This window comes from Zingiber officinale, chromosome 1A (genome assembly GCF_018446385.1).
Source record: "Zingiber officinale cultivar Zhangliang chromosome 1A, Zo_v1.1, whole genome shotgun sequence".
In the NCBI taxonomy this organism is placed as follows: Eukaryota; Viridiplantae; Streptophyta; class Magnoliopsida; order Zingiberales; family Zingiberaceae; genus Zingiber; species Zingiber officinale.
Genome location: NC_055987.1, coordinates 175,048,832 through 175,109,778, shown reverse-complemented (window position 1 = coordinate 175,109,778; position 60,947 = coordinate 175,048,832). Strand labels below are relative to the sequence as shown.

At 36.3% G+C, this 60,947-nt stretch overlaps 2 protein-coding genes across 2 annotated transcripts; one reads left to right on the top strand and one right to left on the bottom strand.

Moving 5' to 3' along the window:
* The first annotated feature begins 37,664 nt into the window (after nucleotides 1-37,664).
* Nucleotides 37,665-39,689, top strand: LOC122007143 (zinc finger MYM-type protein 1-like). The gene has a single exon (XM_042562943.1). The coding sequence runs from the start codon at nucleotides 37,665-37,667 to the stop codon at nucleotides 39,687-39,689; it is 2,025 nt and encodes a 674-aa protein (XP_042418877.1).
* A 19,395-nt stretch (nucleotides 39,690-59,084) lies between these two features.
* Nucleotides 59,085-59,899, bottom strand: LOC122012585. Its single transcript, XM_042569178.1, has one exon. It carries the CDS (start codon nucleotides 59,792-59,794, stop codon nucleotides 59,249-59,251), a length of 546 nt encoding a protein of 181 aa, XP_042425112.1. The 5' UTR covers nucleotides 59,795-59,899; the 3' UTR covers nucleotides 59,085-59,248.
* Between the last annotated feature and the right edge of the window lie 1,048 nt (nucleotides 59,900-60,947).

Here is a 60,947-nt window from a genome sequence, read left to right as displayed (position 1 = left end):
AACCTAGATTTAATGTTCTTCTGCATATCAAGTTCATAAGACTCAATTAAGTAAAAGTTAAAATTTTATTACTCATAATTTTTTTTGAGAATAACTATTTTATTACTCATAAAACTCATAAAACACATGTTCTTTCGCATATATATTTTTTCCTTTATATATTTCTATCAAACAGTAATATGAGAATAACTTCTAATCAATGGTGTAGCCAGTGTCGGGCTGCACTAGGCTCTAGCCTAGTGCAACCCAACAATTTTAGGTTAATATATTGAGCCCAAATTCAAAAACTTAAAATAGTCTAGCCCAGTTAAAAATAGCCTAGTCAACCATAAGTTAAACCCAGCCCTACTCACTAAACAACGTTGTTTGTTTGTAGTTTGATGCATCGAGGAGCAACAGACCTCAGAGAGCACAACCTTAGAACAACAACAGGGGTTGCTCAATTGGGTTTTGTTTTCAAGCCGCTCAATGTCATGAGTCCAAGGTCATCTACTTTCCTCTCTGTTCCTTTTTCCAGTTTAGCAATTGGGTTTTATTTTGCAATCATTTTTCTCAATTAGCCGCTGCAACAAGTTTTGAAGCTTGCTATTTTTTTTCTTTCAATTTACATTATTCCCTTAGTCGTTAGCCTTATTAAAGAGAAACATTACGTTATTCCCTTATTGTAGAATTTACATTAATGAAAAAATGTAAATAGGTAGGCGTCATCAAACAAATTGACATTAATTGTCGACTACATTTACATTTTCAATTCGTATATTTGTTCCCTTTTTAAGTCCTTTTTTTATTTCAGGCTTTTCAAGTTTCAGCACTACACTGGGTTTTACAGGTAGGTCGTCAGCATCTCTTATATTGATGTGGCAAATTATAAATAATTTTATATTTTCAGTTGTGATTTTATTTGAAATTATTTGAATTTTTTAAATTATTTAAAAATTATGACTCTAATATTTGGAAATGTTATGATATTATAAATTGATTTATTATTGTATTTGAGTTTGTTATAAAATGAATAATATGATTAAGTTTATTATAATTAACTGATAGTCGTTTTTTGTTCTTAGGTTATAAATAATTAATTTGTAGTTATTTTTTGTCCTTATGTTATAAATGGAACACCAACAACCTTCAAATAAAAAGTCAAAAATAATACTATCATTTTCTAGGAAGAGAGATGATCAATCTTAATCTGATAATCAATCACAATGTGATATATCTCTTAGACCAGTAGTTGGATCCTCTACTTCCGATTTACAACCTCCTTCTGTATCTAGGCCAATAAAACAAAAGGAGGAAGAATTTGATATTTCTTCTATAAACGAGATTCAGGATTACGAAAACTAATTTGTGAATACCATGTTAATGACGTGGACTCCGTGTTAATCCTCTTTAACAACGGCTAGCTGATATGGCCTAAAGGAATCTGGGCGCCTGGAGCTCGAGCGCCTGGACTTGGTCCAAGCGCCTGGATACAGTTAACTCAGTGGTTAACTTTGTCCGGTCACTTGGGTGATGTTCAACTGCCCAGACTTGAGCTCACTCAAACCCAACTCCGGCCTTCTCCTTGAGCAGTCTTCCTCCTCGTCTTCTCATCCCTTAGAAGTGTTGCGCGTATCATTTTCATCCGCCATTGTACTCTTCTACAGTTCCTTGTCCCTCGAATTCACTGAGCCCGTCGATTTGCTTCCCGTGTCATCCTTAGCACTCACTACATCTTCCGCTCAACTTCTTGAGTTCCCAAGTCCTTGTACACATAGACACAAGATATCAAAATTGCAGAGTCTAACCTAATTTGATTGATCACATCAAACTAACCCGGGTACTTACATTCCTGATGCCTAATGTCTAATCTTCCCGACCCATTAGGGCTTTCCATATTTAGGGACTTGCACACTTAGTTTACCCATTAAATATATAATGTTTAACTTTAAACTATTTGTCATATATCAAAATATATGTTTGATTATCGGTGTTAACTGCACCAATAAACTACAATAGCAGAGAGAGCCTTTTAAGCCATGAAATTTCTCAAATGACATATCGCAATAAAATGGATGATGATTTACTTTCTGATTGCATGATTCTCTATATAGAATGACAATTGTCTAAGAAAATAGACTTGGAATCAGTAATAGACAAGTTTTCTAAAATCTCGTCGAGCACAACTTAAATAAATATTGAAGTATTTTGTATGAAATTTGAACTATGTAAACTGATATTTATATACAAATTATATATATATATATATGAGTGATCTCCTGCGCGCTCGCACAGTGCGCACAGGAGATCACTCGGTTTTTTTTTAATTTTTTTAATATTTTAAATTAAAAAAATTAATTAAAAAAATTAACATTCCTTATATAAATTTCTAATACATTAATATATCTCCTCAACATATTACAATACTCAATAAATATTTAAATTTATTTTATTTTATTTTATTTTTAAACCAAACACTATAACCTAATTGGAAAGTCTGAACCTTACAAGTAAAATCTAAAAAAAAAAAAAGCTTAAAAATTATAACCCAAAACTTGAATCCTAGAAATAATTTTTTTTAAAAAAAAATATTTTAATTATTTTTTTTAATTCAAAAACTAAAAAAAATTTAAAAAAAATGAGTGATATCCTACGCGCATGCACACAGTCACACACTGTGCGGGTGCACAAGATATCAAAATCTTTTATATATATATATATATATATAATCTAGGATGAAGATCCTTACTATACTATTACTTTTAATTACCTTCATCCTTATTATACCATTGCTTTTAATTACTTATGCATTTGTAATCACAGAAAAAGAAGAAGAAAATATTAAGATAAGGCTGGAGATCAAATGCCTTCTTTTTTAAAATTTTTTGAGAACCACTATCTTGTCACAGTCTAAAAAAGACAAAACGATATTTTAAATGAAACACTAAATTTTAACCTCTTTAATTAGAAAGGTGGGCGCCGACAGTGACTCGCCGACAGTGACTCGTTTGGCTTTGTTGTGGTAGTTGGCAAAACTCCAAGCCGGTATAACGTGCCTTGCAGCAGATCCGGCAGCCGAGTGACTCGCAGATGACGCAATTGGATGACCTACGTGTCGACTCTGCGGGTCGTCCACGTCGAAAACCGTCACTGTCTGCGGATCCAGTAGAGCCAACTAAGGGATGGGTTGGATCGGATCGCGTGATCCAATCCGCCGATAGAGATAATACGTGTTGCACCTTTATTGGCTTATAGAGGCGGCATGCTTCTTCTTTCTATGCAGATATATTTTTAACAAGAATAATAGTGTTTTGTAGAACCATTCTTGTCATGATACGTCCGCTGTTAATGATTGTTGTTAGAATAGGTCCGGTAAAGTAAGTGTTGGTTGGGACTTTATTAATTTTATTAATGTGGTTGTTAAGATAGTAAATCTATTTTTTTTAATGATTCTATTAATTTTTTAAATAAATAATTTTTATTTTAATATAATTTAATTTAGTTTGATATTTATCTTTATATTTATGTTAAAATATAATAAAATCCTTAAATATACTATAATAAATATGATAATTATAATAACATACATGAAGTACTCTCACACACGAAGTGCTCATGCTCCAGATCCATAAGGTTACGTTATATATAGTTTTGATACATTATTTTTTTTTACATTGTATTAAAAAAATTTATTTTAAACATTTATTTATGTTTAATACTGTAATTTTTAAAGATAAAATTTAATTGACATAATTAAAAATTTTAAAAATAAATAAATAATAAATAAAAAAATAAAACCCTAAAGTTAAGTTGGTGAAGGGGCGCACAGTGTGTTTACGCTATACATCCATGAGTATCTTAATTTTTTTTTCGCGCTTAGTAAATTTTTTTTTTCGCGCTTAGTAAGATCCTAAATGATTAAATCCCATATAAAAATAAATAAATAGAAACAAGGAAAATCAATGTGACATGCAGTATACAGAGGCAAGCACAGCGTCGTCCAAGATAATAAAAGGTTATATATAGAGTTTTGATATCCTATTTATCTTAGAGTCCTCAGTCCATCTGTATTGTTTTTTTTTTTAATTTATTTAAGTTTAATATTATATTATAATTTAAATCCCACGTTATACATCCATGTAATTAATATTTATCCATTCACACGGTTGAAACAAATAAACATGCAATGCAATGATCATAAATTAATTATTTATATTTAATTCCTTTAAACGGTTCAAACAATGAAAATCACGGATGAAAAAGGGAAGAAATCTAACATATCAAAAAAACACTGAAGAAAAAGGAAAGAAAACAAAAATAATGCAGAGAAAGAAGAGCATCAGCCTCCTCACTATGAGGTAGCCTCCCTACGGCCTATTTCGCAAGGTTGTTGGACAATTTTTGTAATTAGAGAGAGATGAAAAAGATTTGAATTTTTAAAAATTAAATTTAGATTTATATGTTGTGTTGATATGATAATTTCAAATTCTTAAGTAGGGAGAAGAGTTATTTGGGATAATTCTTAAAAAAATTAGGCTGCCTTATATATCCAAGTGCATACTCTCGATTTCTGAGTGTAGACTCCTAACTACTGAGGTTGGGATTTAAACTCCCAATTCCCAAGTGTAAAATCCTGACTGTCAAGTGTTGGGTGTTTTTATGTGTGTTTTAAAATTTTATTTCTTAAACAAGCAGTATAAGCATAATAATTTTTTTAATTATTATATTACGTGCAATACACATATATAGGATACAACATGTGTAGACATAGTCATCAAATATAAATTTCATAAAAGAAATTATACATTCTAGATGACATTAAGCGAGAATAACATCAATAGCAAACTTGACAAAGTTTGCCTCTATCGATATCCACGCCGAGATATCTTCATGATGACTTCACTAAGCCACAAATTTTATCTTCATTTCGGTACTAGCCGAATTGCTATTCATGCTCGGTGGCGTAAGTAATTCGACGACACAAAAGGGGACAAAGAGGACAAGGGCAACAACCCTTTCTCCTTGTTGTTCCAGCGAGACGACAACAACAAAGTTATTGTCTGGCTGGATATGGGACTAATACCAGCTACAGGGAGGCCGACAACATGAACCAAGTTGTCGAGGAGGACCTCTGACAAGAGCAGTCGGCGTTAAGAAGAGCTCTGATGGCTGGGAGGCAGCGACAACAAGCAAGGAGGACCTTTCTCCTTGCTGTTCGGTGGGTGTCCTGTCGACGATAGGCAAGGACCGGTGACTATGAACAACCGATAGCAAGGGTGGTGCCGACTGCAACAAAGGGGGTGGCGACACAGGAGGAGATGCCTCCTTTGGTCAGCAGCACAAGAGAGAGACAGAGGAAGAGGAGGAGAAGAGGATTAACTTAATCAAATTAGATTTTCTCCAATTTTAATTCCAATGATAATTCTCCTCATATAGGGGTATATTTATATAGTCATTGAAAAGATGTATAAATATTGCCATATATTTATATACCTTTTCAATGACTTAAGGAGTAAGTCATCTCCCAAACTCGAGACCTAATAGCAATCCGATCCATTACCATTAAGTTTGGTTCAAAACTAAACATCTTGGTTTATGACTAAACCAAACCTTTTAGTTTATCATTAAACCATCCTGGTTCATAACTAAATCAAATCCTTTTAGTTTATTACTAAACCATAATGAATCTATCTCACCTACAATAGGCATGACCTATCATCGCTTCGATCCAATAAATATCTTCCATATTTGCTCCTCGTCTGGTCTTACTAAACTTAATTTCTCTCAATCTAAGAATCTAATTCTCAAAATTGTTTTAAGTCTTTCAGATATACTTATAGTGCATGTAACTCACTAGATTCTTGGTTTATGTTGGTCATCTATAATTAACTATTAATTATGGATCGATCATGAGTGACATCTAGTAGTACATTATGATCCTCAATTAATTGAAAAATCATAATAGATTCTAGAATCAGTTATGAACTCTTCAGCGGCTACAGTTATTCATGCGTTTATTTCTTTCACTCATCTAATACTCACTTAGTTCAGGACATGATCTATATGTCTGTCCCCATTAGGTTAACTACATCACATTTAACCCAATAGTAGTTCCTTGTCTTGTGGATTCAAATTACTCAAATATGTGTCCAAGAAGACCACTTTACCATGTGTGCAGGAGTTAACCAGATAGATCAATGGGTCGACTGAATATCTAGTGCGAAGTCCAGATAGGTTAACGAGCTAACCAGATATCTAGCAAAAAGTCCAGATAGATCGACAGACTGACCGGATATCTGGCAAGAAGTTCAGATAGGTTGACGAGCCGACCGGATATCTAGTAGGAAGTTTAGTTGGGTCATGTGAACTAGACAACTGACAAATTGGTAAGTAAAGGTAAGCCACCGGAGAAGAGTGACTAAGTGAGGAGGCGTCTCAGTTGAGGGTGTAGGACCGTTGGGCCGGCTAGGAGAGGGTTGTTGGATAGTCCTGTAAATACAAAAAGCAAACAACAACCTTCCTCGAACTCTTTAAGCTAACACTTGCATAAATAAAGCAGAGCAAATAAATAAAGCATTAAAAAGACGAGACACAAAAGGTTTACTTGGTTACAATCGATGTGGTTGCTAATCCAAGGAAAATTAAGCTCACTTAAAAACTCCTTCTGGCGGAGAAGCCTCGTACAACGTTGAAGTGCAGAAAACAGAAGCTCAACTCTAGACTAAAGCTTACAAGCGTTGGAATTACAATTCAGAGTTCGTTGAAAAAGCTTCTAGATCAAGGTTATATTTATGGCCTTGGTCAGGGCGCCTGGAAGAGTTCCGGGTGCCCTGGGGGGATAAACTCTATCCCCCAATGATCAGATCGAGTCAAAACTCGATCCTGGTCAAAAGGCTTGTTCGGGCGCCCGGAAGGGTTCCGGGCGCCTCGGAGCCCAAAGTCAACAGACGTTGACTTTTTCATCCGGGACCACTTCTCTGGTTCAGTCCCGCCTCGGTCCGGTTCTTCTCCTCCGGATCCGCTCGCTTGGGTGATTTCTACCATCCAGAAAAGGGCTCACCCGAACCCAACTTCCGGTCTTCTTGAGCAACCTTCCGCTCCGGCTTCTCGTCCCTCGGAATCGCCGCATGTTTCCTTCTCGTCCACCAGCATACTCATCCGCAGTCTTCGTCCCTCGGTCGCACCCCGTGCCGACCTTCTCGCTAGCTGCGTCTCTTGCTTCCCGAGCAATCTTCCGCTCCGGCTTTCGTCCCTTGGAACCATCGCACGCTTTCTTCTCGTCCACCGGGGTACTCTTCCGTAGTACCTCGTCCCTCGGATGCACCGCGTGCCATCCTTCTCGCTAGCTATGTCTTCCGCTCGAGTACCTATGCTCCTAAGCTCCTGCACACTTAGACACAAGGTTAGAAACAATGTAGGACCTAACTTAACTTGTTGATCACACCAAAACAACCTTAGGGTTCCAACAATCTCCCCCTTTTTGGTGTGATCAATCCAAGTTAAGCTAGGGTCAAAACTAGACATAAAATTAAAACAAGTTATTGCAATAATGTGCAACAATATAGAAAAAATTAAATTTTGAAAATTTTCTACCTCCCCCTAGACTTATACTTTCCCTTCTCTCCCTTTGATCACAATAAAAATGGGGTAAAAAAAAACAATCTAAGGGTTTGACACTTAGAAAAATTATAGAAATCTATTTCAATGATTTTCCGAGAAAACATATTTCCAAGTTAAGGAAAAAAATTTCTAAGTCAAAGAATAACTTTTGAAAAATTTCTAAGTTTTCACCATAAAAAATCTTTCTAAGTCCAAAAATTTATGCAAAAAAATTTAAGAAAATTGATAACATTAAAAAAAATTTCTATGCATTTATTTATTTATTCTAATACTTATATCAGAAAGTTTTAAATTTTCATTTCAATTTATTACAATTTCTCAAATTTGAAGTAAGAAAATTTGAACATGCGAAGAATTGTATCATGTTAATATCTATTAATAGTTTGTCGAGATACTTTAATCGACAGGCTATTTCTTTTAGCTTTAAAGCAATAAATATTAAACATGCAAGAAATTGTATTGACAAAATAATTGGTAAAAATTCGTTTGACAAGTTTTCTAATTTGCAAGATACATTCGACACAATATTTTGTAACTTGCAAGAATCTTTTGTTAAATCATTTTGCGATTCAAACAACTCTTTCAATGAGATAATTTGTAATTCGGAAAAAATTTTAGATCCGGAAAAAGTTTTCGAAAAAATACTTTGTGATTCGCAAGAATCTTTCGTCAAAGCATTTTGTAATTCAAAAAATTCGTTTGATGATTCAATTTTTGATTCGCAGAAATCTTCAGGTAATTTGATTAATTGAACCAGTTGTTCAGAGGGTAGAGGTCATACCTTACTTACCTCGTCGGTCGTTGGTTCTCCCCCTGTTGAGTTGCTTTCTTCCAATATCTCTCCCCCTTCATTGATGCTCATCTAGGATGAGCTTTCTGTGTCCTCCGGATGGAGATCGACTATCTCGGCATTTTCCTCATTCTCGGACTATTCTGGCGTTGAATCGATGTTGGATTCAATTTTTACTTGTTCTTCATAGAGTTTTAAGAACTTTTCCCAAAGTTCTTTTGCGCTTTTATACTCTCCGACTCTGTCGAAATCTTTAGTTGGTATTGCGTTTAGAATGTGAAATGTTGCCCGACCGTTTGCCATTGACTCGTCATGTTGCATCTTGTTCCAGAGGCGTAAATCGAGTTCTTCACCATTCGCGTTCTTCGGTTCCTCGTAACCAGATTTCATTATTAGAAAAATACTAATATTGAGTTTAGATATACCTCTATTTTTTGTTTCCAGACGGAAAACTCCCCCTCGAATGTTGGTGGGTAGTCGCTAGCTTCGACCATCGTTTTGTTGCTTCAGACGGCGGTTAGTCCTTCTGAGGCGTCTCGGCTCTGATACCACTTGTAGGACCATTGGGTCGGCTAGGAGAGAGTTGTTGGATAGTCCTGTAAACACAAAAAGCAAACAATAACCTTCCTCGAACTCTTTAAGCTAACACTTGCATAAATAAAGCAGAGCAAATAAATAAAGCATTAAAAAGACGAGACACAAAAGGTTTACTTGGTTACAACCGATATGGTTGTTAATCCAAGGAAGATTAAGCTCACTTAAAAACTCCTTTTGGCGAAGAAGCCTCGTACAACGTTGAAGTGCAGAAAACAAAAGCTCAACTCTAGACTAAAGCTTACAAGCGTTGGAATTACAATTCAGAGTTCGTTGAAAAAGCTTCTGGACCAAGGCTATATTTATAGCCTTGGTCGGGCCGCCTGGAAGAGTTCCGGGCGCCCTGGGGGGGGGGGTGGGGGTAAACTCAATCTCCCAATGATCAGATCGAGTCAAAACTCGATCCTGGTCAAAAGGCTTGTCCGGGCACCCGGAAGGGTTCCGAGCGCCCGGAGGGCTCCCGGCGCCCTGGACTGCTCCGGGCGCCTCGGAACCCAAAGTCAACAGATGTTGACTTTTTCGTCCGGGACCACTTCTCCTGGTTCAGTCCCGCCTCGGTCCGATTCTTCTCCTCCGGATCCGCTCGCTTGGGTGATTTCTACCATCCGAAAAAGGGCTCACCCAAACCCAACTTTCGGTCTTCTCGAGCAGCCTTCCGCTCCGACTTCTCGTCCCTCGGAATCGCCACGTGTTTCCTTCTCGTCCACCAGCGTACTCATCCGCAGTCTTCGTCCCTCGGTCGCACCCCGTGCCGACCTTCTCGCTAGATGCGTATCTTGCTCTCCGAGCAATCTTCCACTCCGGCTTTCGTCTCTCGGAACCGCCGCACGCTTCCTTCTCGTCCACCGGGGTACTCTTTCGCAGCACCTAGTTCCTAGGACGCACCGTGTGCCGTCCTTCTCGCTAGCTGCGTCTTTCGCTCGAGTACCTGTGCTCCGAAGCTCTTGCACACTTAGACACAAGGTTAGAAACAACGCAGGGTTCCAACAGAGGGGACAATAGGCGTCAGTCCAGGTTAGGTCCATTTCAGATCCCTAATCTGAGACCTTGACTAGTTCCTGGTCCTGGGAGGACAAGAACTAATTACTACTCATTATTATAACTGTGCTAACTTTATTTTATATGGTAGATGTTTTAGTTTTGGACTAACACCTTTTTGCAGGACAAAAGAGCAAAAAGTCTTCGGGTGAACAATACCCGAAGGTGCCTTCAATGCTGATGGAAGGCACCTTCGTATTGTTCATGGAAGGCGCCTTCAAAGGCCTTGGAAGACGCCTTCCACAGGATGAACTTTGGACCTCATCGCGGATAAGAGCCAGGACGATCGAGATCAGATTTCTTGGGTTGGAGGTACCTTCAATGGCTATAGAAGGAGCCCTCTAAGCCTTTTATAAGGATGCTCACCCAAAGCTTCTAAAGCAACATTCATACACGTTTCTACGCATCCAAAAAGGCTTTCCGACTGCTCCAAGCTCCTGCTACGACTCTGTTGCGAAGCTACTGCACCTAACTACTGCTCCGAAGATTTTAGATCACGGCCGACAGACCGACACACGAGCTCATTTACATTAAAAGTGTTGGTAACAAAATTATTTACCTGTACTTAATTACTGCAAAATAATAAGTGTAGTGTGTTATACTTGTTCCATCTTTCTGTACTCAATTTCCTCTTCCAGAGGTATTTAAAGAGGATTTTAGTGGATTACCCATTGATAGGTCCACGGGTCCTGAGTCTTGGAGTAGGAGTCATCGAAGGCTCCGAACTAAATAAACCGCTTGTGTTTTTCTGTATCATTTTACTTTCAACTTCGTACATATTTTCCGCTACACATACTCATGTTTTTCAAATGATAAAATAAGTTTTTGAAAACCACGTGATTCACCCCCTCTCTCATGTGCGTATCAATCCAATAGGTACTCGTTATGAGTCCAAGCTCCACTACATTGTTGGTCTAAACATCAACATCCTTAGCATGCTTGGGAGGATTTTCATTCAAGAACCGAACCAGAGGTAGCTGGTTAATTAGAAGAGCATCTTCTGCTCCCACCTCTTGAAGTTCAACCAAGTGAACTTCTCTGGCCTTTCCCCATGATTGATTGTAACATTTCCAATCAAGATAGAAGGGGCCTTCATGTGATAAGTTTATTGCCCCTTAACACTTTATGTGACCAACTCAATAGAATGATTCCGTTTTAAGATTGTTGAACAATCTTTTAGTTGAAGATAGAGAGAGAAAAAATCTAAATTTTCAAAAACTAAATTCAAACTTATCTATTGAGTTGACCCGAGCTAAAAATCTTAGACTACCAAGCATGGAAGGAAGAGTTATTTCGGATGACTGAGTAGGCTGGAAAATTAGACTACCTTAAATTCCCTAGTGTACCGAATATCGAGTACAAGTGTAGATTCTGGACTCTCGAGGGTAGACTCCCGACTGCCGAGTCCAAGTGCAGACTCTCGACTCATGAGTGTAGACTCCTGACTATCGAGAGCAGACTCCCAACTGCTATGTCCGAGTACAGACTTTCGACTCTCGAGTATAGACTCCCGATTGCCGAGTTAGAGTGTAGACTCCCGACTCCCGAGTGTAGACTCCTGACTGTCGAGTGCGACTCCCAAGTCCGAGTGCATGAAAGAAGATGTCAAGGTTTGCTTTTAAGAAATTTCCTTAAAACAGATTCGTCCTCCACCGAATATGCTTTGAGGTTATGTGGATGCCCATTTTTTAGGATACAACCATAGAGAGAAAATACCAGATTACTATCATGGGCAAATCACCGAGCAGAAATGTATGGCAGAGAGAAGATTTGGGGAACAAAGATGGATGAAGATTCTCTTCTTTGCTATAGCTTGTCGCTTTTGCGTCTCTCTCCTGCTCAGGATCATGTCCTTATATAGGAGCATCATCCTCATCTACATTGAACGTCAAGTAAAGGTCATTCAATACCCAAGACTTAATGATAGCCGTCAATGCATTACTATTTAGGAGGTTACGAAATCGCTATTAACAATAATTAATGCTTTTGTTACCCTCTCGAGTAGCAAGTAAAAAGAATCTATGTGACAAAATATTGATTATTCTATTTGGGGAAATTTTATCCCGACGGTCCAACATTCGATATGTGCAAGTCATACTTACACATAAGTTAACTTAGTTCAGTGTAATCTAGTCCCTAATTTATTTGCCTATATTTGTTAAAGGATCGATGATACTAAACTATTTGAGATGAGCAATATCACATGTTGATAGAAAGTTATTTGCATTTATTTTTAGATGGATAAAAAAGAGTAAAATTCATTCACGTACGAATTTAAAGTGTCTCTAGTACTCATGTGCAATCTATCCTTTTTGCCATGTACATCTTGGAGCAAATACGACACAAGTGAGTTTTAAGTAGAAAATGGAGATTTGACACTCTTATAATTTATAGCTTCGTATGCTGAGCTTGTGTATACATGTTTAAGCGATAAGATCTAAAGGGGATAATAATATATCTTGCTCAGCAAATCGATAATTGTTTAGTCCGACTTAAAATTCAGTTTTTAAGTATTGATTGTCTCAATTTTATTTCTTTAATTGATCCTTTCATATTCTTTTACCATGCGAATGAGATCATCTGGATCATCTTTTTTGATCCACTCTTGGACTAAAAAAGATAAATTGGTAGGAGGTAATGATCCCCACATGTTAAATAGATGAGGATCATTATCTCTCACCAATATAAATATTAGATTAAGAGATGGTCCAACATTTACGGACTAGATGATCTTTTTTCCAAATTTATATGGATTCAACTATTGAGATTTTATCTTAGAATATTTAAGGGGTTAATTTTTTGAATATGCATAAATTGTTCTAAATTTATCCACTAGATGAATGAAAAGATTGTCTACTTAATTCTTGACATTTTTAATACTCTGATGGGAGACAATCCAATTAATGTAATTTTATATACAATAAATTATTAAATAAAGATGTGTGAGTGGGGATCTTAATTATTCGCCATTTCTCTCTCTTCAAATTAATGACTTCCTCTTCTCTCTTTATGTACATCTCACTCTCCCACTTTGGTTAACCAATTTATTCATTATTTAACTTACTCTTCATCTTTGAACGTTCGCCAAAAAAAAACAAAGGTAGGGATGTGGAAAGGCCATTAGGGAAAATCTATTGAAGCATGGGTCTGGATATTCATGTTCTACTCATTATTTTCAAACTTTAATCTTTTAAACTTTACGTTGATTGTCATATCTCACCACCACGCTTTTATTAATTATTAGTGTTTATGCTTGTTTGTATATTTTTTTTAAAAAATTTGTTTTTTATAACACTTTGATTGCAGACATGTATAAGAAATATGAATGATAGACTATTTACCCCTTTAGCCTCTCTCGATCTGTACAGATGGTATCAACAATCAACCACTTTTAGAGGAGTACTCGTCATAAGGAGGGCGTGCTTTAAAGAGATAGTAATGCAAGGGGCTATATAACACAGTATGCCCCCTTTACTTGTCAATTTTGCATATTGAAAATGTAGTGGAATATTATCTTATAATGGATATTAAGACGTGGTATTTGGTTCTCTCTTAGGAATCGGAATGAGAATGAGTATCATAGTATTGTGAAATGAGAATGAGTATGAGCTTGTGTATCATTCTTACAAATATTTTTTTGTTAGTTGAATATTTTCAATCGGAATGAACCTAAATTTTCTTTTTTACTCTTAGAGGAAAATAAGAGAAAAAATTAGATGGGAGAGAAAGTTGAATGTGAGAGAAAAAGTGCAATAAGAGATAAAGTATGATGGGAAAAATGAAGAGAGGGAAAGTGTGATGAGAGAAACTGAGGAGAGAGAGCGTGATAGGAGAGATTGAGAAGAGAAAAAGTATGATGAGAGAGAAAGTGTGCTGAGAGAGAAAGAGTGATGAGAAAAAAATGAAGAGAGAGAAAGTGTAATGAAAAAAATGAGAAATTGAGGAGAGAGAAAATATGATGAAAGAGAATGTGTGATGGGAAAAAATGAACAGAGAGAAAGTGTGATGAGAGAAAATGTGGAGAGAGAGTATGGTAAGAAAGATTGAGGAGAGAGAAAGTATGATGAGAAAAATGAGAAGAAAATGAAGAGAGAAAATGAGAAGAGAGAAAGTTTGTTGAGAGAGAAAGTGTGATATAGAATGAAGAGAGAAACTATGATGAAAGAGAATAAGGAGAGAGAATGAAATGAAAGAAAAATTGAACAAATATACTAAGGGTATTTTCATTCAAAACTTAATTCTCATTCTCATTCCATCAAACCCCAAGAGAGAGGGTGGATTTCATCGATACACGAGTTTTTAGATTTCATTCCAAAATCTTAATTCCATTCCCATCAACCAAACACAAGATTTGGGAATGAATCCATTCCTTTCCTCCCAAACCCCTAAACTAAACGCCACCTAACACTTGATTTATCATGAACGAAGGATTTGAGATGTTGAGGGATTTGGGAGATGTACTCAAATCAAGCAAGTGGATCGTGGAGATGAAGAGTAAGGCATAAGAAAATGCAAACACCACCTTGACTTTGCAACGTGGATTGGCATTGGACCAATCCAACGAAGTCGGCTTTTCAAGAGTGTGCTAAGGAACTTTGGAAGAAGCTCATGCATTAAGCTTCATGATGGTGCACAAGATTCGAGTGTAGCTAAACATGATTTATTTTTGGGTGAAATGTAAAATTGCACCATAAAGGAAGGACAAATAGCGAGCCCACTTCACAACAAGTTCAAGAAGATGCATGCTCAACGGATCCTATGTAATTGGAGAATGTATAGAAAATTAGGACCTCATAAAGTATACCTTAAAGGCCTCCCCTTGACCTCTTTGTGGTCATCCATAGTGTATGCATATATTTGTGGATTGAACTCCATGAGCAACCTTGCTTTATCCCAACAGAAAAATAATTAACTTTGGTTGCATAGAAGAAGACCTTATCCGAATCGGAGCACAAAATCGAGAGCAAGGAGGAAATCTCAACTAGTGGGATGACCCATTTTGTTAAAACATGACGAGGGAAAAAAAATAAACTCAACAAGAAGAATGTAAAGAAGATAGTCTAAGATTTAAAGAAGGCTAGCTACCAAATCCAAAGGTATACCTAAACTCAAGTCTAGCATAATATGTTTTGAATGCAATAGGGAAGACCACTCCAAGTGAAGTTTTTGGAGCTCCACAAACAATAAGAAGAAGACAAGGCCATTTGGAAGGACTCCTCATTAAATTCATTGAAAGAGGAGGAACTTTGTAAGGTGACCTAGCACATCACTACAAAAAAATAGACAATTCGGGATGAAAATTTAGGACGAAAATTATTTGTCGTAAATTTGTGACAACTTTCATAATGAAAATAGAATTTGTCGCTAATTGGCAACAAAATAAAATTGTCGCAAAATAGCAACAAATATATTTTTGTCGCAGAATTCGTTGCCAATTAGGGTCGAAATATGAAATTCAGTGCAAATTTTACAAACTTTATGACAAAAAAATTTGTTCACCATAGAAGCTTGCACAAATATAGTAATTTTTTCGACAAATCTCTGTATTCATCGCTAATTGACAACAAATCCATGTTCGCCACCAATTGGCGATGAATCTGGGTTTGTCGCCAATTAGCAACGAATCCAAGTTTGTCGCCAATTGGCGACAAACCTAGATTCAATGCAAATTTATTTTTTTAAATAAAAAAATCTTCCTAAATGTGGCAAATGACTCTAGAGATTCGGAATAATATCAAACAAATTTTTATATGTTCGTATTGATCTCAGATAATATAAATTACCTCAAATATTAATTCCACCTAATATATTAACTATTCCATAATTTTTTTAAAATGAATAAGTATGAAAAATCTAATTCTTGTTCCAAAAATTATTGATATCAAAAAATTGGGTGAATTGATGTTTGAGACCATTATTGTGATCAGAATATTGATACGAACATATAAAAACTTATTTCATATCATTCCAAGCTCTCTAGGTCTATCTTTCACATTTTGGATGCACTTATTTTGATTTTTTAAAGATTAAAATTTTGGGACGAATTTGGAAATTCATCACAAATTGGCAACAAACTTCCAAGTTCATCCCAAATTTGGGGCAAACATCTAAATTTGTCCTAATTTTTTTAAAAAAGAAAGTAATGTGTCCTAAAATTGGGAAATAACCATAGAAAGTTGAGAATAACATGAAATAAGTTTTTATGTGTTCGTATTGATCTCCTGATCACATTATTGACCTCAAAGATGAATTTCACTCAATATATTAAGGTTCATAAATTTATTACTCATTCATATTAAAAAATTTGTGAACCTCAGTATATTAGGTGAAATTAATGTTTGAGGTCATTAATGTGATTAAGAGAATGATATGAATACATAAGACTTTGTTTCATATCATTCTGAGTTCTCTAGGGTCATCTTCCAATTTTAGGATGCATTACTTTTTTTAAAAAAATGAGATGAATTTAGAAATTTATCCCAAATTTGGGACAAACCTGGAAGTTCATTGCCAATTTGGGATGAATTTTCAAATTCGACCCAAAATTTTAATTTTTAAAAAATTAAAATAAATACATCCAAAATGTAAAAGATGGACCTAGAGATCTTGGAGTGACATGAAATAAGTTTCTATGTGTTTGTATCAATCTCTTGATCACATTAATCACCTCAAATATCTAATATAATTTTTTACAGTTAAAATAATTAGATCAACTTTATAAATCGTATGACTTAGTGAAAAAAAGTTAAAGTTTGAAAATGTGAAAGTAATTTTGATATCCAAAAACCATTGATCTAAATGTATCAGGTGAAAATAGTGTTTGAGGCCATCATTATAATTAGCAGATCGATATGAACACATAGGGACTTATTTCATGTTATTCCGAGCTATTTAGGTCCATCTTCCGTATTTTAGATGCATTTATTTTAATTTTTCAAAAATTAAAATTTTAGGGCGAATTTGAAAATTCGTCCCAAATTGACAACGAATTTCTAGGTTTGTCCCAAATTTGGGATGAATTTCCAAACTCATCCCAATTTTTTTTTTAAAAAATGCAATGTGTCCTTAAATTGGAAGATGACCCTAGAGAGCTCGGAATGACATGAAATAAGTTTATATGTATTCATATCAATCTCCTGATCATATTAATGGCCTTAAATATTAATTTTACCTAATATATTAATGTTCATAAATTTTTAGAACAAGAATTAGATATTCATTACTCATTTGTGTTAAACAAGTTGCCTTGATCTCGACTTAGAAACTTGTATTGGGTGAAAATAATGTTCCAAAAATTGGAACAAGAAATAGATATTTATTACTCATTCTTCCTAGTTGAAAAAAGCCTTAGGTGATGATCCGACTGAAGAAACTGACGGGGGTTTCTAAGTCGAAATCAAGACAGCCATAACTATCTATATTACTCATGCATATTATTACCTAACTTTGTTTTATTGGACTACTATTATTATTCTGCTTGAGCTAAATTTATTTTACAGATAAATAAAGATCCAAGTTGACTAAGGGTTTGGTCAACTGAACATAGGATTAGTCGATTAATACGACATGCATGGCAGATATCGAATCAAAGTTCAACAAATATGATAAAAAGGTGATCCGTCAAAAAGATAAAATGTGTCAGTCGATAGATCATATATGGTAATGACTAATGATCAGATCAGTGTGGAGAGAAAGGTCACTACCACACCAAGTATCCTAAGAAGAGGGAAATCAAGAAGCTAGCTCATTTGATGAAATGGGAGAAGAAGAGAAGCTCAAGTTAAGGGGGAGCTTCAAGGGTAAGGGAGGTATACCCTAATTTGAATTGCAAATCAAATTTTCATTCTTCCATGCATTCTAGGAGAATTGATGTTGTTAATCATAGTATACTCATGCATAATTTTGGCTTTAAATATCATGATAGAAGTAGGGTAAATTTCAAAATTACCCCTAAGATACCTATGCATGATAAACCTAGACAAGTTAGATTCTCATTACCTAAGGAGACGAATGTAATGGAGAACCTAGGAAAAAATATCAAGAAGGGGAGACATATGCCTAGAAAAATGGGTAGGTCTAGGAATGTTCAAGGTGGATAACAAGAGTCTAGAATTAGGAGTCTAGAAAAGGAAAATCAAGCTTTGAAGACAAATCTTGATAATTTAGAGAAACCCCTTGAGAGATTCAATATTGGATCTAAGGGGTTAGGTATGATGTTGGATAGTCAAAAACCTAATAATGATAAATCAGGTTTAAGATATTGATCTAGTCCCTCCAAAGTCAAAAGGAGATCATATGCTAGGGTAGCACATGATAATGGCAAGGGAAGAATAACCCAGGGCAAGGGAGAATCATCCAAGAACAATGAGAAGAATATGCTAGGGTTGCATATGATTTGGCAAGGATGAGGTATCCAAGGTTAAGAAGATAAGGAAATATTCTAAGGGGGCATCATTATGGTTTAGCCACAATAGATAAGTCACCTAGGGTAGTGGCTAAGGTTAAGAGCTCTAGGGGAAACTCAAAGAGTCAAAAGTGGACCCATGGTTAATGAATCTCAAGTGGACTCATGGTCAATGGATCTCAAGTGGACCCATGGTCAATGGATCTCAAGTGGACCTTGCTTGGGATTTTAGATTAGTCATGGAATGTGTCAAGTGGCTTGGAGACGGACTTGAGTCTTAAATTAAGGGAATTGACATAATTGAGTTGAATTCATGCGTAGAAATATGACATCGGGATCATATGACATGAAAATTAATTTTTGATGTATAGATGTCATATAAACTAATGATAAGAATGCATTGTGATTTAATATAAGCAGATACATCAAGAGCAAGTTAAAACTAAGACTTTAGGTCAAGGTTCAATTGAACCATTTAGATAGTTTTGGATTTTGTGTCAATCTTGAGATCCGATATATGTATATTTTTAAATGTATTTTTCCCAAATAGACACTGGTAAAATAGACTTCTCCACAAAATTTATGAATTTTTGGAGGTCTGTGAAATTTTTAGTACATTTCTGAAATTAGGTTCAGAATGTAGTTTGGGTTGAAAACAGGATGTCAGTCGACTGATATAGATATCAATTGATTGGTAATAGTATTTATCGAATATAGAATGGTTATGTAAGGTTGATTTAATAAGGGCAGTCGACTAGGGTCTAGGGCAATCGACTGGTACAAGTCTAAAACTATTTTTCAACATTGGGTTTAACCGGGACAACTCGTATAAGTATATGAGATCCTTGGGGGATAAATATATAAGTTTAAGGTTAGTTTGGATGATAAATTTCGATAATTGAAATATTATTAGAAGTATTTTGATATTAGTCAAAGGGGGAAAAGTAAGGTTTAAGTTGAAAACCTTAAATACCTTTGCGGTAAAATTCCTAGCTTAATGAGAGCTTAGGTGTAGGGAGAGCCTTGAGATAAGTTCTTAAATATCCTTATGGTGGTAAAATTCCTAGCTTAATAGGGAGTTTAGGTGTAGGGGGAGTCTTGTGATAGGTTCCAATGCATGTTGCATATTTCCTTGGCGGTGTAAGTCCAAGTGTGTAGCCTTGGCAACGTAAGTCCAAGTGTGACATAGCATAGTTGATTTCCATTATATTTTTTCTAACTTAAACGTATTGCCAAATATCAAAAAGGGAGAGATTTTTGGAAGCAATCTTGAGGATTTGGTGTGACCATGCGTTTTGATGTTTGGACAAAGGGTTTAAGTTAGGTTTACCCTTGTATTTGATATGTGTATTTGAGTTATGCAGGTTTACATGATACATATATGACTTAGCTTGATGGATTTGGGTCTAGTAAATGATGGAGCATCCGAGGGACCATGGACAAGGCAACAAGGATGAGCCGAGGGAAGCACACTTCGAGGCATACGCGAAGGATGACATTGAGATAAGTCGCCGGCTTGAATGCATCCGAGGAACGAGAGTCAAAGGAAGGAGGCTTAAAGGCAAGAGGTCAAGGCTGAAAAGAAGAGTCAAGTGAGTCGTGAGGATCCAAGTACGAAAGAAATGCACTCAGGAATAGAAACCCTAGGTTTAGGATTTTATCAGTTAATAGGTGTCAGGTTGAAGGGATCAGTTGACTAGTGATGACACCAATCGACTGGTAAAGAGAGGTTGGCAGAATCACGGATTCTGCGGAGGACCGTTGGCCAGCACCAGTCAATTGGTGAAAGCATCAATCGACTGATAACGGTAAAATCAGTTTGTTGATTTCCTTAAGCTCTATATAATGGAGCTTGGAGTAGCTGGCCTTGGTTGACAAAATTAGTGGTGGTTAACCCTAATTAGAAGCCTTTAAGTTCTCCAAGTGCTCTTTGTGTCCCAAGTGTTCTTGGTTGGTATTGTAGTGAGGTTTCTTCACTCACAAGGAGACTTGAGCTAGCCAAAAGTTTTCCGACTAATCCACCGACGGATAGGGATCGCCCACCTTATGGACAGTCATGGAGTAGAGCAAGTTATCTTCAAACCACGTAAATTGACTTGTATTAGTTTGCTTTCTTGTTCTTGTCTTTTAGTTTAGCTTTCGTATTCATATTTGTATTGTTTATATTCCGCTGTGCTAACAAATATATAGGAAGTGATAGATTTGGGGTCAATATCTAATCAACCCCTTCTAGTCGGCCATCAATCCTGGAGCACAGTAAGGTCTGAAATAGATTGAACAATCGATTAGGCTTAAGGAAATTGATTGGCAGGAGTTTCAAGAGAAAATAGAAGTCTACTGAATCGATTGGCCTAATCTATTCAACCTTGTCAATAGATTAACAGTGATTTCTTGAGAGAATAGAAGACTTTGAAATCGATTGACTTAATCAATTGGTACGACTCGTAATGTGCGTAGATCTTATGATTATTTATACATATTTTGACGCACATTCACTTTCTTTATTCACGTATATTCTATGCATGTTCACTTCTCTGAAGTTGGCAAGGGAAATCTAATGGAAAGTTGGCAAGAGGAAAGTCCAAGTCGATCATGGAGGACCAGACACTTGGTGACTGGAAGTCTAACGGGAAATTGGCAAGAGGGAAGTCCAAGTGGGTCACAGAGGATTGAAAACTTCACACAAGATGGAAGTCCAAGTGGGTTATGGAGGACCGGACACTTGGCACAAGATGGAAAGTCCAATTGGGTCAAAGGTTAACCTGACACTTGGTAAAGAAGCCCTGAAAGGTCAAGGTTGATTGGATGCTAGGCAACGGGAAATCCCAACAAATCATGGATGACTTTAGGGTTAGGCAAAGGATTTAGAGTTTAGGGTTGGATAATCGATTAGTGTAATCGATTAGCCTAAAATAATCAATTGACTCAATCAATTGTGGTCTTATCTCAGGATCACAATAAAGTCTGGAATCGATTGAAGTAATCAATTGGGCTTAAGGCAATTGATTAAGACAATCAATTGACAGAAGTTGTGAGGAAATAGAAGTCTACCAAATCGATTGATCTAATTGATTCAACCTTGTCAATCGATTGAGCTAATCGATTGACAATGCTTTCTTGAGAGAACAGAAGGCTTCAGAATGGATTGATTTAATCGATTAGATGTTAGCAATCGATTGGTATGACTCACCAATTGATTGGTCAAGAGCAAAGAGTTGTTCTATAGGTTTGAACTCTATATTGTCATCATAAGCATGATGAACTCTATGTTGTCATCATACGCATGCTCATATTTTTAGTGATCTATTTCTTCCTATCTATGGTAGCATGACATAAGCGTTGTTGAGTCAGATAATTTCAATGTCGACCTACTTGCTTAGTATTTTTCTTTCACTATATACTTGATTTTGATGGTTGATATATCTAAAAATAATCATGATAAATTTTGTTGGATAGTACCATACTTTTCTAGATGACCCCTATTATATTTTGGTTACTGGAGAAACACTCGGATAATGGATCTCATTGAAAAAAAAGAAAAGAAAAAAAATATGCTTCTGAAAGTGTGACCAAAAAACAATATTGATGAAAAGACTTGTGTTTGTTCATAAGTGAAAATGACATGTTAACCCTTTGAGATATAGTGATTTGGGGGAAAATGAGTTAGAAAATCCTTTAAAATCCCAAGATTACTAGAGAAATGCTAGTCAATTTCTCTCAACGTCGAAAGCTCCTTTGAGACCTTGTGTAGAAAATGCAAAGTATTAAAGGGGTGGGGGGGGCGATACTTGTGCATTTGACAGGTAAGTGTCACTCATGTGTTGGAGACCTTGGGAACACAATAAGATAATGACTTAACTAGGATTGGTAATTAAAGCTTAAGAGTCAAGTCACTTTTGCACTACACATGGGGGACTTTTCAAATTAGCTTGCATTAGGATGTTTCGTGTTTCTTTGCTCATTAATGAAACCATTAGATAAAATTCACTAGGGATTATGATGTATCATTTACACACATGAGTTTAGATTGCATATTTTTCTTGAAGAAAAATAAAAGTTCAAGTCTTGGAGTGTTGATGTGTGTATTTCATGCATAATTTTTTATATTATTTTGCATGCATTTTGTTTCATCACATAAACATATTTTGCATACTTTCATCTCTTTTGCATTATTTTTACTCTTTTAGTTTAGAGATTATTCTTTATAAATTTTTGTTGACAAGACATAAATTCAAAGCTAAAACAAAGTTAAGAAGCCTTGAAGAGTGCATTTCTAGCATGGTGCACAATTTGGTTATGCCCTCTAATACGACCGTACATTATAGGAGTTAGACGAGATTCAGAGCAACATGTGTACTTTCAACCCCTTATTTGAGTAGGTCGTGTCCCTAAACATGGTCGTGTTACCTACTGCTGACGACAAGAAGATCGAAGAACTGGACACGGTCTAATCGTGCTTCCTAGCATGGCCATGTTGACCATTTTCTATAGACCGATACACCATACAATTAGGTCGTGCTTTCCAATACGACCATGCATGGTTCGGTGGTGGCACCCCAATAATTTTGAAAAGATGTAACATATTTGGATGGTTTTGGAGGCTTTAAAAGGCACCAAGGGGTTCATGTTTGAGGCATCAAGGGTTTTCCCTTGACAATAAACCTTAGGAGAGAGTCGTTTCTAAGGAGTCGTCGAGATTCCGTCTATCGAGGAGCTTGGAGATCAATTCCAAGATGACGACTAAGCTTTTTCTCATTTTTCTCTTTGATTTGAGTTGTAAAATGTTTCTCTTAATGTCTTTGGCTCGTATCTCCATCTCCATGAAGTGGTCTCTTAATTTTCGGATGAGAAAGTAGCCCGATGTAATTATTGACACTTGATTTATTTCATTCAACTCTTTTTATCGCATCACGTGGTTGATTTATGATCCAACTTTAGTATGTCTATATGACTTGATTTATTGCATCACGTGGTTGATTTATCGCACGTCGAACACCAGTGGATCCTTCCATGCCTACCATCCCCATTGCGGTGCGATCGATTTCTTCTTGGCCCCCTCACAAGGAGGACCTCACCTCCAAAATCACCTCCACACCTAGAACCAAGTCCACCTTGCACGGGCCCAGGTCTCGTAAGGTAAGCACTACACTAAGGTTACCTTCTCATAAATGGCTCTACACTGACTCTTTTGAGCCTCTTGCCCCTCAGCATTTGATAAAGATAAAAGACCCCTTAGCATAGACCTGGGTCGATAGCATGGCACAAGTGGTCGAATAGACTCCGGAAGAACTGGCTGATAGCTTCACCCAGTATGTCACCAGGTGTGCTTTCTCTATTATTTTCCCTTTCTCTTTTTCACTTTCCTTAACCTCTCCTTTTCCTCAGTTTTGGGTAGCGGGTTTGGCCTTATGCAAAAAGATAGCGAAGGTGAGTCATGACTTACACACCTTGAAGAGTTCACCGGGAGAAGCAAGGACCTCCCAAGCTCTTTTCGAAAGGCTCTAGGCAGAAGTGGCTAATATGAAGAAGGAGTTGGAGGACCGAGACTATCTCCTGCTACGAGTTGAGTCAATCCTTACTGAGGAGAAAGAAAGAGGACTCGTACAACCAACCTCCATGGAAAAACTCTAAAAGCAAATTTAGACCGTTGAGGGATGCCTCAAATCCGAGAACACTCAGAAAGTAAGAGCTATAGCAGACTTGGACCTGAATATTGTTGAAGCGAGGCTCCTCTCTCAAAAGTTAGCAGAAGTAGAGACCAACTAGACTTTCGAGCTAGCAGCCAAAATAGTTGAGCTGACCATGAAAGAACTACAACTCGGGGAAAAAATAGAAGGCCCTAGATGATAAAGATGTCGAGATGGAGGCATTGAAGGCCGACTTGGCTAGTTACAAGGCAGGAGAAGCTGAGCGGCTCGAAGCACATAAGGTGGATTATCTGAGCTCAAGGGAGTTCAATTTACTCCTCGGCTGGTGCACTTCGAAGATGTTTAGTTATGGGGCGGAAGGGACCATAAAGCAAGTTAGATGAGTCGACCACCTGACTACAGACCTCCTCCAAAACTTAATCAATCGTCAAAAGATTCTAGAGGATATTCTGGATGACGCATTCCCGAACTTCACTTACATTTTGTTTAATACACTTAGAAAAACTTTTGCTCTCGGGGTTACAACCCCCAAGTATTGTAAACACTCTCTTTATCCTAAATAAATACCTTGTATTCTTCTATCTATGTTGTGTTCAGTTTCATGCGTGAATCTAGGCTAGTAGGGATTAAGTAAATGCCCACACTTAAGCGCATCTTGTTGGCAACCCAAAGTTGGGAATCATCACGGTCAATCAACTAGCCCTCGCTTTAATACTCATGAGTAGTGTCGAGCAAGCGACTTAGTAATGCCGAGCGAGTGGTTGAGTAGTACAGAGCAAGCGGCTGAGTGATGTCGAGCGAGCAACCGGTAATGCCAAGCAAGTGGATGAGTAATGTCGAGCGAGCGGCTGAGTAATACAGAGCAAGTGGTTGAGTAATACACAGTAAGTGGTTGAGTGATATCGAGCAAGCGACTGAGTAATGCCGAGCAAGCGACTAACTAATCTCTAGGTACATGCACGAGTAACCATATCTATGACTTGGCACTAGGGCGCCAGAGTATGAGGTGTGGGCATGTGAGTAAGCATGCTTATAATTTGATCGAACGGTACGACAGTCTAGAATTTGGACGCGTGAGCATACACGCTTATAACTTGGCCGAATGACACAAGAGTCTAGGAATTAGGCAGGTAAGCAAGCACGCTTATAACTTGGCCAAATGGTACGAGAGTATGGGACTTGGGTACATGAGCAAGCACGCTTCTAACTCGGTCAATTGGTGCAAGATTTTGAAGTTTAGGCGCATGAGTAAGCATGCTTATAACTCAGTTGAGAGGTCCAAGAGTCTGGAATTTAGGTGTGTGAGCAACTATTCTTATAACTCGTCTAAACAGTCTAAGAATATCGGACTTGGGCACGTGAGCAAACACACTTATAACTCGGTTGAATGGTCCAAGAGTCTGAAGTTTAGCCGCGTGAGTAAGCATGCTTATAATTCGGTTGAGAGGTTTGAGAGTCTGGAATTTAGGTATGTGAGTAAGCACGCTTATAACTTGGCCTAATAGTCCGAGAGTCTAGGACTTTGGCACGTGAGCAAGCACGCTTATAACTCGGTCTAACAGTCTGAGAGTCTAGAATTTAGGCGTGTGAGAAAACACACTTATAACTCAGCTAAGAGGTTTGAGAGTCTGGAATTTAGGTGCGTGAGCAAACATGCTTATAACTCGGTCGAACGGTTCGAGAGTCTAGAATTTGGGTGCATGAGCAAGCACACTTATAACTTAGATGAACAGTCCGAGAGTTTAGAGTTTAGGCGCATGAGCAAGCATGCTTATAACTCAGTCAAACAATCTAAGAGTCTGGGACTTGGGTGTGTGATCCAGCACGCTTATAACTCGACCGAATGGCACGAGAGTCTGGATATATGGGCGAGTGAACAAGTACGCTTATAACTCAATCGAACTATCTGAGAGTCTAGATATATGGGCGTGTGAGCAAGCACGCTTATAACTCGGTCGAATGGCATGAGAGTCTGGAACTTGAAGCTTGTGAGTGGAGTTCACCTGCATTTTCATTGAGCACAAATATTTGACAGAATACATATTTATGCAATACAAGCATATCCTCAAGCCCGATAAGGTTGCAAATAGTTTGCACTCTATAGCTGATCCAAGTCTTTCCCCTCAACGTTTTGAAGATAGTACGAACCTGAGGTAAGCTTTTGCACCACCTTATATAGTCCTCCCCATTGCGGTTCTAACTTGTTGACATCTCCAATCGATTTGATTCGCTTCCATACCAAGTCACCCACTTGAAAGAATCTCAGGATGACTCTTCAATTGTAATTTTTCTTCATTCGTTAACAATATGCTACCAGCCGAGTGACGACTTTATCTCTAATCTCGTTTATCAGATCGAGTTCTATAAGGCGTCGACCCAAGTTGTCTTCATCATACAGTTGTCTCCTATAGGATTCCAAGACAACCTCCATTGGGACCATTGCTTCTCCACCATAAACAAGGTGAAAAGGGATTATACCTGTAACTTCTCGAGGCAGAGTGTGATAAGCTCATAGCACACTGGGTAATTCATTCATCCAACTTCTTTCAATGTGATCCAGCTTGGTTTAAGGCCTCTAATAATCTCCATGTTAGTGACCTCCGCTTAAATGATAGGCCATGGAGGTAAAAGCTTGCAAGATACCATAATTGGAACACCACTCTTAGATTTTTTTTAACCTTGAAACTATATTCCATTATCCAAGATTAGCTTGTGAGGAATCCAAAACTGGGTTACAATGTTTTGTCATAGGAACTTGATGACTTTCTGCTTAGTTATCTTGGTCAATGCCTCAACTTCCATCCACTTAGAGAAGTAATCAACGACTACTAATAGGAATCTTTTCTGGAGCAATGCCATCAGGAAAGGGCCCACAATATCCATTCCTCATTGGTCAAATGGGTATAAGATAATTGACGTCTTTAGTAGTTCTGTGGGGTGGTGCGGAATATTTTGGTACTTCTGACATGTTAAGCAAGTGACTATTAGCCGAGCTGAGTTAACCTACAGAGTAGGCCAAAAATACCCAGCCAGTAAAATCTTCTGAGCAAGCGATCTACTACCTATGTGACTCCCATAGGAGTCTTGGTTAACTTCTAGCAAGATGTACCGTACATCTTCATAGCCAACGCAGTTGAGAAAGGGGCCAGAGAAGGCCCTCTTGTATAAGTTATCTCCCACTAAGGTGAACTGAACATACCTTTTCTTGACCATACGTGCTTGTTCTAGGTTAGCTGGTAAATTTTCCTGGAGGAATGAAATTAATGACACTCTCCAGTCGCTCTGTAACTCTAGCTTAGCTTGTCACTTGATGTGAACTACCAACAATATTTGCTCCATAGGCTTATCAAGCGCCCAAGGGATTAAGGAGCCAACTACCTTGGCTAGCTTGGCTAGCTCGGCTTTCTTTTGATTCTTTGCTCGAGAGATTTTCTGTAAGGTCACTTCCTAAAATCATGCTTTCAACTTTTCAAAGGCTTCCACATACATCTTTAGCCATCACTGTTGATATCAAAGTTGCCTAACAATTGCTACGCCGCCAACTGGGAATCTGAGTAAATGAGAACTCTAGTGGCTCCCACATGTCTCGCGGCTTGCAGATCGACTATCAATGCTTCATATTTTGTTTCGTTATTGGTGGCTCAATAATCTAGCCAAAAGGACAATTGCAGTTTATCTTCGCGTGGTGATATCATAAGAATTTTGACTTTGCTGCCTTACCGAGTGGACGACCCATCCACATAGATTTACCAATTTTTCTCTAGCTCAAGACCTTGTATCTCAGTTTTAAAATTGGCTAAGGTCTGAGCTTTGATAGTCATGCAGAGTTGATACTGTATATCATATTCACTTAGCTTGGTGGTCTACTTGATCAATCTTCCCAAAGCTTCTAGGTTAATGAGCACTCGACCCAAAGTACTATTGGTTAAAACTATAATTGAATGAGAGAAAATAGGGTTGTAACCTCTGAGTGGCTGAGACTAGCCTGTACGCTAATTTCTCAAGAGCGGTGTAGCAACACTCAACATTTTTCAATAAATTGCTCAAGAAATACATTGGTTGTTGTTTCTTATCCTTCTACCACACTAATACCGACTCAATGACATTGTCCGTAGTGGACAAGAACATCCAATGGTTCACCGACTATTGGTTTCAAGTACAGTACAGGCAGAGCGGATAGATAATCATTCAATTCTTCTAACGCTTTTTTGCATTTAGCATACCATTAAAACTTGGTAGCCCGACGGAGAATTTTGAAGAAGGATAGACTCTAATCAAACGATCTTGAAATGAAACGGGGCAGTGTCGTGATCTGTTCGATTAGCCGTTATGCTTTCTTCAGGTTAATCGAAGGAGCCATGTCCCAGAGAGTCTGCACCTTGCTCGAGTTAGCTTCGATTCCCTGCTCTAACACTATGTAGCCTAGGAAACACCCGCTCTTAGCTTTGAACATGCATTTGCTGGGGTTGAGTTTAAGTCCATACTCCCTCAGTGTTTGGCAAGTTTTGTCAATGTCCAATTGGAGGGACTTGATTAGGATGCCATTAACATATACTTTCATATTTCTCCCGATATGCTTCCAGAACACCTTGTTCATAAGTCATTGGTAAGTAACTCCTGTATTCTTTAGTCTGAAGGATATAACATTATAACAGTATGTTCCTTCTGTAGTGATAAAACCAGGCTTCTGCTGGTCTTCCTTGGCCAAAGGGACTTGATGGTAGACCTAATATGCGTCCAACATGCATATCAACTCGCAGCTGGAGGTTGAGTTGACCACTTGGTCGATGCATGGTAGGGGATAGTGATCCTTGAAATATACTTTTCTCATATCCCTGAAGTCCACAGAAATGTGTCATTTGTTGCCAAGTTTGGATATCAGGACCATGTTGGACAACCATTTTGGGAACTGCACCTCTGGAATGTGTCCAACCTCAAGCAACTTATCAACTTCTGCTCGGATAATTTTATTTTGCTCAGCTCCAAAATATCTCTTCCTCTGCTTGACAAACCGAGCATCCGAGAAGATGTGGAGCACGTGTTCCATGATGCTCGATAAGATACTAGTGATCTCCTTAGGTGTACAAGCGAATATGTTGTTATTATGTGTTAGACACGTGACTAGATCAGCTTTGAATTTAGGAGCCAGGTCGGCCACTAATTGAGTAGTTGCTTCCGGTCAGTCTGGATGAAGCTATACCTTCTTCTTTTCATAAATGAGCATTGGAGGTGCTTCATGAATGATGTTGACCGCCACTCATGGAATTTTTCGAGCCGCGAGAGCTTCAATCTTGATCATATCTGCATAGCACTTACTTGCTACCAATTGGTCCCCCTTCACTTTTCTCACCTGATTGTGGACCAGGAACTTGACCTTTCGGCAGAAGGTGGAGATGACCGCTCAAAATTCGTTCAGCACTGATCGGTCCAAAATCACATTGTAGGCTAAGGACACGTCCACCACAATGAAGGTCGATCGACGGATCCTCATCAAGGGCCCCTTCCCTAGAGAGATAGCTAATCGAATTTGTCCGATCGGTTGTACTTCATTATCAGTGAATCCATAGAGCGGCGTCGTCATGGGTCGAAGTTGTAGGACTTCCGATCAGAATATCCCTAAGTCTTCATGGTTTTGCTCTTGGGCTCTATCCAAAAAGTCTTATATCAATGGAGATATCTTTCTCTTATAAACTTATGATATTTCCCATGTATTTTCAATGTGGGACTATGTTTGCAACCTTACAACCCCAACAGAAGCTCGTTCTTCTCTATCTGCAACTAGTTGAACATCTTTTAATAGAACTTTCTATGTCAATAAAAGTACGATGTATGTTATAATTGGTTATAACAGCCTTGTTGATCAAAGCATCATCATAGGATATATCCACCCCCTCCAAGTCCTTGAGGCCAAAATTAATCTTTGGCCCTTGGGCATGCTCTCGACTACATTTGACCGCATAAACTTCCAGTTGGTAGGCGTGTGACTTTTGGGCTCAGTTAGAGTCTCTATTGGTAGGGCCGCCCGTTATGATACCTATGCCCCCCAAGTGGTGTTGTCACGGTTTTCTTCTTCTCAGGTCGATTGGCGCTATGGCTCAGCAGGGGCCTAAGCCAGGGCTCGGTTGTTTCATGGTTTGGGTCACTGCTAGTTCTGGTCGACATTCCTAGGGCCTCTCCCTGGGGGCTTGTTCGGTCATTGATAACGTTGTTTGTTAGGAGAAAGTGAACATTCGCAAAACCCTTGGTTGGTTGCTCGACGCATCTCCTAGTTATACTGATAACAGTCTTGAGTATTGTGGGTTGTTGATCGGTGGTAAGTACATAATAACTGGCTCCATCGGCGGGGCTCAGGGAACTGGGTCCACTCAGATTCCACATGTTGGGATGCATTCGACCTCTGCTCATGGGGATGTAGTGGATGGCCCAATCGGGGTTCTTTGATTCAGGATTCCATTTTTTTGTAGTATAATGGTGAGTAAGAAAAGTCAAGCTTTAGTGAATGGCATGACTTGTTCCGAGTGAGCGCATCTCCTGAGGATGATCCTTGGGGTCTCTCTGAACGACCTCCATCATCAAGGGGCATGCAGGACAATGCCCTATAGTATGCGATCGAAGATGGGGGCACAGGAGGGAAATCAATCGGCTGTACAGGCACGTGCTTGAAGCCGATGGGAACTAACACGACCCTTCCACCCTCATTCTTCACTCAGAGTGCGGGCTTGTAACTAATACAGTTGGGTCATTCGACAAAGCCTACTATTGCTACACCAACTTCTGCACTCGGGTAGCCATTAGTAACTCCAGGTCCTCTTGCAACAAAGTAACAGTTGTGAATCATCCAACTTCTTCTATCTTCGCATTTCAGATTCAAACGAAGTTTCTATAGACGGTGTCAAATTTGATCTTGTCTAAAATTAGGGAAGATGGTGTGCTGGCTGGGTGGCATTAAGGTGTCTTCGATGTTGACCGTGAGGAGATTTCGAGAGGGAGGACTCGGATGTTGCGAACAACCCTGTATGACAAAAACAAGAACTGGGAAAAGGAAATATCAATAACTAGGCTTGGGAGGGGTCATCGACGCAAGCACTCTTACACTCAAGTCAGGCAAATGGTGGAAGAAGAAAACGAAGAATAGGGATGATGAACAGTGAACTCTAATGGCAAAGTTTACCTGCGCTTGTAGGTGAAGACTCCCTTAATAATGTTACTTTTTCTGTCTGCACGAATATTGATGCATTACCAAAATAGAACCGACTATTTTGACATTCTGAGAACTTTCTTGAAATAGTCCCACCATTCTTGTGTTTAATAGGGTAGAAGCTTCCGTCATACGACTCACGCAGAGCATATCCCCTTGATTATCTGACAATGGTGGTTACACAAAATGGCAAAAATGAATATTAGGTCGTTAAGCTGATGAACTATTAATACGTTTTAGTGGTAGGCTAGCCAAGCCCCCTTTAATGTCCGCTCAGATCTTGTTCTCGAATGGGGTCGGGTCGACTAAAGAGTGTTGATCGCCTCGAGGACTTGGCTTCTTTGAGGATTTAGCCCTTTGGAGGACTCAGCTCTTTTGAGGGCTCGGCCCTTTTAAGGACTCGACCTTCTCGAGGACTTGCCCTCTTAAGGACTCATCTTGGGCTTCCGTCGAGTCGAGAGGATTCGGGATCTGATTGGACAAGAAGTCCTATCGACTGGACTATTCGATTGAGCCATGCGACCGTGTTGCTCGGTTCTGCATTGAATTAGGACTCGACTTAGGATTTCGTCGAGCTAGGAGAACTCCGATATTCGATCGGACAAGAGATCCGATCGACTAGACTATTCCGCCAAGCCATATGCCCGTGCCAGCCTCGAGGGTTGCCCCTTCCTTAACTTCGGTCCTCACTTCAGGAGCTCGACCATATTCACCGTATCAATCACATTAAAAATAAGAAAATAAGTTTAATATAAAAGAAGAAATATATTTTAAAAACATCACCTAACAAATGACGTATTCAAATGATTAGAAGTATAATCATTAAAAGCTGTGGAGGATCAAGTGACATTGGCATTTACTTAGAATAATATAAATTGTATGGATGGCCCAGCATCGAGCACGTTCATCACAATGCAGAATCACCACTAACTCAGTTGTAGGGTGGCCACTAACACACCAAACAAGAATTGCTTCTTGTTCATATCATTACACAGTCAACAATCACCATCACTGACTCATGCATCCTCGCATGCCAAGTCCCATGCAGTTGCAGATCAGTAAGAACCCACAAGCAAGCAAATAGTCAAATCACAGCCCCAAAAAAACACTGAGCAAGGACAGCAGATACTGCTCTTGCATCACATAACAAGCACAGTTGACATCTGAAATCAAGAGCTCGAGACAGCTTCTGAAGCAAATTGCATATCTTCTTCTTCTTCTTCTTCTTCTTCTCTCTATCTCTTAAAAGGTGCTCTCTTAGTAGCAAATGGGGCAATTGAATCCACCAAATGCACAAAAAATCTTTGCAAGTTGGATTGATGGAGTGAGAAGCACCACTCACTCACTCACTCAGTAGATTCTCAAGAAAAGAATATGTCAAAGTGACCAAACAAAGGGGATTCTGTTTATTGTGGTGGGTGGGCGATCTGCAAGCTGATCAGCGATACGAATTATGGCAGCCGAGTAAAGTGCGGTAATATGCTCTGCGCAAAGGGTCCAACAGAGAAACATTACCACAAGGAGATAAGTGGCTGTTGCAGCAGTAGTTAGTCAAATGTGACCGAAATAAAATAGAGAAGAAGATGGAGAAGTGACAGGGGAAAAAAAAAGTATCCTCTTAGTGCTTTAACTGTCTACAGAAAACGACGTAGTGGAATAGAAGCACTTCTAATTTTCAAACCTCAAAAATAAAATATATCCTTTTAAAAAATAAATATAGAAGGAATAATAGTCCATGCATTATGTTAGCGAAATAATCCGTTCTTAGAAATTTTTTTTAGCATTTAGTTGAATTTAAATTATATAAAATAAATTTAATTTATTTGTTAAAATGACCTAAATTGATAATTTTAGACTGTGGACTGGTGTTTGCTAAGTACTGAACGTAGACTTCACAGTGGCTGACCGGGCAAAATAGGCTAAAGCCAACCGAAAGTAGAGACTTAGGCCGACCGAGTGAAGAGGCCGACCGAGCAAAGCTTAATGCCAATCGAGTGAAGAGCCCGATCGAGCGAAGCTTAAGGGCGACCGACTGAAGAGGCTGACCAAGCCCCTACGCACACACATATGAAAGAAAGTCTCTCCCTATGCATTTGTTTACGTTCTTAATGCATGTGAATCAATATAAACAAACCAACATGTCATGAAACTTTCAATGTGGGACTAAAGTCTCATTCACAATGAAATCTTTTTTCTCTTCCACCTCTTCTCCATTCACATCACTTATATTCAACACATTATACAAAGATTCCATCAATGTGAGATTGTGGAGAAGAATGGGACTATATTGAATTTTTATCTTGTATTACAAAATCTTATTCTACCATTTAAATCCGTAACCATAAAGACATACGATGATAATTTTATTACATAAATAAAAAAAATGTAGAAATAGAAAGTGAAAAATTCATACTTGAATTTGGAGCTAATTATAATGAAGGAAAGTGAATTTTTTTTATTAAGGGAGGACGTGCTCAAGGGGAATAAACTAGGGTTGCGTTGTGATGGTTGCAGTTTAAATTCAAATGCGAGAGAAAGAGAACCAAAGCCTTCTTTGGGACATAGCAAGGGAGCTGCCCTATTGCTTAGCTTTGGCATTGGCCTTGATGCGGCTCGAATAGGGCGGCTTAATGGGTCTATCTAGTGGCAAATTTATATTAAGGATGTAAACGAATTTGAATAGTATAAAAATATTAATATTCAATTCGAGTTTCAAAATATATGTGAAATTCAAATCTGATTCCAAATTCAAAAATATAAATGATTATGGCTCGAAATCAGTTTGAAATGAAATTCAAACTCAAGTTCGGCATGAGTTATTGGAAAAATTGAACTATAATTCGAAATAACTTAAATTCGAGTTCGGTTCAGGTTATTCAAATCTTAATTTGAACATATTTATATTAAAATTAGAAAATAAATAAAGTTCGATTTGAGTTCAGCTCACAAATGGCTTGTCAACAATCGAACAAAATATTATGAGTTTAAATTTAACTCAAATAATTATTAAATATGTTTGAGTTCCGCTCGAATCCGATAATTTTATATATGAATTAAATATTTTTCGAACCCATTCAAAAAAAAAAAAAAAAAAATACTCACGAACAAACTCTATGTATTTGCACCCCTAGTCTTGCTGGACCGCCTAAGTGGATTTTTGTTGCTCTCATGGGCCCAATTATAGCTTCTGGCCCAATTTGGATTGTCCACTTATTTTGGCTTGTAAGTTGTCCAATTTTAGTATTCGACCAAAAAATCAAAGTAGCTTTGTGCATTATATATTTTCTTTCTCGTTCCATGTGAATTATCAGTTAAGATCCTCTGTCCCTAAATTTTTCTGTCCCTGTGTCTCCTGTCGATCGGACGGACTATATTACATTTCAAGACATCATGACATCTTTAAGATGTGTACAGTATCTTCGTGATGTGCAAGACATCTTTGAGATATAATCTGATTCGTTCGATCGGCAAGGGGACACGGGGACAGAAAAATTTGAGAACAGAAGATATGAACTCGTGAATTATTACTAATCATATTTGAGCCAAGATAATTTCTTGAATAATACGAAGATGATAAAGACATTTTTTTTAATAATACGAAGATATAATATGATTGCAACTAAATACCACATCATGACTAACAACCATCTCTAGTTATAGGTGAGTCATCACACTACATGAGTAATGTACTATATAAATAGGGTAAAAATAAAAATAACGTTCCAAAATTATTTAAATTATTAACACGATATTACTTTTTCAAAAAAAAATAATGGAAAGGATGCCACATCGTATATTTTTTTCAAGAATACCTTCACTTTTAACTTTATTATAATAATTACGACTAACTATTACATTGTGTATAATCTACTTTATAATTATAGAATTATAGTAGCTATTTAATAGCTTTTATAATTATGTAGTAACTACTTAGTTTTAAAGTGATTTTGATCAATTTAAAATAATTTTAATAAAATTTAAATAATTTTAATCAAATTGATAAAATATATTTAGATATAATAATATTCAGAATTTAGAATTAGAGTTTAGGATTAGAGTTCAAAATTTTAGAGTTTAAAGTTTAGGATTTAACTACAACTAATTTTAACTAATTTTAAGTGATTTTAATAAAGTTAATTAATTTTGACCAGATTGATAAAAAGTATTTTAAGACAATAGCATTTTATATATAGTAATTTTGATTAAACTGAAATAATCGATTTTTCATATTGTAGTAGGTATTAAATAATTCTTACAAATTACTACATATTGTAATAGTTACTATATATAGCTCCTATACAATTGTAATTAAATTCTAAAATCTTAAATCCAAAATTTTATTTCTGAACACTATTATATTTAAATATTTTTATCAACTTGGTCAAAATTATTTAAACTTTATCAAAATTATTTTTAAGTTCATCAAACTTAATTTAAAATAGTCATAACAACTATCTAAATAGTTCTTACAATACATTTGTAACAGTTTTATATTAGGTATTATACGTTGTAACAATTACAAGGTAGCATCTATATGTGTTAGTTGTTACTGTTGGTAGTTTTGAGAGCATGAAACAACAATTAAATAAAGCGGTAACCACTCACATGGATCTCCCGAAGAAACGTCGCTGAAGAACCGCCGGTCGACGAAGAGGTTGCCACTGTCGGAAGCACGATCACGGAGCAACCAGGAAGCGCTTCAAAATTCACGAGCCAAATCCCATCCCCTGGATGTTCTCCCTTTGCTCGACCAAAACACCTCACAACTTGGCAGTGCTCTTCTCTAATCACCTTCACAACATCAGTCGTCGTCCCTTTTCTGATTGCCTTGGACGCCTCTTATAAGAAGGTTAAGGAAGACGAAGGGGAAAGAACGCCCCTTCGTCTCCTTGGCATTTGCAACAAAGATAGTAACGAAGGGGAATCTGTGCCCCTTCGTATGGATCTCCAGTAACGCCCAATAGTTACTGTTGGACGTTACATCAGGAGACGAAAGGGTTCGTCCCTTTCGCTGTTGCAAACGGATGTTTGCTGCAAACGACAGAGAGACGAAGGGGTGTCCTTTCCGCTTCGTCTTCCTCAGTCTTCCTATTTAAGGTGTGTCCAAGCATAGATCCGGGAAGAGAGGGTGTGCGAGTGAAGCGGAGGTGACCAGAGAGTTTTGGGAGGTGATCAGCGAGCAAAGGAGAACACCCAGAGGCGGATTTACATATGGACTGGGGGGGGGCCACGGCCCCCCCAGTCCACGTGTAAAATTTTTAAAGAATATACTAATATATTATTATTATTTATAAGCTAATTAATGAGAAAGGCATGCAAATAGGTATTTTGATTTGGGAGTTCGACATTTCAAATCAGTTGGCGGCGCAGGCGGCAGCGGCACGGCAGCAGCGACTCCTCGCTCTGCAGTAGGCGAACTCCGGTGTAGAGGTCTCAGATCTTTGCGAAATTACGACAAGAACGTTCTCGATCCCGATTCGAGAGAAAGGTGCAATTCCTCTTCTCCTTAGTTCTTACTCCTTACTCCTTAGGGTTTTGAAACTCTTAGAACTGAGAAGGGGAAAAAATCTTTATTTTGGTTGGTGTTTCCATATTAATTTCTTTATCCTACCTTCCCTTTCTAGTTCCTCGATCGATCATCCTTCTAAATTTTATCTGTAATATGTAGATTGTAGAACTTTACCTCTTTTTTTTGTTTAAGGCTGTTGGCTATTGTCTGTTGATCCTAATAATTTTATTACTGTTTTAAAATGCAACCTAATAATCTTATTATCTAATAATTTATTAGATCCTACCTTGCCTGTTGGTGTAATAATCTTATTATTGTATTAATCCGCCGCTGTATATGCCACTGCATTTTGAAGGGAAGGTAGGATCTATCACACTATGATTATGATTTATGAAGCTTACTAGCATAACACAAATTTATACCTTTATTTTATCATTTTTATCTTCATTTTCAAGAATAGAACGATATAAAGTTCACAATTTCGTTGGACTTCTTGATTTTGTTTGTTTTTATACTTTTTACTTGATTCCTTGATTTTGTTTGCTTTCTCCTAATGATTAATTTAGACATTTTAATTAAATCTTGTTATTTTAGAAATTAAAGTGCCTAAATAGTTGAAGTTGGAATTGCTTATTTAATGGTTAATGATAATGAATGATAAAATTTTTGATATTTTTGTTTGTTTATGTTGTTATTATTATTTACTTTTTATCATTGACTTAATGTTTGGTTTAATATTGTTGTTATTAATTATTATTCACTTATTTGAAATAATTCGAGTTTTTCATTGTTAAAGGTTTCATATACTTCAAATGAGAAATACTGTTACGATTGATAAATTTTTTCAAAGGAAGAGAGCAAATGAATTGGATCCGGCTACTCCGATGACTCTATCGACAATATCAAATAATGATGATCTTCCATCTGAAATTCCTCCTAAAAGATTCAAAAATACAGAAACTGAAGAGGTTGATCTTGATTCTTTAGAGCGTGATCCAGGATTGCGTCGACAAATTTGGGAATATCATCCTAATCAACGAGACGAGATTCGTCGAGTTTATTTGAATCTGAAAGCATATCAACCTATTCTTCAAGAATATCCATTAAATAAAAATATTAAACACCCTCGAAGATTTCAGTCAACTTGGTATGAACAATTTCTTTGGTTGGAGTATTCACCCACTAAAGATAAAGCATATTGCTTTCCATGTTTTATCTTCAACAAGCCTTCAGGATGCTTAAATCAAACTACATTTACTGTTGATGGATTTGATAAGTGGAAGAAAGTTCGAAATGGAAAAGCTTGTGCTTTCCTAGGCCATATGGGAAAGGATAATGTATCTTCACCCCATCGTAATGCTGAAAAGGCATGTGAGGATTTGATGAACCAAACACAACATATATCAAGGAGATTTGATAATTTTAATGATGAACAAGTTGCAACTAATCGTCTTCGATTGAAGGCTCACATACACGTGGTGTTATTACTTGCACTTCAAGGAATTCCGTTTAGAGGTCATGATGAGAAATCTAGTTCATCTAATCGTGGCAATTTTCTTGAATTTTTGGATGTGCTGACCATGTACAATGATGAACTTTCAAAGGCAATTGCGAAAGCTCCAAAAAATGCCAAATATACAAGTCACGATATTCAGAAACAAATACTTCATGTGTTTTCGGTGAGAGTGAAAAATACAATTCGTGAAGAAATTGGAGTTGCCAAGTATTGCATAATTGTTGATGAAGCCCGAGATGAGTCAAAAAGAGAGCAAATGTCTATAGTATTGATGTTTGTGGATAGTAATGGATTCATTCAAGAACGTTTTTTTGGCCTTGTTCATGTATCTGATACTGCGGCTTTAACTTTAAAGGATGCTATATATTCTGCTTTGGCTCACTACAATTTGGATGTTCAAAATATTAGAGGTCAAGGGTATGATGGTGCTAGTAATATGAGGGGCGAGTTTAATGGATTGCAAGCTTTGATTACAAAAGATTGTAAAAGTGCTTATTATGTTCATTGCTTTGCTCATCGGTTACAATTGGCTTTGGTTGCAGCAGCAAAAAATGTGACACCTATTCATCAATTTTTTGATAGATTAACTTTTATAGTTAATATTGTTGGTTCTTCATGTAAGCGTAATGATGAATTGAAGAATGCTCATGCAGATGACATTGCATATTTGATTGCTATTAATGAACTCGAGACAGGGCGTGGGCTTAATCAGATAGGTACTTTACAACGAGCTGTTGATACACGCTGGAGTTCTCATTTCAGATCATTGAAAGGCCTAATTAAGATGTTTAGTGCATCGTGTACGGTATTGCTCAAGATTATGGATGATGGGCTTCCTTCTCAACGAGCAGATGCAACAACTGTTTATGATGAAATGACTTCCTTTGATTTTGTATTCATCTTGCATCTTATGAAAGAGATTATGGGGATCACAGATATTCTTTGTCAGACTTTACAAAGTAAGTCTCAGGATATTATAAATGCAATGGAGCTTGTATTATCTACTAAGAATTTACTTCAACAGATGAGGGATAACAAGTGGGATGATTTGCTTGTAAAAGTGAAATCCTTTTGTGAACTTCGAAATATTGACATTCCTGATTTCAATGCTCCATATATTAATAAACGAGGTCGAGGACGTGCTCATCAAGACAATTTCACCATTGAGCATCATTATCGAATAGAGCTCTTTTATGCTTCGATAGATTCACAGTTGCAAGAAATTAATGGTCGCTTTAGTGATGATGCTATGGAATTGCTCACTCTTAGTAATGCCCTAAATCCTCAAAATGCAGCGGAGTCTTTCAGAGTTGTGGATATATGTAAATTAGTTGAAAAGTTTTATGCTCAGGATTTTACCAGAGATGAAAAAAACAATTGGAGATGCAATTGAAGCATTACGAGTATAACGTAGTCAAAGGGTCTGACTACAAAAATCTTTCAACCATTTTAGAATTATGTCAATGGTTGGTAAAGACTAACAAGTCTGTTACATACAACCTCATTTTTAGAGTGATCGTACTTGTGCTTACTCTTCCGGTTTCTACGGCTACTTCAGAACGATCATTTTCTGCGATGAATATTGTGAAAACAAGGCTTCGAAGCAAAATGGAGGATGCTTTTCTCTCAGATGCATTAATGGTATATATTGAGAGAGAAATAGCTAGAAGTGTGAGCATAGAAGCTATCATTGAAGATTTCGAAAATTTAAAAGAACGTCGAATTCCTTTTAGTTAGCGAATTGTAATTGATACTTAATTAAATATACATTTACTTCATGTTTTTGAATCATGGTTTGTTTACAACACTGCACATATAGTTTGTTATCAAAGGAAGTCCCTGATTGCTTTGAATTATCTCCTATGCTAATTGAAATAAATTGGGTTGATTATGTTTACTATGATGCTTTCGATTACATCATATTTGTTGTTGCCATGATGAAATGAAATTTGATTTTATTATTTTCATTTTGATATTGTTTACTCATAGAGTTTTCTTCTTGAGGTTATTGTTGGATGTTTAGGATTTTATTATCAAGGTTTAACAAACTATTGAATATTTTTGTCGCTAAATTTAGCGACTGAAAATTAATATCTGTCGTTAAATTTAGCAATGAAAATTTAATTTCGTCACTAAAATGCCTTGGCGATCTCAAAATTTGTGATCGATAATTTTAATCACTATCGCATATTTTTTCTTATAATGTGCGGCCCCCTCAAACTTAAAATTCTGGATCCGCCCCTGAGAACACCCAGAGGCTAGGATTTGGTTCATGAAAGAGTTCGAGGAGGTTCCGTGAGATGATCTTCTCGGCGACAGCAGCAGCGATGTCTCCGGCGGTTCTTCGGTGATTTCTTCGAGAAAGCACTGTGAGTAGTTACTGTATTATTTTGTTTTTGTTTCATGTTCTCAAAACTACCAACAATGGCATCAGAACATGCATGGTTTTGAAAGTATGAAAATCGACGCGAAAAAACTCATATTTTTCTTCTTCTGTCGCGAAGAAGAAGATGAACAGTGAGTACTGTTCATCAACTGAATCGATTAACCAATCGATTCAATTGAATTAAATCGATTGAATTTCCATTCCAATCGATTCAAAATCGCGACAGACTTCTTCGATCGATTCATGAATCGATTGAAGAGAAAAAAAATCACGAACAATTCACTGTGAGTGCACTGAATCGATTCTTCAATCGATTGAGAAAAAAGAATGAACAGTGCCGTTTTTGACGAAGCACAGTGTTGAATCGATTCAACACTGTGCATGAATTGATTAAAAGCATGAACAATATTTTTTTTCTTCGAAGCATAGTGAATCATGCGGAAAAAAATTGTGAACAGTTGTCTTGTGTTGAATCGATTCTTCAATCGATTGAGGGAAAAAAAAACTGTTCGTTGCATGCATGAAGCACTGTTTAAGATTTAATTAAAATATTATTAATAATCTGATAAATAAACAGTGCATGAGTTAAACTTTAATTAAATATATATTATTAATTAATTAAATACATATAGAAATGTATTATTAATTAATAAATAGATATTTAATTAATTTATGGTTCAATTTACCAAAAATGGAACCAGACCAATTTGTCCAATCAAACTCAGGTCTAATTTAAATTATTAATTGATTTAAGCAGACCAAATTGATTCAATGATATCTAGATCTAGTTCAAATTATTTGTTGGTTTAACCAGTTCGTTTATTATTGAATTAATTGGGGTGAGTTTGATTAAAGAAGTTGGGTTGATCAAATATGATCGGATTAGTTTCGTTGTGTCAAATTTGATCAAAAAGATTAGATTTGTTCTAATGGGTCAAACTTAATCCAATGAGCAATTGGACGAATCAAACGAACCTGAGTTTGATCAATAAGTTTGAGATTGACTCAAATGTGCTTAAACAATAATAGAACATAGACCCAATTAGATTAGTTTTAATGAGAACAATAAACTAAGCTTAAGATTTGAATTCCTGATCGACCGATCCTATGTGTCAGTCACATGAGACTCCCCAAAATAAGAATTTTTTTTTTTAATTGCTTGTGTATTCTGTATATTTTTTTTCTATATGTGGGAATTGAATTAGACCAGTTTTGTCACTAGTCTGTCGATTTTGTACTGGCATCATGATTTTCAATTCCAGATACAAAGAACGATATACACGATAACTGGTCGCTATGAACGACAACATGAGCTATGGGAGGAGATCAAGAATCTGGAATATGACGCGGATCACGGAGTCGGTAGGCTTATTGGTCGGCTTGATTGGTTGTTCTGGAATCTCGAGCAAGAAGGGTATCCAGTTCAGGAAATAGAAAGAAGATGGTATATGGTTTATTCATTATCGGAACATCTAAGACAGATAGCATTCCAACTTTGGGATGAGTCTGATGGGCACATCTCATATTCAGAGATGTACAGACAGTTACTTCATTTGGAATGGGGTCCTGATGAATTTGAAGAGAATCAAGATCCCGAAGATATGGACCTCGAAGAATCTGAGGAGAATCCAGAAATGGATTCTGAAGATTTAGAGGAGGATCCAAATCCTGAAGAATCTGAAGATGATCCGGAAATGAACCTCGAAGAATTTGAAGAGGATCTAGAAATGGATCCTGAAGATTTTGAGGAGGATCCAGAGATGGATCCCGAGGAGGATCTAGAGATGGATTCCAAAGAATCAGAGGAGGATCCTCAAGAGTGTCTAGAAGATCCAGAAATGGATTTGATGGATACATCTGAGGCTGAACCACTCATCATAGAATCCGAGACAAATGGGATGCAATTACCCACTGCTCTAGCATTTATCCTAGTGGGAGTAGTGCTAGCTTATCTAGTTTACTAGTGTTCTGTTTACTTTCGTTATGTACGAACAGAGTTAGCTTATCTAGTTTTTTGAGTCATGTAATAATTTCTGTTGTTATATACGAACAGAATTATATAATGAAAAGTTATGTTATATGTTAACAAACTTGGAAATGATTAGTTCATTTCATGACATGATTAGTTCATGTGAATATAATTCATTCATATATCCATATGATTAGTTCATATAAAAAATGATTCGTTCATTTTAAATAATGATTTGTTCATTAGATGAGATATGTGTAATATGATTGATCAATGTTGATTAGATTAGAACATACAAATAATGAGTGGAAACAATGTTATCACTTGATTTTGTAAACTAACTCTAATTTACACTAAGTCAATAAATAATTGTATATATATGAATTACACTGAAATAATAAATAATTTATTTATTTATGTAGATCATGGCAACTAAAAACATCATAGCTGAACTCAATAAGGGTGAGAAATTATATGGGGATAACTACAAAATCTGGCACCTCAAGATACAATACGTTCTTGAAGAACAAGAAGTTCTAGAGGCTGTGAATCAATTAATGGAGGAACCGGTTGATGGTTTTACAGCACAACACAGACGTAACCTTGATGTCTATAAGGCATGGAAAAGGAAGGACTCCATTGCTAAGGGTATATTGATTAGTTCAATGGTGAATGACTTGGTATTTGAGTATGAGTCATTATCATTTGCTCATGCTGTCTGGGTAGCCGTTAGAGAGAAGTATAGTGGAGTCAGTCTGAGTAAGCTCCGTCAGCTAGCTATCAAGTTTGATAGTTGTAAAAAGCGCTCAAATGTTACCATGGCCCAACATCTTAGGGAGATGGGTAACATGATTCGAGAGCTTAAGACTGCTGATTATACGTTGACCGATGAACAACAGGTTTAGACAGTTATCCGTTCCCTTTTTGATTCTTGGGATACGATGAAACATAACCTGACCCATAGTGAGAGTATCAAGACTTTCACTGATGTCTCACACCATGTGGAGCTTGAGGCAGAGAGGATTGAATCCGTAAGGATTTCGGGTAAAGCTTTTGTAGCTGAAGGTTTTGGTTCCAAGAATAAGAACAAGTGGTTTAAGAAAGGAAAGGAAAGGAGGCTAATGCTGTTGTTACGAAAAACCAAATCAAGAAGAAAGGAAAGAAATATGGACAAAAACCTAAGAGCAGGTTGACTTGCTTCAACTGTGACAAGAAGGGTCATTTTGCTCAGGATTGTACTGAGCCTAAAAAGGTAGATCCATTTTTGTCTTCTTTCCACGAGCAATATGTTGCAAGTACAGTGTTGTTAGCTGATTCATATCCTTTGTGGATTGTAGATTCAGGAGCAACGAACCACGTAGCTCGTGATCGAGCTACATATGTGGAGTACCGTCGGGTACCAACTGGCAACAAATGGATATATGTAGGAAACAATGCTAGAATTGAAGTCAAAGGAATTGACACTTGCAAGCTCAACCTACGTGGTGGAGGCACCTTGTTTCTACATGATGTCCTGTACGCTCCTGAAATTCGACGGAATCTGATTTTCGTTATTTGTCTTCTTGATTTAGGTTACAATGTAAATTTTTATAGCTGTTGTGTGGAACTTCGAATTAACTCTGTGTTAATTGGGCATGATTTTGTAACAAATGGTTTTATGGTTCTTGATGTAGAACCAAATAATAATGATGGTTGTTTTTCAAACATTACTCTTACTAGTAATGTTGATGTTAATGATGAAATTTAGCATGCTAGATTAGGACATATAGGACAAGAACGAATGAATAGATTAGCTAAGGAGGACCTATTAGACACTCATGCTAAGATTAACTTGTCTATATGTGAGCATTGTCTTGCTGGAAAGATGACTAGAAAACCATTTGGTAAGACTATTAGGGTTGAATCACCATTGCAATTAATTCATTCAGATATTTGTGGTCTAATGAATATGAAGGCTAGAAATGGGAGTTCTTATTTCATTACATTTATCGATGACTTCACACGTTTTGATCATGTGTATTTGATTTCTCACAAATCTGAAGCATTGGATTGCTTTATTCATTACTTGAACGAAGTTGAGAATCAATTGGAACGTAAGGTTAAAACCTTGCGCATTGACCGTGGAGGAGAATATTTGTCTGATCAGTTCAAGACAATGTGTAATGAGAAAGGGATTATTAGACAGCTAACTATCCCAAAAATTCCACAGCAAAATAGGATTGCTGAAAGAAGAAATAGGACTCTTCTTGAAATAGTTAGGTTTATGATAACGCTGGCTAATTTACCAATCTCCTATTGGGGAGATGCATTATTAGTTGCGGCCTATATACTTAACAAAGTGCCTTCAAAGTCAGTTCCATCTACCCCACATGAACGTTGGACAGGCAGAAAGCCGAATTTAAGTAATTTGAGACCTTAGGGGGGCAGCTGCCTACATTCATGATAAGACTCACGAATATGAAAAATTAAGACCTAGAGGTAAAAAGTGTATCTTTATAAGGTACTCTGAGACTTCTGAGGGTTATATTTTTATTGGTGAGCGACAAGATGGAACCATCTCTGAAATAGAGTCAAGAGATGTTACTTTTCTAGAAACTGAGTTCCCAACACGAGGTGAAGTTGATAAAATAATTCCTCTATATGAGATAGAGGAGGAGGATAATATTCTTTTATCGACAGATCAGGAGATGCCTGAATCTAATCAAGTGAGTGAGAGTAATTTACCACTGAATGAGTCAGTTTCTCAACAGTCTAACCTTCGAAGAAGTAGTCGTCAGATTATTCCTCGAAGAAGGTTTGATATTGAGAATGAGACATTAATGGTTCTCCCAATTGATGATGAGAAACCTCGAACAGTTGAGGAAGCTTTGAGAAGCTTAGTTAGAGAAGAATGGAAAATTGCAACGGATGGAGAAATGGAGTCAATGAGAAAGAATCAAGTTTAGGATTTAGTCGATCTTCCTCTGGGCTGAAGGAATATTGGGAATAAGTGAATTCTCAAAGTAAAGAGGAAAGCAGATGGATCGATTAATCGATACAAAACTCGATTAGTTGTAAAAGGATATACCCAAATGAAGGGTATTGACTTTGAAGAGACATTCTCCCCAGTTGTGAAGTTTATGTCAATACGTGTCATCCTAGCTATAGTAGCACAATATGACATGAAATTACATCAGATGGATATAAAAACGACTTTCCTTAATGGTAATCTTGACGACAAAATCTATATGGTACAACTAGAAGGTTATGTTGTTGAAGGCCAAGAGAAAAGAGTATGTAGAATTCAAAAGTCTATATATGGGCTAAAACAAGCGTCCAGACAATAGAACATAAGATTTAATGAAGTAATATTGTCTTATGATTTCAAAATGATCAATAAGGATCATTGTGTTTACCTAAGAAAGGAAAAAGGAAAGTTTATCATTTTATCATTATATGTTGATGATATGCTAATAGCTGGAAGTGATATAAAGTGTGTGATAAAAGTCAAAAGTTGGCTTTCATCACAATTTGACATAATAGATATGGGAGAAGCAGAGTACAACTTAGGAGTGAAGATCAATAGAGACTGATCAAAGAGGCTTTTGGGTTTGTCTCAAGAAGCTTATATCACTAAGATGCTGCAACACTTCAATATGTCAGATTGTAACGTTGAATAGACGCCTATAGCGAAAGTTACTGTCTTGAGCAAAAGTATGCATCCCAAGACTCTTGAGGAAATAGCCGAAATAAAGAAGAAACCATATGCTAGTGTCATTGGTAGTTTGATGTATACTATGTTGTGTACCCATCCCGATATAAGTTATGTTGTTGGCTTAGTTAGTCATTTCCAGTCAAACCTAGGAATGAGACACTGGAAAGCGGTGAAGAGAATATTCAGATATCTTAAAGGAACAGTTGATTATTGCCTCTGGTTCCAAGGATCAGAAATGAGCCTAAGTGGCTACACAGATGCAGATTGGGTAGGGGACCTTGATGACAGAAAATCCACATCCGGCTATGTCTTCTTGCTGAATGGTGGCGCCATCTCATAGAACAGCAAGAAACAGACTTGTGTAGCCTTGTTGACAATGGAAGCTGAGTATGTGACTTGTGCAGCGACTGTGCAAGAGGCTGTCTGGCTAAGAAGGTTCCTGAAATATCTGAAGATTGCTGAGGATAGTGGGAGTCCTGTTACAGTGTACTATGACAGTCAAGCTGCAATAGTTTTTTCCAAGGATCCCAAACATCACAGTAAAGGCAAACATATAGAAATTAAGTATAATTTTATAAGGGATATTGTTGACAAGAAAAAAGTGATTCTTGAGTACATCCCTACACGGAATATGCTTGCTAATCTTTTACTAAGCCATTGACTAAAGAGTCATTTCATGGGCATGTGAAGTCTTTGGGACTTCGAAGAATGTAACTAATTGTAAAGACATTGTGATAAATGAAAAATGTCATGATTTATTCAGTGTGTATGTCTTTGTTACATTCAAATAAAAGTCTCGATAAACATTTTGGCAGATTGAGATTGGTCCACTCACATGGACAATTATCTCTATTTGTTAAGTATGAATAGAGGTAAGACTGTTGCTTATGGGACAACTTATGTACCTGTGAATAGAGACATACCCATAAGTTAAGGTCGCCTTGATATTTGTATCAAGATGAGATCATTTGTGTAATGATTGGAGTAAATGCACCCACCATTTACTGAATCTGCTTGAGGCCATATTAGAATTCATATGTTGAATTCAGGATTAGACATTGGGAATGTCTAGATCAAAATCTGTACGATGTTAAATTTTGAGAAAAACATGTACTCTTTTTGGTAAAGAGAATAACATCGTAGCATGTGATTTATACCACATGTGCTATGACGACAAGAAGGGTAATAGAAGAATGGATCCCTGCTTCTCTACTATGTGAGACCCTTGAGATTATAAGTTAATCTTGATTTTACGCTAAGTGACTATTTAGCTGTCTACTTGAAGTTCTGATCAGTGTCTGCTACTTTAGCATGTTTCCTATTGGCTATGGATGATTCGGTCTATGGAGCATAACTAGGAAAGCGACTGATTAGAATGAATAGATTCTAGCTAAAAAGGAAGATTAAGATTGATTTACATCTGTGACATTTATTCACTGGTACCAGTTACATTTTTAGTTCAGTACATAAAATATAATTGTGAATAATTTGTTTGATTGGAGATGTCGAACATGCTCTTGACATATAGTCAATATGAGAGATTAGAGATATTCATAATGATGTAAATAATTTAATCTGGGGTAAAAATATGTCATTTATGTCTTTGATTCATTCTATGGACACTAATGTCTCTGATTCGTTCTATGGAGCAGCTAAGTAAGATGTGACAATCTTCTTAGCAATTGAATGTTCACTGTGCTTGCTGTCGCACGAACCATTTTCCCTAATGTATGGAATGGATGTTCTTATTTGGTCTTTGTGACTAAATTTTACTTTGGTCTTCGTGACTTGATCCTCATAAAGTCTTCGTGACTTATTTAGTCTTTGTGACTAAATTTTTCTCCGGTCTTCGTGACTTGATCCTCATAAAGTCTTCGTGACTTATTTGGTCTTTGTGACTAAATTTTGCTCTAGTTTTTGTGACTTGATCCTCATAAAGTCTACATGACTTATTTAGTCTTTGTGACTAATTTCACTCTGGTCTTCGTGACATGATCACCTTGTAGTCTATGTGACTGACATGGTCTATGTGACCATATAACCTTATGGATTGACTTGGTGGGAGACGAAAGGGTTCTATGTGACCAACATAGACCCTTTCGTCTCCTGATGTAACACCCAACATCTCCCACTCAGGAGACGAAAGGGTGTTACATCAGGAGACGAAAGGGTTCATGTCACGAAGGGTGACCATATAACCTTGGGTGTTACATCAGGAGACGAAAGGGTTCGTCCCTTTCGCTACTGTAAACGGATGTTTGCTGTAAACGCGAGGGAGACGAAGGGGTGTCCTTTCCCCTTCGTTTTCCTCAGCCTTCCTATTTAAGGTGCGTCCAAGCACAGATCCAGGAAGAGAGGGTGTGCCAGTGAAGCGGAGGTGATCAGAGAATTTTGAAAGGTGATCAGCGAGCAGAGGAGAACACCCAAAGGCCGGGATTTGGTTCGTGAAAGAGTTCGAGGAGGTTCCGTGAGGTGATCTTCTCGGCGACAGCAGCAGTGACGTCTACGGCGATTCTTCGGTGATTTCTTCTGGAAAGTACTGTGAGTGATTACCGCATTATTTTATTTTTGTTTCATACTCTCAAATCTACCAACAGTTACGACATGTAACAACTCCTTAATGAATATTTAACAGGACTACTACTACTGTATGTGACAGCAATAACACTAAAAGTAAAGAACAATGTTATAATAGTTATTAAGTAGTTGTTACACGATTTAACAGCTACTGAATAACTATTATATGCTATAGCAGTTATTGATAGTTAGTACAATGCTAAAATAATAAATATTCTCAAGATAAAATATCTAACAGGACACTCTTTTAAGTTTTTTTTTTAGAATAGATTTTTTTTTATTATGATTGTCATAAGTTAAGACGTCCTTTGATTTTTGTCCATAAATATTAGCCAATGCAATGCAATGCAATGAGCTCTTGTAAATGTTTAAAGTACTTATAAAATAACTAAATGGAGAATCTTGTCGTAAACAACACATAATTTCAAATTGATATAAATAGCAAGTGTTTTTTAATTTATCTTACAAAGGTTACTTTATCTTACAAAGGATTTATACAGATTCTAAAAGGATAATTTTCTATAATTAGTTTCTATTTTCAATCACCAAAAATATTTTAGAAAATAAATCTAAAAATAAATGTTTTAACAAAATTTTCATTGGAATATATGTTGATGAGCATAAGAACCAAGTTATTATATTTTTCATTCAGATCATACATGCTCTTCTTAATCCTTCTTTTATAGCCTTTGAATATCTCAAACTTTACTTTTCTATTCTGTTATAAATTAATTGACTGCCTACAATATCAGTTAACTAATTTCACAATCACTACAATCTTTAGTCTGCAAACGATTACTGCAATCGTTTCACCTCAATTTCAATCAATTATCTACTGTATCTATTAGGTCATGCGACCAATGTAGTTAAATTATAACATGTCAATGATTTTATTGTAGCTTCCCCACTGAGTCATCAGACTCAACTACAACAAAAATATTATTTTTATTCGCTAATTAGCTTAAGTTGACTACTTAATTGATTCAACCATCAATCAATTGAATTCTGTTATATTATTATTATTAGACTTTTCTATTTATTAGCTAGTAAGGATAGATTAATCTTTTTCTTATTCTTAGTTTTTAACCTAACTATATAATATCTTATTGTGTAACTTTTTTATTAATATCTTATTGTTGTGTAACTTTTAATGTATTGACGTACATAATAAAGCAGGCCTTAATTTTCTCTCTTTTGACTTCTACAAATTCTACCTTCAGTTAATTATATCATTGAATAGGACCATTCTAGTCAGTCTTCATCTAAGTCAATGAGTTATCCAAAACCAAGTTATATATCTCTCAACTCTCATAAATAGATTATCTTTACAGCTTAACATTTATCCATGAAGTCATCTCTCATCAATTTACTCTTGGTCTATGTTGAAGGATCAAGATGTCCAGTTAGAGAGGAGGATGAATAGTGAATGACACGTACAAATGCAATTCTACATAAAATCTTGCTCTCGATAGTAAGGTTACACAATTATATGAATGACACGTACAAATGTAATTCTACATAAAATCTTGCTCTCGATAGTAAGGTTATACAATTATATGCAACAATAAACGAAACATATAAAGAGAGAGCCTCAATCACACTAACACAAGGGTCTTTACGTGATTCATAGTATAGTATGTCTTCAGCTACTACATCCACGGCCTATGATGTGTCATTGGATCACTCCAAAAAAATTGCTAAATTTATCCTCTTAGTTAACTATTAGAAGTGGAAAGCCTCTTATAATCACTAAACATTAAAGGAGAATATGAGACACTAATGGTGTTTGGTCAATAGAATTTCACCATCCTTCAAACCTTTAACCACGCCTCCTTTTATAACCTTTGAATCTTTTGCCTACTGTCTACGACTTAGTAGTCAACTGACCTATCACTATCAGTCGATTGCTATGCCACAATCTGAATATTTGTCACGTAGAATGACTCTTGATTGTTTTTCATGTGGGCATCAATTGGTTGGAAACATACCAGTAGTCAACCAATGTCATCAGCCAACTTCCCAATGGACTCAACCACGAACAAGACCATTCTATTCGTGGGTTACTTGAACCTAATTGACAATTAGAATTCATCTCTAATCGATTGTTAAACCCATATACTTTAAATTTATTAGAGGTATTAAGTTTCTCAGACACAATCAAGTGATATTCAATACCAATCAGTTAGTTGGTAAATCCTGACTATGAAAATTGAGTCTACCTAAGTCGTGTTTTACCCTCATCATCTATGGGTACAGGTAACCCAATTCTCACAACTCACTAGATACTAACCTTTGTAGCTTGGCTTCGCCTTGAAGGCCTCTTCCTTCAGGTTCGCATCCATCCAATGCACCTACTCTATCACAAATAAAACCATTCTATTCATTGGCTTCTTGAAACTAATTGACTGTTGGAATTCATCTCCAATTGATTGCTAAACCCTTGTTCTTCCAATTTGATTATGACCTTCTAAGATTGACTCTACCTAAGTTGAGTTCTACCCTCATCCCCCATGACTACAAGTGACTCAACTCTCACAACTCACAAAGGACTTACCCTTACAGCTTAACCTCGCCTCAAAGCCCTCTTCCTTTAGGTCCACATCCTTCTAATGCACCCGAGCCCATAGCTCCTCTCGATGTCATCCTTCACATATTTGCCTTTGAAGTCTACTTCCCTCGGCCATCATCCTTGCTACCTTGATGCTTGCCACAATTGATGCTCCTTGTCTTGCAATCCCTAGTTTACCTAATGCAATCTTCTTCCGTCTCTATGGACCTCAAGCTATTGAGTCGCCAACCTAACTACACTAGGTCAATACTCTAGAGTTGTTCCATGTATATTCTTGCAGTCCCTACACACACCACACATACACATCAAAAACAACTGGCAAAGACCACATCAAACCACTTGGGGCATGATTACACTAATACTACATAGTTTGCCTTCCCTAGTTGAGTTGTCACCTATGTTTCTTATTTTGTAGTCCCTTGCATGTCTCATAATATCGTTGTCAAATTTCTAGCAGACTTTGAGCCATTAAGTCAATCGCCAACCTAAACACATCAAGTCTTTGTGTATTTTACCAAGTTATTGTACGATTTCATACACATTAAAAATACGAGTAAAAATAACTTAAACCTTTGCTTAAATACTTCAAAACTCATGGTCAAGTCCAACCACTTAGAACATAATTACACTAATAATCTCCGTCTTTTTTATATTTGACAATACATTTAAATTATGAAAACAACCACTATGAGACTTAAAAATAGACAACTCTTGCACCAAAGATCCCCATAAAGCTAAAAATTTCCCAAGCAAAGATGAGATTTTTAACTTAGAGATACATATGAAATTGATCATTAAATTATATTCCTAATTTGCTATATAGATCTAAATGGGATTCCACAAGTTAATATTACCAAAATTATGCTTCCACTTTTGAACTTTTGGATGAACTTTAGTTAGTTGTCTCAGTCCACTAAGCTCTAAATTGCACAACTATGCAAATTTCTAAAATATATTTAGAATACATAAACCTTTAGAAATTATAATCTTTTTTACAGAGATTTGTTTCAAATATAGTCACCATAAAAGAAAATTATTTTCATTGAAAATTATAATATTTTTAGAATTTGATACAAACTTGAAAACTAGCTTAACCGTATCAATAAGTTTCAACCTTCAAGTTCTAGTTTTGAAAATTTAATTTAGAAAGTAAGCCTCTTTTGTCAAAAAGAGCTTTATATTTTCAATATAAAATTTTTCATCTTCTCTACAATTGATTAATGATTACTATTCTTCTCTGCAAGAATAGAGGAGGAAGATGAAGAATCGCCCTCTTCCTTTAAATTTTTTCCTATTTTTTATTTATATATATATATATATATATTTATGTTTTTATTATTTTTAATTTTTTTTTTACTTTTTTCTATTTTTTATGTTTTTCCCCATTTTTTATTTTTAAAAAAAAATATGTTTTTTTACATTTTTTTTAAAAAAATTGTTTTATTTTTTATTTATTTTATTTTTTATTTATATTTTTCTTTTTTATCATATTTTTCTCTTATTCGAGGGTATTTTGAGGAAAAAAATTCATTAACCCCGAAATCAAGAAAAACCTCAGTTTTCCGAGATTTTTCGATTCCGAGTTGCATGCCTCTTTTGCTGACGTGTCGGGCATGGAATATTATTCGGGAATCAGCAATTACTTAAACCAAACAAAATTTTCATTGATAATCTTGGATGGATAACTAAAATTATCAAGAATAATCCTAAACACACCCTTAGTGTTTTCTTCTTTTCAACCTTGGCTTCTTTTATTTTCTTCACTTCTTCACCCTAATAATTGACCTCTTATGTCCTTTAACTATTAAAGCATCTAACCATCCTCTTGTTTTTCTTCCCAAAGATCTTCATCACATTGCTCCTGCTAAAATTTAAATTATGAAATATTTTACCTACTTTTTTTTCCCAAGGATCTTCATCACATTGCTCCTACTAAAATTTAAATTATGAAATATTTTACCTACTTTTTTTTCCCCTGTAGGCTTCTTTATTGCTATCTGTTAGTGATGAAAATTTCAGTGATCATTCATAGGGAGTAGTGTCCTCTTTATTGCTCACCACAAGAGACACTCCCCTTGTTCTTGCTTTCTCTTCCTCCTCTATTCTTGCACATCTTGATTCATACAATTTCATATTGGAAAATAAATCTTCTAAGAGTACTCTTACCGCAAGGTTTCTTGTCATGTTAGCTCATTGAGGTATTCATGAAAAGTCATTCAAAGCACTTCAAAGTATGCCCCAATTTAACATGGTTTCGTCAATATTAGTTAATCCATTGATAAGCTCCTCTTACCTCTAGTGTAACTCGGTCACACTTTCTCCTTCTTGTATTTTGAAGTTATTGATTTGGGATTGCAAGAGGTCATGTTTAGCAAGCTTGACCTATGTAGTTCCTTTGTAATTCCACAAGTTTCTCTCAAAGGTCCTTGGTGCAAGAGCGGGTTATCTCATGATTGGGAAGAAGAATACTAAAGAGATGATGCTCCATTTTTCCTTTACTACTGTACTCATCTCTTTCCTTCATTGTCCGCCAATTCACATCCATGATCTTGCCACCAATGTCGTTAGGAGCTTCAAAATTGTTTGCCGCAAGTAGTGTGATATTGAAATTGATTTTAAAATATACCTCCAACTAATGCTTCCACATTAAAAACTCTCCTTCAAAAATAAATGTTTGATTTGACCATTACTTCTATGGCATATTGCTCTAATACCACTTGTAAAATCTGAGTAGTGGTGACTATATTGTTAAAGAGGAGAGTATCACTTGTAAAATCTGTGAATAGTGGTGACTATATTGTTAAAGAGGGAGAGTATCACTTGACTCGTAAATACAACACTCTACTCTTGCTAAGACTTTAACAAGGCCAATTAAACACAATCAGTATAACAGAAAGTAAAAAAGCATTAATACAAACATTGACACGAATTGCTACGTGATTCGAAGCTCTAATTCGTTTTCCATGATCTATCACCCTTCAGCGAGTCGCTCTTAAATGACCACTAACTTTCTTCTTCTTTCTTGGTTCCTTTCGAAAGTGGAGAAATATCTTTGGACAAATCTTCTTACAAGATTAAAAACAAGTGAAACTTGAAAGATTAAGACTAATAATACAAGGGAGGGCTCAAGCGAGTAAAACAAGCATAAATGTCAGACTTTATATGCCCTCCTTGGTTCTTTTATAGCCTGTAAACATTTCCAGCTTCACTTTTCAACTTCACTTTTCTATTATGGACTAAATTTTAGAAAATAAATAGACTAAGTAGCCTTTAACCATACAATCCAAATTCATTACGTTCATGCTCAAAACCTTTTGGCATATAACGTTTTGACATGAAGTTGTAGGTCCATTTTATCAACCAGAGAAAATGTGGAATATTAGGCACCAAAAACAACTAGAAACCATTCTGCTAAAAGATAATTTTTCTTAAAGTCAATTCCATTTGTCATCCAAAATCCAATGCAGTAAAATATAAAATCAGCTAACCGTTATAGTATTATCCAAATGACAACCACAAAAACATGCTTCGATTCTCTGTTCACAAGTAAATAACTGTAATTACAACCCATAAGACCACATGAGTTATTCTGAGAAACTGCACAGACAGTGAGTAGGCTGAAGTAACATACAACCCAGGTAAAATGTAACTAATCAGTTTATAATGTCACACCAATCAAACAAACAAATGCAAATCTCACTTATCAGTCAATTTTGGGAGATTCTGTAATGATAAATGTGCCAACGTTGGTTCAACAAGAACAACAATCTGCAATGGAGATCCAAGGCTGAGTATTTTGGATTTTAGCATACTCTAAATTTACCACACATTTACCAGGTCTACAGTGCAGAGTACAGGATGGATATATCTGAAACATAATTAAGAATAACTGGTCATGAAGATCTATTAAGGATCCACTTTATGATTGAGTGGATCTTGTTTTCATTTCATTTTGAGGTTTGACTTCTTGCAAGTGGTGCTCTCAAGCAAGGGCTTGGGTAGGCGATCTTCTAAAAGGGCAAGGCTTCCAACAACATACCAAGTGGATATAAACAAGTGATCTATTGATGTATGTTCTATGGAACTTTATTTACTTATTGTAATGTTAATGTGTTATTGATTTCTTTAAGTTTATAATTCATGAAGATTATTGTGAGGCAATAGTTTTTTTGTAGAGTTAAAGTTTTTCCATATTTCCTATTGAATATTGCTGATGATGCTGATTTCAGAATGGATGTGAAATTTTCCCCTTCCCGACCTACTCAATCTCAGACTAGAAAATGATGCTCATCTCCTCGGTAATATGAGATTTTCTATAATTTGTCTCAGTGATTAGAGACTTCCTCCTCTCTCAATCTACAGCAATCTCATAGAAGAAAATGGTGCTCATCTTCTCTATAATAAGTTAAAAACCCCTCAATTTGTCTTCTATAATTTGAAATTTTCTCCATTCAGATCTACATCAATCTCAAAGCAAACTATGGTGATTTTCTCCTATGTTATTTAATAACCCCCATAGAAACCCAGCCATTTGTTTAATTCAAGATTTTCTCCTTCAATCTACATGAATCTTAAAGAAGACAATGTGTGTACTCTTTCCATTTGTCTTCCTGTGTATGAGATTTTCTCCTCCATTTATGAAAAATGATCAAAAACATTACTGAATTATCTATTCACAATCCTCAACTAAATTACAATGCACAGAACCACTATTAGTATTATGAACTTCTAACTACATACAAGGGGCATTCTAACTATGGAGATCAGTATTCCAAGTGGAGGGTAACTTCTTGCCTTATATGGTGTTTACTGCTTACCTTGCATGTTCCTGGTTGGACCTTTGAGGTGATCCTATATGGCACTTCCCATGACGGGAAAAATTAGTTGCATCAACTAGGATGATAAACATTACTCTAAGATATACATAACTCTCTAAGTTGTTAAATAAAACACTTAAACTATGTTAAACTTTCATTTCATGAAGTAAAAATCCATTCATCCATCTAACCAGCACTCTGTTTTCAAAATTGGACCAAATCAACCTGTTAAATGGATTTCAAATAAGAACTGAAAGGCCAAACCAGTCAAGTTTAATGTATAGACCAATTTTAAAAAATAAAAATAAAAACAAGATCCAATTATATACATCAGGATTTGTTACCTGCACACCTGTTCCGTGCCCATTCCCGGGCGACCTTCACAGGTCCGGGAGCCCGGGGGTGACTCCGGACGATATATATATATATATATATATATATATATATATATATTGATGATATGCTGCGCACTGCATCCCAGCATTTGTTTAATTGATTTTTCTGATTTATTTTTTTTTTAAGTTTCGGGTGTAGCCATTTAGGCTTTTGGCTTTAGGGGTTAGTATTAAGTCTAAAAAAATTCAAACAAAAAAATTATATTAGGTGCTCACGAGGTATGCGACATAATATATAGTGCAATAATGCTTAAGAAGGGTGTGTGTTGAAGCTTAACTTCAAAATTGTCAATTAATACTTTATATATATATATATATATATATATTGAATATATATATTGAATATATTTCTTAAAAAAATACTTTTACTGTAAATATTCAAATATAAGTTTTTAATATTTTTTTTTAAAAAAAGGTAATTTAAAACATTTTTTACTAAATTTAGATAACAATAACAACCAACAATGGCAAAGTTTTATCTCATTAGGTGGAATCAACTATATGGATTTTCCTATGTCATTGGGCTCTATCCCTTGCTACATTATCATCTAGATTTAAATAAATTTTATCTTGTTTTATCATTACTAATCAAATCTCCTTTGAACTTCCTCTTCCTTTGTTTAATGTGCATATTATTATAGTTTTGTAATGCCTAACTTGAACAGTTAGTACATGCTCATATCATCTTAAATACGTTGAGTTTTCCCTCAATAAGTGTAACTCCGACTTTCTCTCTAATATTCTCATTTCTTATCCTTTTCAACACATCCACCTTAACACTCTCATCTTTTGCTTGTATGTGTCATGCCAACATACAACTTCATGTAAAAATGATTCAAAATTCTTTAAGTTCTTAGTTACATGTAACTCATCATGTCCTATCTTAACAATCACCTTAGAATGTCTAATATTGTTAAACTTAAATTTCATATATTTTACCTTTAATCTATTAAACTTAAAACCTTAAATTCCAATGTTTCTGCCGAGATTCGAGTTTAGCATTTATCCTTCAGATGTCTCATCTATCAAAATAATATCATCTGTAAATAACATGCATAACATGTCTTAGATGTGTCCAACAAGTTTAGCCATAATTAATATAAAAAGATAAGGGCTTAAAATTGATCCTTGATGTAACCATATCTTTATAAGAATTTTTTCAATTAATCCGCTTGATGTCAACACTCTTCTCATTACATCATTATAAATATCCTTAATTACTTCAATATACACTATGCAAATATTTTTTTAGAATTCTTCATATAATTTCCCTTAGACTCTATCCTATGCTTTTTCTAGATAGATTATAAAAAATATTAATCATACTTATGAAATCACTTCTAATTAGGTTTAACCAATTGAATTAATAACCTTTTAAGTTCAATGTCAAGTTTGATTCAAAGAACATAACCGAAGTGTTACCTCACACTTTCGATCATAGATCCTCATTGCAAAATCCTTATATGTTCTATTCAACCAATGTTTGGCACCAAATTACCAAAAAAATACAAAATTATCCAAAATATAGTATTATTAACTTCTTGATTAAAATCTATTGCTTTGAGCAAGCAGATCATGATTTTAGTCGAGATTACTTGTCTATGAAACATCCAAATAGACCTCCATTATAGATTCAGTTCTATACAATAGAGTGTTACAAATAACTCCTCTAATTTATTGCTATTTTAGTCATCCACCTTCTTCTAGGCAACAATTTTGTTTAATACTTAAATTTTCTCAGTTTCTATTGGTGAGAAATCAAGGAGAATCTAAGATCAATTCTACACATGAAATAATATCATTTAAAACTCTGATTACTCAATTGAATTTCATTGCTAACTACTAAATTCTTAATGCCAGTGATTATTGAACTGAGCTTCATCACAAATCATGAAAACTTTGGGTACACCAACCTGTGTAATTATCCTTCTCTATAAGAACTCATTAATATGTCTGTCTTATTTTGAAATTTTCTCCTTTCCCAATCTAATCCCAAAGAAAATATTTGGTCAGTTCTAGTCCCTTGCTTTAGTTACTAACAAAACAAACTAGAAGAAATCTCAAACAAGACTATTGTGGTTCTAGTCTTGTTATATATGAAGACACAAACACCATCTACATATTCTCTTTCCGAATTGTTTGTTTCTAGAAATATCATCACATGTTGAAGCCAATTTCTTTGTTCGAATTGGCCAACTACAACAATATTAATCATAGTTCATAGAAATGTCTCCTAAGAATATGAAAGTGACGTGGAAGTTCCTAGCATGTTCAGCCAATTGATTGTTCATTCAACTAGGGGCATTATAACTGCATCACAATAACAATCAAGTTCTTGTCATAAAGATCAAATAAATAGTGATATAAAGCATGAAAGCATATGAAGAAGATGAGACAGCAATAATATAGAAGTATATGCAGTAACAAACAATTCCGGTTAATTCCACAGGAGATATTAGAACCGCAATAGCAAATAAGCTGCCATAATCACATATATGTTAAGCAAATCAATACGTTTCCCCACGAGATTCATATCGTGCAAACCCTAATTGTGTTCATACCCTTCCTTGACCGAGATGTCAGTAGCAGGGATCTTGGCGTAGCCTGCCTTTTTGGGGCTCTCGTCCATCTCCTCCTCCTCGTCGCTGTACGCATCAGATCCGAAGATCTCGTACCGGTAGGTGACGAGGGACCATGCCAGGTACATGGTAGCGGCGGTGAGGGCGCCGCAGCCAACCCCGAAGAGGAGGCCGATGACAACTACGAGGATATCCTTGGCGCGTTCGCGAAGGGAGCTAAACCCGAAGGCTGCCGGATCGGGGCGGGCAACCTCGCGGCTAGAAGAAAGGAACTCCGGCCGTCTGTTCATCGCGGAGTGGGGATCGGCGTCGAAGGTGCGGGCGGGGGTGATGATGCGTAAAATGGAGACGGACCTGGAAACATGGTGGTCACCGGTTGTGGAGATGGTGTAGGTGACGATGTGGGCGTTGAATGGGTGGAAGGGGACGCCAGGACGGGCGGAGGCGGAGGCGGCGAGAAGGAAGAAAACGGAGAAGAGGAGAGAAGCGGCACCACCGGCGAAGGAAGCCATCGACGATAGTCGAGAGGAAAGGGGCAAACGCCGGCGTGGAAAAGGAGAAAAACTAATGAGCCGACCTATCCACACATGCCTCCCCCGTTATAAAAGGCAGTAGAAGAAGCGTCTCTGTTTTTCATCATTTCTTTTTTTTCTTTTTCTGTTTTTTTTATTTCCGAGTAAATAAAGTTGCGGAGGTATGTTGAACTAGTTGTTATAGAATATCTTTCGCATTTGTGAATGGGAAAAATTAGGGAGGTAAACGAGTGGAATCGAGTTGAATCGAGTCGAATAGTATTAGATTCGAACTTAGCTCGTTTAAATTATATTTGGGTTCGAGCTCGGTTCGAGCTCGAATTGAGCTTTTATCACAAGGCTCGAGCTCGACTCATTTTAGAATTATCAAACTCGCCAACAGTTCGAGTTCGGCTTGTTATTAGCTCGATTATCAAAGTTAACGAGTCTAACTCGTTAAGCGAGCTCGGGCTCGTTTTCGATCTCGTTTAGAGCTCATTTTTTGACTTATTTTAAAGCTCATTTTAAGGCTCGTTTTAGAGCTCATTTTTTTTTGCTCGGTTTAAGGTTCGTTGTAAGGCTCGTTTTTTTGATCCGCGAGTCTATAAACGAACATGTTCGCCAGCTCACGAGCCGAATATCCTTAAGCTCGACTCGATAAGATAAACGAACGAACTTTTTATCAAATCACGTTTCGAATAGTTCTCGAACCGTTTAGTTCATATACATCCTTAGGAAAAACTAAAGATGAATCAAATAAATAAAATCAAACTAATTAATTTTTAAAAAATTAATTAAATTGATCGAATTTTATTATTAAAATTGAATCAATCGAAAATTAATTAATTTAATTAATTATTCAATCGTTACCTGAGTCAAATAAATTTAACTAATTAAAAAATTTTAAAAAATAAATAAATTTCTGAATTAATCCAATCAAATTTCAATTTAATTAAGATTTTACTCTCTTTGAAGAAAGACCTATTCCAAATAATTATTCTAGGCCAACAAGCCACAAAATCTTAAAGGCTAAACTACTCATAGCTGAACATTTATGGATTAAATTTAATAAAAATAATATATATATATATATATATATATATATTTTTTTTTTTTTGTAAGATACTATAATCAAAGAAAGTTTAAAAGCGGT

Coding starts and splice junctions, on each gene's coding strand:
- LOC122007143 (XM_042562943.1), top strand. CDS start 37,665: ATGACTCTATCGACAATATCAAATAATGATGATCTTCCATCTGAAATT.
- LOC122012585 (XM_042569178.1), bottom strand. CDS start 59,794: ATGGCTTCCTTCGCCGGTGGTGCCGCTTCTCTCCTCTTCTCCGTTTTC.